The 72,089-nt window shown below is 34.8% G+C and overlaps 5 protein-coding genes across 5 annotated transcripts; 4 read left to right on the forward strand and 1 right to left on the reverse strand.

Moving 5' to 3' along the window:
- Positions 1-23,961: 23,961 nt before the first annotated feature.
- Positions 23,962-30,585, forward strand: LOC131610176 (CSC1-like protein At4g02900). The gene is made up of 12 exons (XM_058882057.1): positions 23,962-24,192; positions 24,276-24,618; positions 24,785-24,937; positions 25,230-25,365; positions 26,216-26,317; positions 26,940-27,059; positions 27,217-27,297; positions 28,157-28,497; positions 28,771-29,016; positions 29,111-29,435; positions 29,580-29,813; positions 30,114-30,585. The coding sequence occupies exons 2-12, from the start codon at positions 24,305-24,307 to the stop codon at positions 30,336-30,338; spliced, it is 2,277 nt and encodes a 758-aa protein (XP_058738040.1). The 5' UTR covers positions 23,962-24,192; positions 24,276-24,304; the 3' UTR covers positions 30,339-30,585.
- A 311-nt stretch (positions 30,586-30,896) lies between these two features.
- Positions 30,897-33,841, forward strand: LOC131610175 (isoamylase 2, chloroplastic). The gene has a single exon (XM_058882056.1). It carries the CDS (start codon positions 31,181-31,183, stop codon positions 33,740-33,742), a length of 2,562 nt encoding a protein of 853 aa, XP_058738039.1. The 5' UTR covers positions 30,897-31,180; the 3' UTR covers positions 33,743-33,841.
- Positions 33,842-36,494: 2,653 nt separating this feature from the next.
- Positions 36,495-37,461, forward strand: LOC131610177 (NADPH-dependent aldehyde reductase-like protein, chloroplastic). Its single transcript, XM_058882058.1, has one exon. It carries the CDS (start codon positions 36,638-36,640, stop codon positions 37,052-37,054), a length of 417 nt encoding a protein of 138 aa, XP_058738041.1. The 5' UTR covers positions 36,495-36,637; the 3' UTR covers positions 37,055-37,461.
- Positions 37,462-41,820: 4,359 nt separating this feature from the next.
- On the forward strand, positions 41,821-42,841 carry LOC131612494 (NADPH-dependent aldehyde reductase-like protein, chloroplastic). The gene has a single exon (XM_058884287.1). It carries the CDS (start codon positions 41,914-41,916, stop codon positions 42,679-42,681), a length of 768 nt encoding a protein of 255 aa, XP_058740270.1. The 5' UTR covers positions 41,821-41,913; the 3' UTR covers positions 42,682-42,841.
- A 6,210-nt stretch (positions 42,842-49,051) lies between these two features.
- On the reverse strand, positions 49,052-52,996 carry LOC131610179 (sm-like protein LSM2). The gene is made up of 3 exons (XM_058882062.1): positions 52,850-52,996; positions 52,610-52,768; positions 49,052-49,427 (listed from the first exon to the last, which is right to left on the reverse strand). Exons 1-3 carry the CDS (start codon positions 52,850-52,852, stop codon positions 49,308-49,310), a joined length of 282 nt encoding a protein of 93 aa, XP_058738045.1. The 5' UTR covers positions 52,853-52,996; the 3' UTR covers positions 49,052-49,307.
- Between the last annotated feature and the right edge of the window lie 19,093 nt (positions 52,997-72,089).

Consider the following 72,089-nt stretch of genomic DNA (forward strand, 5'->3'; position numbering starts at 1 on the left):
GATTATTGTCCATATGTTATGCACAGAAGAATTTTTTGTTTAGCATATCAAAAATCACATTAATCATAACATGGGAGGAGCTTTATGGCCTAACAATGTTCTAGTTGATAAGTTATTCATCTGGTTCATATCATAAAAATGTTTAACCTTCCTTGGTCATGTTTGGCTTTGAGGCCAACAACCAATTGTTATGCCTCAACAAAAATTGAAACGGTTTGTTAAAGTTGTTAATTGAGTGTGTGATATCCTGACTTCACAAATATCACAACCGATTTTGAAAGGAGATCATCTCTCAATCACTATATGTGAAGAAGAATACTTGGCAGGAATAGAAGCCTGCAAGCATAATCTTCATGGAATGATGGAAGGATTATGTGGTCTAAAGGCTTCACTCCCCTTTCAGTGGTAATCTTACATAACAAGTTAACCTATCGATGGTTAGATTTGGGTAAATATGGTGTTATCTCATTCGGCAAAGGTTTTTTTTAGTTCAAATTCTCCTACACTAAAGACGTATAAAGAGTGTGTGCTTCAAGGTCCTAAAATCTCTCACTAGGTTTGCTTAAGCTCTCCCATTGGACAAAAAACTCCAACCCTTGCTTATAACAATCTAATATAGTTCTGGTATGGGACATATTTTATGGTTTGTCCCATTGCTAACAACATTTGTACATCTATTTGCTCTGATTTAGTCTTTGTCAAATGTATGAATGATAGGACCTTTGGACACTACGTTAAAATGTTTGTTGATATGGATGTCACTTATGATATAAGATATAAAGTTATGGTGGAAATGCATGGATTTGCTTTCTTCATTGAATTTGAGTATGTGAATTTGTCTCATTATTGCTCTGTGTAGAAAAATAGGTCACCGCATTGAAATTTGCAAGTTTGCAAAAATGAGAGGTTTAGATTTTGAGCACTTTATGGAGAAAAACAAAAATCCTTTGAAGTATAAATCTAACAAGCCTTCAGAGTCAAGTGAATTTTTTTTTTTTTTTTTTGCAAAAGACAGATTATAAAGGATACAAGAAAGGGGGTTTGAATTGGGTTTCAAGGTTTAAAATCAAATTCATCCCAAGTCAAAAACACAAGAACACAAGAAAAAAATAAATAACACAATTATTTTTATCTTAATTCACTGTTAACAAAGTTAATCTAGTCCACCCGCCAAGGTGGTTTCGCCGTATCAACAATTACTTAATCCACTATAACCGAACTGATTACAAAAACTACAACAAAGACTAACCGTCAATGTCTTCTTTGAGAATTCTGACTAAATCCCTAGTCTCTCAAGGAACTATTAACTCTTGAATACAAAGATTTGTGTTTACATAGTTGCTTCTTGAAACCAAATTGCACAAGTTTAAATACAATCAAATAACACAAAAGTTTTAAGCAAGTATCGAACAAAAGCTCACTTGCTGCAAGTTAATGAACAAAAGTTCACTTGCTTACAAAACTATACAAAGAATAATCAAAGAGATTTGTGTAGCAATTTCTGCGTAGTTTTGTAGTGTCGGTATTTTTTTTCCAATTTTCAAGTCTTCCTTTTATAGCCAAAAAGTTCGTTGGAGGATAGAATTGGAATACTCAATTCCAGTTGTTTTGTTCACAATGGTGAATGACGGAGTGGTCGACAACATAGTACAGTAGTACTGTTCTTGTGCCACCCTAGCCGGGTAGTTGAAACATATGTACCTCATACTATTTACTAACGTAAACCAGTTTTTATCTTATCTTCTATTCTTCAGAGGATTCTGATTGTGGATGATGAAACATGTTTAGAAGGACCAAAACTTGAGTCACCAGAACCTAAGTCTTTAGAGTCTTCATAACTCGTTCATTCAAAACATTGTCTTCACAGTCTTCAGCACTTGGTCTTTGAATCTTTAGAACCTAAGTATTCAGAGTCTTCAGAACCTGTTCATCCAGAACCTTGTCTTCAGAGTCTTCAGCACTTGGCCTTTAAAATCTCTGTCTTCAGAATCTTCAGAACTTGTTCTTCCAAATTCTTATCTTCAGAATCTTTAGAACTTGGACAACAGAATCACAGAGCTAAAGGAGTCTCCAAAATCTCTTCCCCGAGAGTCACGATCAAAATATCTATCTCTAACATTCATCAGAACTGTTGTTATAAAAGCATTCTAGAACTTGATTGAGTCTGTAAACATGTCTGGTTTCTTCCAGAGTCTGAGTGTGGTGAGTTCAAAACTTGATGATGTTACACACCTTTTCATCAGAGTCAAGACCTGTTAGCAAAAGCTATACACTAGACACAAATCGTTAAAGTACTAAATTATTCTCTAAGATATCATGCAATGTTATCATCGAAACATAAGGCTAGATGCAGAACCAAATCTTGTTCTTACAAGGGCTTCTTATAATAAAACAAGTATATGTTATTAACCTTATAAATCTTTCGTAAGTATTTGTCATGCTAAGAATAAGATCAATCATTTTGTGTAAAAAAGCAAGTGTTGTCATAGGCATAGTCATTTTGAACCTTTTGTTTTAACAAGTGTTTATTTAATTTCCTGGTCCATTTTTATTATTTAATCACTAATAAATTGTTTGAGAAATGATGTTTGTAACAAAAGGGTGTAAAACAAAATACGGAGGAGGTGCAAAAAGAATTTATGAGCCCAAAGTCTATTATTTTAAGGCCCAAAAGGACCAAAGGATCTAAAATATTAACCTTTTAATGGATTAGACCTTTTGAATTTCAAAATTGGCGCCAACTTATCTATTAAAAGACCCTAGAGTTGCACACCAGGTCATTCATTTAATCATAATTAGTTAACACAAATGTATTATGTGATTAAAAGACCCCTTTAATCGATTAAAATAATCATATAAAGATGTAACTCGTTTCTTATTCTTCTCATCCTCTCTCAATCATTCTCTTAATCTTTTTGCTCTTGTGTGCTTAATTATTTTTTTGATGTTTTTTGTTACTCATGTTCTTCATTATCATCACCGTAATGGAATTCAAGAGAGTTTGAACCTCTAGAAGTTCCTTCGCTCCAGTCTACTTCTCAAATGATTTATCTTCTCAAGAGCAAGAAAGGTTTATGAGAAACTTTGATGACAAGAATATCACTCTGGCCAATTTCTTGGATGAGAGCTTCTATGAAAAATTAAAATTTTTCGATGCTTTCAACCTAGCCAATCTAACGAACTTCATTTATATCAAGTCTAGAGACATTTTTTCAAAATTGACGAAGATGTTTTATGCTCATCTTAGCTATGAAGATGGAATCATCACATCAAAGGTATGTAAGCAAGACATCTCTCTGTAAAAGAGTTTGCGGCTATTTTTTTATCATCTTTATACTCCTTGATCTATTACATCCAATCCAAATGAGGATCATATGTTTCACATCACTGTTGGATATGTGCATCCATAAATTCATCTCATACACTATACGACGACCCACATTCTCAACCAAAGAAATTTAAATTTTGGACAAGTCTCTAAACTGATGTTGTTTTGACTTGGTTTATAGCTAACAAATTTGAAACTAATTGGGCTGGCAGGGCGATCTATCATATGATAAATGATGAGGAAAGGGGAATTTGTGGTAGTCATTCAATCACCTGATTACCAAAATTTTGAAACATTTTGTATTTGATTTAGAAGATAAAGTTTCGATGGAAAATGCAATCAAAATAGGAAGTTAATGCCTGGGACATGTACAGTATGGCCACCGTAATAGAGTCATCATGCAGAAAGGCATTGTAGCAATGAAAGGTTCTTAGCGCTAATAGGTAGGGGTGGAAATAGGCTGGGCCGAGCTAGGCTTTATCAAGCCTAAGCCTGGCCTCTCAAAAAAACTGAAGCCTAAGCCTGACCTGTAGCCTGTCGTAGGCTTATTTTTTTAGGCTTGAGCCTGGCCTTTTCGAAGACCTGGTTAGCCTGTTAGCCTACATAAAAGCCTATTTGTTTTAGGCATATGTAAATAAGCAATTAAAATAATGTTTAAATAGACTAACTAACTAAAAGAACTTATGAGAATGATGTTCATCAGGTGTTTTCATCTTATTTTCACAAGTTCTTTAAGATAACCAAGTTTTATTAATGTATTTTAATTCAAAGTACAAAACATAACATAACGATAATAAAAAAAATTCATATTTATTTAAATAGGCCGGCCTGATAGGCTTAAAAGGCTTTTTTTAGGGCCTAAGGCCTAGTCTTTTTTAACTAAATAAGCTTATAAAAAAGTCTAGACCTTTTCTATTTAAAAATAATCTATGGCATGGCCCGAGCCTATATAGACTAGCCTGTAGGCCCCTGTTATCGGCCTGGCCTATTTCCACCCCTACTAACAAGTTCGAACTCAATAACAAGCACCCCGGTAAGAAGGACCTTCATATTTGGAGGATTTATATTATGATATCCGTCAAACTCTTCCAGCAGAAGATCTCCTTTACACTCTCATAAAGAATCACAAATCCCACACCAGAGTCATAAATTAAACAGATGCCAAAATTCGCTATCTAGCCCGCAATCTTGCTGAAACTGGAATGCCTATGTCACATGGGATATTTAGTGATGATGAGGATGTTGAGTAGCATTTTCTTTTCTTATTTTCTTGTTGTCCTCATTGCTTGCCTATTTTGCTTTCTTTTCGTGTTATGAATGTTTAATTTTTGTAACTTTTTTATTTATCAATGACTATGTATTATAAATTAAATGATTCTTCATTATTGCATTGCTCGTTTTTATATTATTTCTCAACTTTTTGATTATGCAAAAGGGAGAAAAGTATACTCTCGGGGGAGGTATATTATATTCTCTTTATATTTGAGAGGGATTTTAGTAACTCTAAATATTTATGCCACATCCCTGAAAGATGGGTTGTCATCATAAAAAAGAGAGAAGAATCATCTATGTGTTTGCATAATAACCATCAGTTGGTTTTGATGACGACAACTATGAAGCAATTTTGAAGAACAAATCCATTGGTCAAACAACTTGTGGATGTTGAGAGTTCTTTGTGGTAGGGGAGATAATTTCAATTATCAAAGTAAAGCTTTTGATGATTACACCAAACCAATAAGATATCTCAAGCCTCTTTATTGAATGGATTCAGGTTAGATTTGAAATGTTAAGTCATTGTTGTATCAAGCAACGGAACTTGAAGATCTTAAAATGTGAAATCTCGCCTGATCCTATGCTTTATGTCTTAGAGAGATCCGCTAAAATGTAAAAGGTTAAGAGCAAGTCTTGACATATTATGGAAATGACACACACACACTCACAAATACATGAACACACACAAAATATTCAAAACCTTCGATGATTTCATAAAAACTTCTTGAAAATTTATAGAGACTTGTGTGAAATTGATGTAAAAGTATTTATAATCAATTGGGAATTTTTTTACACTGCCTAATTAATTAAGGATTTGGTCTAATCTATTAGAGTAAGTTAAATTACCTTTTAATCGATTAGAAAAGATTTTAATCAATTAATTCATATAGTCACTTAGGATTTCCTTTTTTTTATTAGGGTTTCCTATTTTGAAATATTTTAATGAATTTCTTGACAGAGCTAATAGATTAAAACATTAAAACGACCCACAAATAATTTCCTTTTTGAAACATATTTTTTCTTATATAAATGAGTTTTTCCCCATTTCATTTAACACAAATTTATGATCATAAAATCTTATATTCTTCTTATATTCTGTTTGTTTTCATATCCCCTTTTCACGAAGATTGTCATAGTCTCAAAAGACTAAAAAGTTCTTGTGAGAGTTTTTGTTGTAATTAAAATTGTGCTTTATTTGTTAATGGGATTCTCTTACAAAATTATATTGCAAATGTTGCAATTTAAACCCATATAAAAGTTTAGTTGTATTTTCTTGAGCTTTACTTGTCTAAAGCTCTAGGTGTAGGTTCTTGAGTTTGTCCTGTTCAATAGCTCTATTTGAAATTTGTAATTAATGTTGTGTATTATTTGTTAGTGTGATTCTTTTATGGAATTATATTGCAAATGTTGCAATTTAAACCCATATAAAAGGTTAGTTGTATTTTCTTGAGCTTGACTTGTCTAAAGCTCTAGTTGTAGGTTCTTGAGTTTGTCCTGTGTAGTAGTTCTATTTGAAAGTTCTCGAGCAAAACCCATGTAAAAGTTATGTTTGAAGGTTCGTGAGCAAAGCCTGTATAAAATCTTTATTTGAAGGTTCCTTAGCAAAACCTGCGTTAAATCTTTGTTTGTTGGTTCATGAGCAAAACCCTAGTAAAAGTTTTGTTTGTTGGGTCTTGGGCTTAGCCGGTATAAAAGCTCTATTTGTTTGTTGTTGCAAGTTCATGGGCAAACTCTATAAAATTCTCAAGTGTGTTTAGTTGAACTCTTAAGATGAAACTCTTGTAAATATGAGCAAGCAAAGTGGTTATTAGAGCAAAACTGCATAAATTTTTGGCGCATTCTCTCTTTAATTTTTTATGTTTATGTTATTTTCGTTTCATCTCAATCTTCTTTATTAATTGTTGCTATATTATCTTTGTGTCACTATCAAAATCAAAATAGTTTTTTTAAATAACAAAGTTTTCACAAATTGGTTTCAATTTTTAATCAATGCAATTAACTCTCTCCTTCTTGTATTTGGAGTTATTTGACTAACACTTGTTGCTTCTCATATTCCCTATGCACATGACATCCTATTTTTTGTAAAGGAAATATTTCAAATACAACTGGTCTAACAAAAATTGTTCACAACCTACTTTCAAGCCTCGGGTCACATCTTCATTACAACCAAATCCATCATTTACCCAAGTTCCATTTATAGCAGGTGGATTAATCACATCATTGACTAAATTGATTTTTCTATAGGATAATTACCTTTTTAATATTTAGGAGTTTCTGTATTCAAGAGGAAGGTAACATCTTTCTACCTTCAACACACAACTAACATAATTATTGCCAAAATGTCTGCTTGGAAAGGATCATTTTTCTCTATGGCATGCAAAACTCTCATAGTTAAGTTGTCATCTAGTGTTTGATTTCTCATTCCATAAATGTTTATCATTGGAGTGTAGCTCTGCTAAAATCTATTTAAAAGGCTTCGAGGAACTTTATATGGAGTGGAAATGTCAACAAAAGAAAATTAGTAATCGTTGGTTGAAAGAAGGTTTGCAAAACTAAGTCTCATAGAAGATTAGGTTTGAGATCTTTAATTTACTTGAATGAAGCTTCTATCTTAAGACTTGGTTGTGAAATGATGAACAATGGAGAATCTTGGGCTAATTTATTAAAAGTTAGAGTTTTAAGATCCTCTGGCACCGTTAAACATCATATGTTTTTTAATCTTTGGCATGGCATGAAATATGAATCAAACCATCTAATGAGTATTCATATTGGTTACTTGGCAAAGAAGCATCAATAAAGTTTTTGAATGACTCTTGGTATGGTACTACTTTTCTTAATGAAATCAACAAAGTCATCCTTGATTCTCATTCAATATGTAAATTCTATAGTGGCAGACTTCATCCAAGATGGCCAGTGGTGTTTTCTTGCTAATTGGCTTAACATATTTGTTTTCCTCAACAATAGGGTGTTATAAGCTCATTCGTTTCTAGGTCATGACAATGTTAAATTAGTATGACCAAACTCTAGAGCTTGAGTTAAATATCAAAGAAACTGTCTTCAAATCTCCTCCCTCCATTGAGCTTGATTGGGAAAAAATCATCTAGAGTGTAGTGTGGACATCCCTCCATCCAAATCCCCAGTTGTTTGAAGGATAATGCTTAACAAAATGCCCACTGATGACATGCTCCTGGATAGAGCTTGCTTGATGGCTACAATGTGTAACCTTTGCAAATTTAATACTGAAACCACAAAGTCTATGTTCTTCGAATGCATTTTTGCAGCAAAACTATGGCATTGGCTCCACAGAACATATGATAAAATATCATGCTTAACTCTTTACGTGATCTGTGACAATTTCACATTTGAGGAAAGTCACCTAAAAGCTCATTGATCGTTAAGGCTATCATTGTCTTTCTCTTCAACTCAACTTATGCTAGGAACATGGCCAAATGCAAAAACTTGGTCCCTCGTTTCCAAGCCACAGTCTCAAAATTTATGACTCAAATAACTTTATCTGGTAATAATTATTTACTAGCAACATCTTCTTTAATGATTGATTTCAATCGAATTAAAGATTTAAATGTAAACATCCATTCTTCATATGCTATATTGATCAAATAGGTCCTTTGGCAATTCCCTAATTCACACAGATTAATAAACAATAATAAATGAATAAGAGAATAGTGATTTTACCAAATTATCTTGATTAATTATTGGTGTATTCAAATTAACATTGATGTTAGGAAAAAACAATAAATTAAAAGTATTTATTAGATGGTACAATTGAAATATTAACTATAAAATTGCTTTAGAAATTTAAAGTGACAAATTTTTTGGAACAAATTTTTTTTCTAAATATGACACTTATTTTAGGAGGGAGGGAGGGGGTTTTAAAAAAATCAAATACATTTAATAAAATTTAATTTATACAATTTATTAATTTTTAAAAATTAAATTGCATTATTAATATTTTTTAAATTTTTTTTTGATATCAACCAAACAATAAGTTTTATACTGGCTTTGGCTAATATGCATAAGGATTTTACTTATGCACCATGCATAAGCCTACATAAGCCATTGGATCATGTTTTTAATCCAGTATTAAGTATCGAGTATTGAGTATTGAGTAATAACAATTGATGTCTAGAATTTGATCTAAGGGTGCATAATAATCTATGCATTGTGCATAGATTTTTATCTATGCACGATAACTGCACCCTTTTATACTTATCCTCATTATTTGTTTTTACCAAATCGTGTATTTTTATTTAATCTGGTATAGTTGTGATTGTTTTATGTTTTTTCATATTTAAAATGCAAAATAGTTTCATATTTATCGTTCTTGTTGTAAAATCATAAATATATATATATATATATATATATATATATATATATATATATATATATATATATATATATATATATATATATATATATATATATATATATATATATATATATATATATATATATATATATATATATATATATATATATATATAATAGATGTATTGTGATATAATCATGTATCTAGCATGTATTGTGTGATACATACCCCATAAATATGATACTTATTTTAAGTTTCATAAAGTACTAAATAAAATATTGTAATATCAGATTTTTTTTTTAATTTCTGAATAAAAAAAATGAGATTACTTTTATACCTTATTATATGCTTTTTAGTAATCACACTTTCATTGTACTGTGACATACAGTAGCGTATTTTTCTTGTATTCACCCATAAAGTTAATACCTATTTTAAGTTTTTATTAAAAATAAAAGGGTTTTTCTAACCTATGCAACATTGCATAGGATAGGGGACAAATAATACACCATTTTTTTAAATATAAATTACTAAATTAATTATTATTTATGTTGATCCATTAATTATATGGGAGAGAGAAAATTAAAAAAAAAACTTTTTCAAAAGAAAAATAATTAATATGATAATTTATAGTGAAGAAAAAGTGTATTAGTCTGTGTTGGAGGGCAGCCGGTTTGTACGATGTTATATTACCCCATCTTTAATCTTTTCATGATGCCAAATCTATTATTTTTTATATTTGCTCCAATGAAGATAGTCGGACTGCAGGGCGTTTTGCTGTTATGTTAGATGTGATGTGGAATAATAGAAACAATGTTGTTTGGAATAACGAGCGACAAGAAGCTTCTACTCTTGGTATGCAAGCCTTGTATAGATGGTAGGATTGGTATTCAGCGTAAAATTGGAACCATATAGACAATGACGATCAATCCCTAATAGCTTGGAACCCGCTTGACACAGGATGGTTGAAATGGAATGTAGACGCGGGTTTTAATCATACTCATGGCACTACTAATAGGGGATGGTGTGTGCGTGATAATTGTGGAAGATTTATCTTAGCAGGTACTACTTGGGATTCAAACCTTCTTTCCGTTGTCGAAGCAGAGGCGTTGGCACTTAAGGAAGCAATTCTTGGCGCTATAGATAACCATTTTGAAAAAGTCATTTTTGAAAGTGACTCCCAAAAAGTGATTCAAGCGATCCACTATAAGCATTGTGGAAACTCCGAATTTAGTTTGCTTATTTTATCTATTCAGAGATTGTTACAATTTTATTCCAACTTTGAGGTGAAGTTTGTTAAACGCCAAGCGAATATGGTTGCCCACTCGTTAGCGAAGGCGGTCATTTTATGGTTTAGGCGTAGTATCTTTAATTTACCTCCTCCTTGTATTGAGATCCTTTTGATTAATGAAAGTTGTTAATTTTACTTTTGTAAAAAAAAAAAAAGTGTATTAATTACCCTTATCCTATGCAATGTTGCATAGGTTAGAAAAACCGACAATAAAATCTTACAATATTAATATCATATTTATGTTAATTTCTTAATCAATTATAAGGTAAAAAACTGAGATCGTTTGTACTTTGTATACGTCTATTATGCCTTTTACTTATTTATTTATTTATTTATAACATGCCTTTTTTGTGTCGTGACAATGTATATTCTATTATAATTGTGACATAAGATCGTGTATTTAGCTTTATATTGAGAGGAGGGAAAAGGATTTTAATGGATTGGAGGAAAAGGGAGGGGAGAAATTTTTTGTAATTACATTTATGTTTGGTTCAAACGGGTGGAGGCGATGGATTTCGTTTTAAAATATGTTTGGTTCACGAGAGGAGGAGAGAAATTTTAATAATAATTTAAAATTTTATCTTTGTAATTTTATATAAGTGATATGATATCCAAAGGTGAAAATTTCATAAATAATTTTTTGGAAATAATATTTGTATAATTGAGTGATTAAAAAGTCAAAACTTATCACATAACATTAAAAAAATTGAGTACACTTAATTCGTATTATAACTCTCGACACAAAATAAACTATGCGTTCATAACAATTTTTGAATACATAAAATAAATTATAATAAAAAACGAAAAATTACAGTAATTATAATTTTTATTAAATAAAAAATAATCTGAAGGTGAAGAATACTTATATTAAATTGATGGAAGCAATAGAAAAAAATCACAAAAAGAAAAGCAGAAACAAAAAAGAAAATAATAATTTTAAAATAATAAAATAAAACTGAGGATATTTTTGTAAATATATTAATTTAATCAATATTAAAACTCAGATTTCTTCCCCTCTCCTCCGAATTCCGCCGATTTGAGGGATCCAAAAAGTGTCATTTGGAGGAATTTTGTTCTCCTCCTAAAAATTGAACCAAACACATTTTATTATAAATATTCTCTCCCCAGCCCTCGCTCTACCTCGAACCAAACACAACCTAAATGTGATAGTTTGTTTAAATTTTTATATTAAATAAAATCTTAGAATATCGGATTTCCTTAAATATTTTAAACAATAATTTAAGGTAAAAATGTGTCGGTTTTTATATAAATGCTTATTATACTTTTTTTAATTAATCGTGTAACTTTTTTGTATTGTGACATATGCATGCATACTTTCTATCATAATTGTAATTATGTCAACTTTTCAATTTTTTTTAAACAAGAAGGTATTTAACAGAGGGTTCTCAAAAGCTATTTATACATAAAACGGGGTAAATTGGCCAACCAAAAAAAAGATAAATTACAAATCAATTAGAATTATGAAAAAAATAACAAAATATCTTTGTTTGTGAGATATTGGATCGAACTCTAATATGGTCGAATAGTAGCTTCTTGGTTCGACAGTTCGACAGGGTTAAGCATGAAGTCAAAGGTTGTTCACATGCTGGTGTCAAATTGTGAATGTTGTAGTCGAAGATGAATCTAGCATGCAGGTGTCAAAGATGCTAGGGTTGTTAGCATGTTAAATTAGGTGTTAGTGTTTAAACCCTAATTTGTTAAGTTAGCTTGTTTATTAAGTTAGCTTGTGTAATGGGCCTTGTGGAAAAAGCCCATTAGTTAGTATGTTAGGTTTTATTATAAATAGCATACTAGTGTCTCATCATTGCATACTGCAAATCTTAATTTAGGGTGAGAGGGTTATTTGTTATTCTTATAACACTTGTAATCTTGTTTGAAGAGAAAGTAAAAGAATAGCAATTATAATCAATTCCTGTGTTCTTCTTCTTCTTCCTTATTCTTTATTCTTTCCTTGTTTTATACTTTGTTATTGACATTGAATTCACAACATTGTTAAATTCGTAAAAACTACAAATGAGGTGAGTAATTTCTCGTATTAAAGTCTACTTCCATATCAAAGATTTGATACTCCAAACCATATTATTCACATTTCAAACCTCATTTCGGAAGCAAATCTCATTCCTAGATAACCAAAGAATTCACAAAATAGCTAACCACATCACTCATAATTGTTTCTCTTTCACCTTCTTTTTTTTACAAAAAGAAAACCAGTCCATGAAACACGATAAACATTCTTCCTCCAAACCCCTTACCGACTTTCCAATCAAAATAGCAACCTCCCTCCACACAACCTCCACCATCTTGCACTTGAAAAAAGAGTGATCCCGACTTTCCGGATCAATACCGCAAAAAACACACTTAGTATTATCCATATACAAGGTTATTCGTTCTGAGATATTAGATCGAACTCTAGTATGGTCGAAGGATAGCTTCTTGGTTCGACAGGATTAAGCATGAAGTCGAAGGTTGTTCACATGCTTGTGTCGAAGATGCTAGGGTTGTTAGCATGTTAAATTAGGTTTTAGTGTTTAAACCCTAATTTGTTAAGTTAGCTTGTTTATTAAGTTGGCTTGTGTAATGGGCCTTGTGGAAAAAGCCCATTAGTTAGTACGTTAGGTTTTATTATAAATAGCATACTAGTCTCTCATCATTCTAAGCTGCAAATCCTAATTTAGGGTGAGAGAGGTTATTTGTTATTCTTGTAAACTTGTAATCTTGTTTTAAGAGAAAGTAAAAGAATAGCAGTTATAACCAATTCTTGTGTTCTTCTTATCTTCCCTAATTTCTATTATATTTTGTTCTTGACATCGTTTTTCACAACAAATTGGTGCGGTGAGCGTGGAAAAGATGCCGTCAACAAAGTATAAGATTGAAAAGTTCACCAGAGTGAATGATTTCGGTCTGTGGCGCATGAAGATGAAAGCCCTACTGGTTCAGCAGGGTTGTTTGGAAGCGTTGAAGGGAAAGGCAGCCATGAATATTACATTAACGGCAGCGGAGAAGACGACTATGATCGAGAAGGCACACAGCACAATTTTGTTGAGCCTTGGTGATAAGGTTCTCAGACAGGTATCAAAGAAGACAACGATAACAGGGTTATGGGCGAAACTTAAAAGTTTGTATATGACCAAATCGCTGGTAAATCGACTCTACCTGAAGCAGGCTTTGTATTCATTCAAGATGGTTGAAGACAAAGTGTTAGCTGAGCAGTTGGATATGTTCAACAAGCTGATTCTTGATCTTGAAAATATTAATGTAAAGATCGATGATGAAGATCAAGCGTTGTTACTATTGTGCGCTTTGCCTCGATCACATGCTCACTTCAAAGAAACTCTCCTGTATGGAAGAGAGTCCCTGACATTTGAAGAAGTTCAATCAGCCCTATATTCAAAGGACCTGAACGAACGAAAGGAGCATAAACCTTCGACTGTCGGCGAAGGTTTGGCCGTTAAAGGAAAACTCTTACGAAAGGATGGTAAGTTTGACAAGAAGAAGGGCAAAAGCCAGTCGAAGTCTTACAGTGGCGAAGCATCTGGCATTGGATGCTATCATTGTAAGAAAGAGGGTCACACAAGAAAGGTGTGCCCTGAACGCCTGAAAGATCATGGAGGTAAGGATAATGGCAATGCAGCCATTGTTCAAGATGATTTTGAATCATCTGATATTCTTGTGGTTTCAAGCAGTGACTCGAGAAGAGAGTGGATTATGGATTCAGGTTGCACTTGGCACATGACTCCAAACAAAGACTTGTTCGAGGAATTATGTAATCAAGATGGTGGATCAGTATTGCTGGGAAACAACAAGGCTTGCAAGATTGCAGGTGTTGGATCTGTGAGGTTCAAACTCCATGATGAGTCAATAAGGTTGTTGACTGAAGTCAGGTATGTTCCTGATTTGAAGAGAAATCTACTTTCTCTTGGTGAATTCGACAAGAAAGGATATGTTTTCCAAGGAGGGAAAAGTATCCTAAAAGTCATGAAGGGTTCGAAGGAAGTCTTGAGAGGCGTGAAGAAACAAGGCTTGTATACCCTTGAGGCTGAAGTTGTAAGTGGTTCGACAAATGTTGCATCCACGAAACCTTTGTCGAAGACAGAAATCTGGCACATGAGATTGGGCCATGTCAGTGAAAGGGGTCTGGTCGAATTAGGGAAACAAAATCTGCTTGGTGGAGACAAAGTCGAAAAGCTGAAGTTTTGTGAACCCTGTGTACTTAGAGAATCTTGCCAAGTGAAGTTCAACAAAGGCAAACAAAGAACACATGGATCCCTTGATTACATCCATGCTGATCTTTTGGGGCCTGCACGGTGTCCATCACATTCAGGAGCAAGGTATTTTCTATCCATAGTAGATGATTATTCCAGAAAATTATGGGTATTCATCCAGAAGACTAAGGATGAAACTTTTGAGAATTTCAAAAGTTAGAAGACTCTAGTTGAAAATCAGACTAGCAGAAAGGTCAAGAGGTTGAGAACCGACAATGGCCTTGAATTTTGCAATGAGGCATTCAACAGTTTTTGTGTTGCCTCTGGTATTGCAAGGCATATAACTACTGCAGGTACTCCATAGCAAAATGGTTTGACTGAAAGGTTTAATCAAACTATTTTGGAGAGAGTCAGATGCATGTTGACTAGTGCGAGGTTAAAGAAGGTGTTCTGGGCTGAGGCTGTTTCGACAGCAACATATCTGATAAACAGATGTCCTTCGACAGCGTTAGATATGAAGACACTTGAAGAAGTTTGGTCGGGACATCTACCAGATCTCGACAAACTGAGAATATTTGGCTGCGTAGCCTATGCTCACATTAGGCAAGACAAAGTCGAACCTAGAGCTCTGAAATGAATGTTCATGGGATACCCTAAAGGAGTCAAAGCTTATAGGCTATGGTGCCTAGAGCCAAGCCACAAGAGGTGTATCACTAATCGAGATGTAGTTTTCAATGAAGCTGAAATGGCTTTTAAGAAAACTGATGTTGGTCAAAATGCAGAAACATCTGACGAAGAGCTGGAACAGGTAGAGATTCCTATTGAGGTGGAGCATGTTGATGCTGAATTGCATATCCCTGATGAAGTCGAAGAAGAAGCAGAAGATGCTGAGGAAATTGAGGAAACTGTCGATGACTACCTATTGTCAAGAGATAGGTCGAGAAGAGCCATCAAGCCACCTCAGAGACTTGGATATGCAGATCTTATAGCTTATGCCTTAATCTCTGCAAGTGAGGCAAGGTTAGTCAGCTGTAAATGGGAACTGATCAAGAAACCTGTTGGGGCAAGGTTAGTCAGCTGTAAATGGATTTTCAAAGTTAAGGAAGGAATTGAAGGAGTGACGTCGAAAAGATACAAGGCAAGGTTAGTTGCAAGGGGTTTCACTCAGAAAGAAGGTGTCGACTTCAATGATGTGTTTTCTCCTGTTGTGAAGCATAGGTCCATTCGAATGTTACTTGCCATAGTGGCACAGTTCGATCTTGAACTGGAACAGATGGATGTGAAGACTGCGTTCTTGTATGGTGATCTAGATGAAACGATCCTGATGAGGCAACCTGAAGGGTATGTCGAAAAGGGGAAGGAAGATTATGTGTGCAAGTTAAAGAGATATTTGTATGGGCTGAAACAATCTCCTCGACAGTGGAATAGGAGATTCGACAAGTTCATGGCACGCATAAGTTTCATTAGAAGTCAGTTCGACCATTGCGTTTACTTCAGATTTCGACCTGGTAATTCATTTGTTATTTTGTTGCTTTATGTAGATGATATTCTCATAACGAGCAACAATGTTGAAGACGTGACGAGGGTGAAGGCTGAACTCAATAAGGAGTTCGACATGAAGGATCTGGGAGCTGCTTCCAGGATTCTTGGAATTGACATTCAGAGAGATAGAAAAAAGTCGAAGCCAGTTGTGACTCCAACAAACCCTCAATTCAAGCTGAGTATTGATCAGTGTCCCAGTACTGATGTCGAAAGAGCCTATATGAATAGCATCCCATATGCTAATATAGTTGGTTCTTTGATGTATGTTATGGTCTGTACTAGACCCGACATAGCATATGCAGTAAGTCTTGTAAGCAGGTACATGGCAAACCCTGGAAAGGCTCACTGGCAAGCATTGAAGTGGATTTTAAGGTACATAAATGGGTCTCTGAATAGAGTCCTAATTTATGGTGGAGCCTTAGGTGAAGATAGTAAAGCAGTAATAGAAGGATATGTCGACTCTAATTATGCAGGTTGTATGGATTCCAGAAAATCTATTTCTGGATATGTTTTCACTGTGTTTGGCACTGCAATTAGTTGGAAAGCAACACTTCAGAAGGTTGTTTCTCTATCAACCACTGAAGCGGAGTATATTGCCCTAATAGAAGTTGTGAAAGAAGCATTGTGGCTTGAAGGTTTTGCAAAGGAGCTGAAACTTCAAGGTCGAGGTATTACTGTTAAATGTGATAGTCAAAGTGCAATACACCTGTCGAAGAATTCAGCCTATCATGAGCGAACTAAGCACATTGATGTGAGGCTGCATTTCGTCAGAGGAGTAATCGAGCGTGGAGAAGTCCAAGTGCTGAAGGTTTCGACCGAGGACAATGCTGCTGATATGATCACCAAAACATTGCCGAGTTGCAAGTTTTTCCACTGTATGCAGTTGATAAAGCTGCATGAAGAAAGCTAGTTTGTTCCCTTGATGTTGTAGAGTTAGATCCAAGGTGGAGATTTGTGAGATATTGGATTGAACTCTAGTATGGTCGAAGGGTAGCTTCTTGGTTCGACAGGATTAAGCATGAAGTTGAAGGTTGTTCACATGCTTGTGTCGAAGATGCTAGGGTTGTTAGCATGTTAAATTAGGTTTTAGTGTTTAAACCCTAATTTGTTAAGTTAGCTTGTTTATTAAGTTGGCTTGTGTAATGGGCCTTGTGGAAAAAGTCCATTAGTTAGTATGTTAGGTTTTATTATAAATAGCATACTAGTCTCTCATCATTCTAAGCTGCAAATCCTAATTTAGGGTGAGAGAGGTTATTTGTTATTCTTGTAAACTTGTAATCTTGTTTTAAGAGAAAGTAAAAGAATAGCGGTTATAACCAATTCTTGTGTTCTTCTTATCTTCCATAATTCCTATTATATTTTGTTCTTGACATCGTTTTTCACACGTCTATAAACAAGTAAATTCTTAGTTGGAAGTCTATTCACAAAAAATCTCTACCCAAATGCTTTAATTTTGAAAGGCACCTTAAACTTCCAAATTAAAGCTCAAAACCATCATTTTAAAAATTTATTGTTGATTTAAATTTATTTTATTATATTGTATACTATAAATATTCATAAAAAACTTGAAGACAAGAACAAAACACCCCGTATAGATAGGGACACTCTAGGAGCAATTTCAGTTTTTTTTCTTCATGTCTGAAAACTTGTATGGTAGTTAAGTCAACGTGAGGAAAGCTCCCCTAAAATGTTGCATTTCACTTTCATAATACATAAAAATGGATATAGACTCATTACAATCCTCTTGACAAAATAAAAAAGAGATCATGAGTGAGGAGTCTAAAAGCTCATAAACAACTAACACAAAAGAGATTACATAATGAATCCTAGAAGAAAAAGACGAAGAAGATAAGACAAAACAATTACTATAGCAAATACATAAAACTTGCTGAACAATTGAGCAACAAAAAAAAAACTAACACCTAAATATGTCAAATGCAACATATGAACATATTAATTTGAATACAAACAACAACAAAAATATAATAACAAGGACAAATAAAATAGAAGAATGTACATAAATAATGCAAAATGATAAATTTAGTATAACATCATGTTTATGTATAAAAAATGCACTTACTAACATTTAATTGCAGCACAAGTAGTCATATAGCATATACAAATGAAGAAGATAATTAACATATTAGATAAAATTACACAAACTTATATAGCTCAGACAAAGAAATTAAGCAACTAAAATATAAATAAAGGTTTATAAGGACATACCAGTAGAGTTGATATACAATATAACTTGGTATACCAGAAAATATTAGTAAAAAAAAATGTAAGAAAAGAAATAATAATATGATCAATGCTTAGTCAAAGTAAGATGAATCAAGGATCCCAAATTCTCTATGGATCTTGTGAAATGGTTATACAAATAAAGGTGTTGTAAATATAACAACAAGTTGATTTTCTACATCCATGTATTAAAAAATCACATCACCTTTTTCCACATGATCCTAAAGAAAATGGTTCATAGTTTCATTATGTTTAATATGTGAATTTAAATCTGGATTTTTGGGGAGACTAATCGCACTAGTGTTATCACACTTAATTGGAACACATCTAAGTTTTAAATCATAATCTAATAGTTATTTCTCTAGCCATAAGACTTGTACATAACATTTGCTAGCATCTACGTACTCAACCTCGGTTGTAGAAAAAGAAAAGTTGTGTTTCTTCTTGTTGTGCCAAGAAACCAATAAGTTTCTAAAATTGTGACAATTACTACTAGTACTTTTCCTATTTGATTTACACCCTACAAAATTGAAGTCAGAGAAGCCAATCAATCTACACTCGCTGCGCTTAAGAAACTAAATACTATGGTTTGAAGTTTTGTTAAGATACCTTAAAATGCATTTAAGAATCTAAAATGGGATTCCCTAAGAGAAGCATGGAGTTGAACTCACATGCATACATTAAACACTACATCACAATGACTTCTAGTTAAATAAATCAAAGATTTTATAATACCTATGTATTTGTGATATCAATCTCTAATCCTTGTTCATCATTATCAGTCCGAAGATTTAAATCTATTAGGGCAGAGATAGATTTTGAAGCTTTCATGTCATACTTTTTTAGCAGCTCCAAGCAATACTTTGTTTGCCTAATAAATGTGCCTTTGTTAGTTCGCTTGATTTTTAAGCCCAATAAATAATTAAGATCTCCTATTAGAGATATCTCAAAATCATCATGGATGATGCTAGAAAATTGAATACACAAAGTGTTGAAGAAAAAAGTAAGTATATTTGTTTATTGTATCCACGAGGACTAGTGCGATATTATAACCATTCAACAATATTTATGACTTCAAGGAATGTGTTTTATTCTTGTTTATAAAACTAAGTTAAAATGAAAGTAAATGAAAATAAGTTTAACAAATGATTGAGATTTTTGGGGTTGGATTTTATTACTATATTCTAATATACCCTCGTGATCAATTATACATATTCTAGTCAACATTTAATATTATCACTTATCGGTATGTGTATGGTATTTATGTCTAAACAACAGCGTGATATCAATCGTATTTCTTATTTGATGTTCTTTTAGCCGATTGACTAATATAATATCATTAGGCATCGACAATATACATGAGTTTTAATCCTAAATTCATCTATAGATTTTAGTGTTTAACATATGAAAATCTTATAAATGTTTATGAAACTATTTATCAATAGTATTTCAAAACCATATATCAAGTTATAATTAGGTAGGTTATAACATGAATGAGGACAATAAACAATACTAATGAATAACTAAAACAATTACCATGATAGAAAGAAATATATGAGTGTTTGGATAACTACATGTAACCCCGAAAAACGAGAATTTAGCTAATCTAACTCATAATAGATTTACAAAGATGATAAATAAAGAGACAAAAAAAGCATCAACTATTGATATTCCGATTGGATGAAGCCTCCACATTCGATATTCAATTCCTCCCTTGTGATTTCTCTCTTCTTGTTCTCTCTGTTTATACTTTATTAAGTATATAATGTATTGAATGGTGGGATGTTATGACCTCTATTTATAGGTATTTATCCATGCATTATTTTCCAGTGACTAATAAGCCCACCCATCGAGCATACTTTAATTCACCAGGAAGTTTCTTCCAGCTTATCCAATTGGGCTTTGAATCGCTTGAGTTTTTCCCATCGAACCTCCATATTCACTTAGTGAGAATACAAATTCTTCACCATGAAGTAACTTAGTCAAATGGTTTTGTGAACCACCCCGAGTTTTTCCAGCGAGCCTGCATCTTCGCCCAACAAGATTGTCATTGCTTCGTCGTGAAGTAAGTTAGCAAAGTGGGATCTGAACTGCCTTGTTTTGACCAGTGACCCAAATATTTCACCATTCGAGAAATATCTTTCTTCATCATGAAGGAATTCATATTCTTCACCCAATGACCAAATTAACTTGCCCAACGTACCTTTTAACATCCAACAACTCTAGTATGTGATCCTTTTTGCATTCTAAGTTTGTTTAACCAACATTTTATAAAGGCATAGTGAGAGTGTTCATAAAGATGTTAAATTTTGAGTTCATCCACTATTTACATTGAATTGGGGATTTTAATAAGATTACTTGTTAGATAAGTTAACAAGTGCCTTGAAATGTATATGTACAAAACAAGTAATTTTGGTACTTATTGATTCTCCCCAATTTAGCATTTTGTGTGCCCTAAAATAAAAGTCATACAAAAAATAAATGGTTTTATACAATAACTTCAACCATGCATAATTCATTTAAAGGATCGTGACCAATCAAAAACTTTGATATAAATCATTTCAAATTTGTATGATTCATGAAGTGAGAATTCAAAATCATATTCACAATCATCCATAAATCAAAGCTTGAAGATGAAAACATTTCTTATTCAAAGTATGATTTTAAGACAAGTTCAGATCAAAAGTCAATTTGTCAAAATCTTAATTCTTATTGAATATGACTCGACAAGTGGTATTTCTCTCATTTCAAACAATACATACACAACAAATTAATTCTGAAATTCATCTAGGCAGTATCACAAAATATGAATTCGGCCATGAATACTAAGGTCTTTATTATGGTTATAATGTGGTTGTTCTACAAGAAAATTTTGTTTTTATTTAGATTTAAAGGGGTCCTAAAGATAAGAGAGCGTTTATTTATCTATATCCAAATGTTTGTATTCAAAACTCTTTAACTTCTTTTGGTGATATTTTTCTTTTGTTATTATTGACAATTGTTTCTTTCTTTTCTTTCTTTTTCTTTTGATTTTTATTGGTTGTCAAGATAAAATTCATTTTTATTTTACTTTCTATCAATAATCTTGACAGACTTAGTTTTTTTAATTTCAAACATCTTACTCTCTCCATCTTGCATATTATAATACCCTAAAATAATACTATCATTTCCTTAAAACAAGGGGATAAACATTGCTTTTCTTTTTTATTATCAACGAGTTATAATATATCAAAATTTCAATTTTTTCTGGCTCAAATGGGTTATCAATAAATCTCTATCTCATAAGGTAAGTTTTATTTGGCCAAGTAGTTATCACTTAAAAATAAAGATGGCCTTGATTATTTTCGTGACTTCATTCATACATATCAAGTAATATAAAAAATTATGCAAAATCATCAGAGTTATATACATCTCTACTCTCAAATATATGTAAAACATAGGACTGCACATAACTCACCAGCTAAGTTTACAATGATTTTGATTTAATCAACGTGTTTTCAAAGAACAAGTGAATTATAAATTTAATCAAGCAAAACATTTATTTCATGATATAATTTATAGATAATTCAAAATTCAACTTTGAATGAAATATTTAATGAAATAAAATTTCATCATGCAATTGAATTTGATTTACCACAAACTTAGATTTTCGAATCATATGCACTTGATTATTCAACAATTGAACCATTTAAAACTATTTTAACCAAGTTGTATTTCATCACATGTTTTTTTTTTTCCAACCCCTAGCCTATAAATAGAGGTCTCTTCCCATATATTTCAACATTCAAATTAAAATTATTTCATTTCTCACTTCTCACACTCTCCCTCAAAATTATTATTTTTTCTCACTAAAAGTTTAGCCGAAACTCTTTTTGAGAAGGTCATTTTGTGAGTGAGAAAGTTGTAACTCTGGAATGGTAAAATTGTAAAAGTTAATCAAGTGAATTTTTGTTTTTACCTTGGTTGAACAACTTATCCATTTAGGGGTTATTTAGGTTCAAAGCTAAACCCGTAAAAAACTTTGGTTTGTGGATTGTATGATCAAGTCTCCATTTAGGTTCAAAAGTTCAGTCTCTTCAAAAACTTCCATAAGTTATTGGTTAGCCTGGTATATAACCAAGTTTCAGTTACACTGATTTTGTAAAAAAAAAAAATCATATAAACATTTATAAATAAATAAATAAAAAATCAAAATATATCAAATAAAAAATAAACTATGTTCGATTTATTTATTTAGAGAATATCTAACTCCACCATTTGGATCTCTCATCCACCACGCGAGTTGCCTAAATTACCCCTACTTCCCTAGATGTATCTCTAGAAGCACAAATTTTTTGTTTAACGTTGTTTTGTTCCGTAGATGTACATATAAAAGCTTCTGTAGCTATATTTATGGAAGCATTTGATGTTACATTCGCGCCAGACTCTTCCTCTCCCCCATTCTTCACTTTTCTCAAATATTAAACACCCAAACTCTCAAAAATTGACCATTATTGTTCGTTATCTTCCGGAGCGCGTCATGCGTTAGTTTGGCTACTAGTAGAAGATACCTCGCCAACCTTCTAACTCTGCTCCTATCGCCATGACCCGTCGACAGCTAGATGAGGTCTTTGCAGACTAGGAGCATCGCATGGTTCACGACGAAGGTCGGACGACCAAATCAGAGGTAGAATAGAGTTGCGTCGATGAGTACATCACCTGGTACTACAGAGTGTAACACCCATACATGATTCCAATTGCACCTGGATCACCATCCAGACAAGCCCACGAGAAGATTTTGCGGACTCATCAGACTCAGTTGGATCACTCTCAGGATGCTCTTCCTCGGTGTCGTTAGATAGCTGACATGGGACAGACTGACATTACTAATGGTTTCTTTCCTGAGGGGGTCTGATGCCCGACGTGTAATGGATGATATGATTAGGCTGATAGAAGAGACTTTTTTTACCATCGATATCATGCCAGGACAAGTGGGGCATTTGATGGTAGAGGTAGAGTAGCCAGCAGACGACGTGGTGGACGCAGAGGCGGAGGCAAGGCCAGAAACAAAGGAGAGACACAAGATGATGTCCGACACACACAATAGTGATGCCTGTGATTTTTTTGATATTTGTATTTTGATTTCATTTATGTACATTATTTTGATTTTTTTGTGTACTATTTACTATTGCCTTTAAATTGTATTACTTTAATTTACTATAATTTGATTTTTCATTTTTGTTATAAAAATTGAGTTTTAGAGTGAAATGTATGTGATTTGAAAATATAGCAGATTGCTCCGTAGGTACATTTAGAAAACATTTTTTTACACTTTTCGTCTGTGTACTTACGAAAAGAAACAAAATTTATAAAAAAAAAACTTCTAGATATGCATCTATAAAATCAAGAGCATAATTGGAATTTCATCGGATGGTTGAGAGATTTAATGAATAAATTGAGATTTTCTCTTTATTTATTTTACAATCCCTTAGTATTTCATTATTCGAATATGTTTTTTTACTAGCATCTGTAGACCGACCACCCATGAGGCCATTACTTTGACTACACATTTTTCCCTCTATATTGTCAAACCAGTCAAAAAAATATAAAACTTTTTCTCTATTTTTCAAACTGAATACTTAACTAAGGTTTTAAAAAAGAGTGGTAAGAATACGAGACAATCCCGAAGCTTTTGGCGCTCTTTCAATCCGCACCATACACTCAAACAACGAACGCTAACAATTCCAATTTTCAGCTTACCATTCCCGCCTCCTTCCTCTACTCACAAAAAATCTGCATTCCCTTCTCTCTCTTTCTGTTCTCTTAATTCTCACACACAAACCTTTCCCAATAACGTTCCCGAGAATCATCAATCACATTAACCACCGCATTCTCTCCAATCCAATTTCACTTTTCCCGCCAAATCAAGCATGGCTTCACTTTTCCGACGAAGAACACCAGCACCGTGAATTTCTCCTACACAAACCAAACCGTTAGTTTCCGTATTGCATTTCACGTCTCAACCTCTACATTATATTTTTTTTAATGGTTTTTCTCTCTCTTTGTATTGTGTAGGTTAAAGGCTGCTATAGAGGGAGAGAAAAATGGCGACTTTGGTCGATATCGGTTATTCGGCAGCCATCAATCTGACATCTGCAATCATATTCCTTTTGGCGTTCGCAGTGTTGCGACTTCAGCCTTTTAATGATAGGGTCTACTTCCCAAAATGGTACCTCAAGGGGATAAGATCCAGCCCAACAAATTCCAGATCAATTGTCAAGAAATTTGTTAACCTTGACTTTGGGACCTACATTAGGTTCCTCAATTGGATGCCTGCAGCATTGCATATGCCTGAGCCTGAGCTTATTGATCATGCAGGCCTTGATTCTGCTGTCTTTATTCGGATTTATGTCCTCGGGTGAGTTAATGTGCGGCCGGTTTTCATTTATTGGTTCTAAATTGCTGTCAAGATTTTTGAGTGTTTGTGATTGCAATATCTGATCTGCTGCTTTCTATTTTGATCTTATTATGCTTTTCTAATGTTTAGTTGTTTTTGTTTTTCTGGCGGGAATACTCATGTGCAGTGTCAAAATATTTGCCCCAATTACGCTACTGGCTTTTATGGTTTTGGTTCCTATAAACTGGACTGGAAAAACTTTGAATGCACCAGCCAAGGATTTGACATTTAGCAATATTGACAAGCTTTCAATATCCAACATTCCATTTGGATCAAACAGGTGCGATGATCCCTTTCATAGAATTCTTCTAGCTCTATGTTACTCGCTTTTTCTCTAACACACGGCATATATTATTGAGAACTGAAGGAGTGATTGATTGTGTTTGGAACATAATAGACTGTGAATTTGATCTTTGCCTTTTATTTTAGACAAACCATATAAGAGTCTGAATAATAACTAAATTGACTTCTTTTGTTATAATAGGATTGCAAACTCTTTTTATCATGAATCTTTATTTTTAATCTGGTTGCTTAATACTTTATGTTGCGGAATTTCATGTCATTTTGTTTAGGTTTTGGGCGCATATTGGTATGTCATATGTCTTCTCAGCTTGGACATGTTATAGCCTTTATAAGGAATATATGATTGTTGCATCAATGAGATTGAGATTTTTGGCTTCTGAACGTCGTCGTCCAGATCAATTTACTGTAAGTTAATCTCATTTTCACACAGCTATTCCCTTTGCTGCTTCACTTTCCTTCATAGGTAAAAACACACTATCAGTTTCAAAATGAGTATCATTTAAGGTTTTTGCATACAAATTAAGAAGTGCAATAAAATTGTCAAAAGACACTACAATTCTAAATTAACCTTATTAATATTTTGGAAGTAGTGTATACAATAATAATTAAAGGGCATAATTGGAAAAATAACAATCGTTTTTATCTTGAAAAGTGAGAATGATGTTCATTTGACACACATTTTATTTGCTAAAACAACCTTCATTTTGAAACGGATGGAGTATACAATAATGTTAAAATTAGAATGTTATGGAGTTTATTAGTTTGGAAAAGCTGATTAAGTGATGCCTGTATGGCAGAACAATAAATACATTTGAAACTCTAAGGCAGATCAGATGTATTTGTCAAGCTCCATATGCAAAAGGAAAATATTTAAAAAAAGATTTATGAGGTGCTCATAGGATATGCCTATATGTGACTATATAGATATAGATATAGATATGCAGGGTAAAAAGTAGTAATAGCAAATCCTTTTCTGTACTTGTGACAATGATGAGAACAGTTAGATTAATAAGCTTGTGAATCTTTCCATTTCAGATGCCTGTCCTCTATATTGTATATATATTTTTTGGGCCATTTCCAATAGTGTTTTGGGTTGCGGCTTTCATTTCTCATTTGTATATTAGCATGCTTTACTTTTTGTTATTGTAACTTGTTAGAACTGACCGGAGGATAGCTTCAGCCAATTTCCAGTTGTCCTTGAGCAAGCTGAATGTTTTTTCTAAGTAACCATTTATTTTTTTCTTTTTTCTCACAGGTCTTGGTGAGGAATGTTCCCCCGGATATGGACGAATCAGTCAGTGAACACATTGAACATTTCTTTTGTGTCAACCATCCTGAACACTATTTGATGCATCAAGTATGTTGCTTAGTTACAACTACAAGTATTGTGGCAAATGAAACCTGTATTTAGTTGTTTTTTTTGTTGGGAATTATACATCCCTTTCATGTACTAATAACATAAAACAAATACATCAACAACCAAAAACTTTTTCCATTAGGTGGGTTCTCACACATAAAGTAAATTTAATTTGTTTTGGTTCAATGAGTCTACATCCTGGAAAGAGAAAAGATTAAATAAATTATGAACAACACTATTCTACAACTTTTAAATGGAAATTATAACTGAAAGAAATTGATTGATAAGCAATCACTCCCACACTCTTTGTATCAAGATAAAAGCTATTCTATATTCCTCCTACATCATTACTATTATCTTACTCTCCTATAAAGATGACAAATATCAAACAAATGCTGCCAATTACAACTCAAAAATAGGAAACCAGCAATAAATATTTAGGCAAGAATTTGGGCCAAACCCAACTTTTGATGCAATGATTTTCATCTGGAAATTGGGATCTGTAATTTACTGAGATTTCTTTTACGAGTCGAAGGCTTTCGGCTATGAATCTCGAACTAGCACTATTTTTGTGATTTCCTGTGGTCTAACATGTGATTGATTTCTTCTGAATTATTGATAGGTCGTTTATAATGCAAACACACTTGCATCAATAGTTGACCAGAAAAAGAGATTGCAAAACTGGTATGTTTACTATCATAACAAATATGAAAGAGACCCTACAAAGAGACCAACTACTCGGGTAGCTTTCTCTTCATGATTTACTATTAATCAACTTTTCCTAATTTGAGTGAAAGAGACTCTCTTTATGCTTTTCCCTCATTGTGAAAATAATCATATGGTGATATCAGCATATATCATTTTACATTTCACAGCTTGATTTCTTACTATATAAATAGACAGGTATGATGGGTCTCTTGGGGACTAAAGTTGATGCCATTGATCACTATACTGCATTGATCGAAAAGTTGAGTGAACAAGTAAGTACTGATTTCAGCGCCACTTTTGTTAGTATTTTTTGTACAGATATTGATGTGTGGAATGAAGTAGAATATAATAATTTAGAATTAACATATCATTGGCGAAACAGTTTATGATGAAATGGAGTAAAGTTTTCATTCTATTATTTGGAAAGAGAACAAATTGATAAAAAAAGTTAGAAATGTATTATTTATATAGTGGTTCTATAGATATTTGATGGATTACAATATAATGCATTTTATCGGGTTTCATCTCATTCCATTTTATTTTAAACCATTCCAAACAATGAATTTTTTTTCCATTTTATGTTGCGTCATTCCCTTAATCCAAATAATCAAATTATGACAGTTGGTTATCAATTTTATTTCGCTGGATAAAATGGATAGGTATGTAGTTCAAGACATTTTGGGCTTTTCAGTTCATTCTTTGCTCTCACTTTGCTGGCTAATTAGGTTGGCTAGTAGTTGATTATTAATAGGTTTGTTTCACTAATTATGTTGGTCATCTTGTTCCACAAATGGTAAATGGCGTGTATGGTTTAGGTTCTCATTAGCACTAACTCATAAAGTAAACACATGGCTAGTCTTTTAACTGATTATAATCTCAGGAGTGGCTTCTCGAACTTCTAGCTTATTAATGTTGATAAGGGCATGATAATGTGAGGCTTCAAGTTGAAAAAAAAGTGAAAGAAAAGAATAATAAAAGGATAATCATTCGTGTTCATGATATCAAATAGTTAGTCAGAACTGATTAGATACCCGTGGTTGAATTTTTCCATTTGCTTTTACTTGTGTATGCCCTCTTAAAATCTCCTCATATGTTATAAACGATCAATTTCATAGTGTTCATTTCAAACAGGAAGCTGAAGAAAGAGAAAATGTTACAAATGATCCCGATGCTATTATCCCTGCAGCATTTGTATCTTTCAAAACCCGATGGGGGGCGGCTGTCTGCGCTCAAACTCAACAAACCAGTGATCCTACCGTATGGCTGACAGAATGGGCTCCTGAGCCTAGGGATGTCTACTGGGAGAATCTTGCAATTCCATATTTTGACCTGAACCTTAGAAGATTGCTCACCACTGTCTCTTTGTTTTTCCTTACTTTCTTCTTTATGATACCTATAGCCTTTGTCCAATCTCTAGCTAATATTGAGTCAATCGAGAAGGTCCTTCCTTTCTTGAAATCAGTAATTGAAAAGTAAGTGCTTTCAATCTTATAGTTAATTAACACACTAAATTTGTATTCTAAATTGCAAATTAATCTCTCCGTGACCCCCAAATGCTTATCAACTGAACAATTTGGAAAACGCTTTCTTTTTCCTGTCGAACAAGTAATAAATAATACATTTTTGCCTTTTTTTAATCATCAAAAAGGATAATTACTGTGATGGTTTCCTTTTTCCATTGCTGAAATGGAATGCACGGCATCTTTATGTTATTCTGTAGAGTAATGGAATTATACTCATTGCAGGCCATCTGTAAAGTCTGTTATTCAAGGATTTCTTCCAGGGCTAGCTTTAAAGTTATTTCTCATAATGCTTCCAAAATTACTTATGACAATGTCCAAAATAGAAGGTTTTTCATCGTTTTCCGGTTTGGAACGGAGATCAGCTTCCAAATATTATTTGTTTGTTCTCGTCAACGTGTTCCTTGGGAGTATTGTAACAGGAACGGCATTTCAGCAACTCCAGACTCTTATTAATGAGCCCTCTTCAGAGTAGGCTTTTGAGCTTGATGAGTTTAGTCAGCTTTCATTTGGGCACTGAGATTGACAATAATTGACATGATGTTTCTATTAATAATATCTGCAGGTTTACAAAAACTGTTGGCAGTACAATCCCCATGAAAGCCTCGTTCTTCATGACATACATTATGATAGACGGGTGGGCTGGAGTATCTGGAGAAGTCCTCAGGTTATCTACGTTAATCACGTTCCACCTGAAAAACACATTTTTAGTGAAAACGGAGCAAGACAGACAGAACGCCATGGATCCCGGTAGCTTGGATTTTGCTACATCTGAACCTAGAATCCAGTTATATTTCATGCTGGGGCATGTCTATGCTCCAGTCACACCTTTACTTCTTCCCTTCATTGTAGTCTTCTTTGCTTTTTCCTACCTGGTCTTTCGGCACCAGGTGAGATCTGGATAGAGTTTACTACATATTTTGTTGCTTATAATAGATGCATATCTAAACAAGAAAAAAGAAGATGAACTTCATATTTTGCTACAATGAATCCTACTTTAATCTTGATCAATGGTTATTTTTTCTTGTCACAAGATTATCAATGTGTATAACCAGCAATACGAGAGTGGAGCAACGTTTTGGCCAGATGTCCACCGTCGAGTAATCATCGGCTTGATTATATCTCAAATTCTTCTGATGGGATTGCTTAGTACAAGAGGTGCAAATAAGTCGACACTATTGCTTGTTGCACAACCTGTCTTGACATTCTGGTTCCACAGATACTGCAAAGGGCGCTTCGAATCTGCATTCGTAAAATTCCCACTAGAGGTTGGTTAAGCAATTACCATTTACATATATTAAATATTGTGCATGTTAACTTGAGATCAAATGCAAGGTTTTAAATTGTAGTCTTGTGCGGTCTCAATCACCATTCTATTGTGGTCATAGAAACATAAAAAATTCCCGGCCAAATTGCATAATGATGATGTTTGTCACAATAGGAATCAAATGCTTTTTAAGTAGATGAATTTATACTGGAATCGGATATTAATGGTAGTCTAGTATTTAACCACATTAGCATGACATATGAGAAACCACATTAGCATGACATATGAGATTTGATGACAGGATGCCATGGTGAAGGATACACTTGAAAGGGCTGTTGAACCAAACTTGAACCTTAGACTTTATCTTGAGGATGCATACGTACACCCAGTTTTTAAGGGTGACGAGTACGAAAAACCTGTGATAGTTGATGATGAAGAGGAGAATCCTCTTATTCAAACAAGAAGAACTTGTCGGAGTAGCAAGCCAGAATCTGAAAATGAAGCTGCCAGTGCAGGCAGTTGCTAAGGTACAGTTGCCATTTGATATTCAAAGAAATGCTCATTGAGTCATTATAAGATGCAGCAAGCAACATGCCTACAACCAATTGCATCATTCATACAAATTTTTTTGTTGTATATATACGTCTGTATGTATTTGTTTTACTTTTGTTGTTGTAATTAATATAGAAAATAATGTGTTCGGTGTAGATAAACAGTGAAAAATATGTATATTTGATTTTCTTCTAAAAAAAGTTGTATATTTGATTCATGATATTGCAGAATTAATCAACACCATTATGATAATAGTTTTTAAGTTGATTCATGATATAGGAGAATCAACACCTTTATAACAATAAATTTAAAAAAAAAAAACGTTTGGGAGTTTATACAGATACACCTCCGAAATAAATTATAAATTATTACTATATTAAAAAATATTAAATTATATTTTTTTAATTTGTATAGAATGTGACAGAAGGAGCAGTGCACAGAAATTATGTCACTTCCCAATAAAATAAGAGAAATTCCTTTCAAAATGACTGCAACACTGAAAAATGAAGAGATATTTGTCGTTTCAGAAAATAATTCCAATCGAAAATAATTTTTGATTGGCTTAGCCAACGGTAAGAAGCATGAGTTGAGAGAGGAAAACAATGAAATGTCATTCTCCAAAACCAAAACAAAAGTGCCCCTAAACCCCCACCAATAACACAATTTTATATGTGTTGTGCGGTCCCAGAATTAGATACCAACACAATCATCATCCACACCCACACACAATCTTTTATCCCCCATTCTTCCTCCTCTTCTCCAGAATCCATCCATCCCTTATTCAATTTCTCTTCATTCACTTGAATTCACACTCAGATGACAAATCTCTTGCCATCATTTTCATTCTCAGTGATTCCACTTAATCAGCATAAATATGAAACCAAATGCTCCTTTTTTCGTACATCCTTTACCTGCATTCAGCATCAGAACCAACTTAGTAAAAATTTGCAAGATCTCATAATCCCCTTTTCTCAGAATCTCACTTCAAAACTGTGTGCCACGTCATCAAGGTTGTCTGTAGAAGAAACTGAGCAGAAACTCATTCCTTTCACACAATCAGAAGACATCAAAACAGCATTGCCTTATTTGTTTCGAACAGAAAAAGGTGAAGGTTTGGTCAAAGTTTATGTAAAAAAGAAAAATGATACTTATTTTGTTTATATTGAGGTTTCTTCTTTAGAGTTAAGTAATGTTGAAAGGGAAACATTTGTCTTGTGTTGGGGTGTGTATAGTGATGATTCCTCAAGTTTGGATTCTGGGAAAGGGATGAATGTGAGTCCCTTGGTGAAAAATTCTCTTGGAAAATTTTCAGTTGAACTGGAATTTGATGTTGAACAAGTTCCTCTGTACTTGTCTTTTTTGTTGAGATTGTCTGGACTGGAAATCAGAACCCATCTGAAAAGGAATTTTTGTGTGCCTGTTGGTTTTCTTCGGGGTCGCTCGTCTCCATTGGGGATCTCTTTTTCCCCGGATGGGTCTATCAATTTCGCAGTTTTTTCAAGGCATGCAGAGGGTGTGGTATTGTGTTTGTATGATAACAATGATGACCCTGGTGTGAAGAAGCCTGCTTTGGAGCTTGATCTTGATCCTTATGTCAATAGGTCAGGTGATATTTGGCATATCTCTTTGGAGAGTGCAAAGACTTTTGTGAGCTATGGTTATCGCTTTAGAGGAGCTAACAGTGATAACAGTTATGCTGAGTGTGTTGTTTTGGACCCTTACGCTAGAATTGTTGGGAGTTCTTTTCCTAATGGTATTGGGTCCGTGAAGAACCTTGGATTTTTGAGAAAGGAACCTGCTTTTGATTGGGGTGATGATTGCCATCCCAATTTGGACATGGAGAAACTAGTGGTGTATAGGTTGAATGTGAAGCGCTTTACCGAGCACGAGTCGAGTCAACTTTCTGGTGATTTAGCTGGGACATTTTCTGGTTTGGCTAAAAAGTTGCAGCATTTTAAAGATCTGGGTGTGAATGCTGTCCTGTTGGAGCCAGTTTTCACGTTTGATGAGGAAAAGGGGCCTTATTTTCCTTGTCACTTTTTCTCTCCAATGAACCTCTATGGACCTTCTGGTGATCCTCTATCTACTATAAACTCTATGAAAGAGATGGTGAAAACTATGCATGCCAATGGGATAGAAGTTATAATGGAAGTTGTTTTCTCCAATACTGCCGAGGTTGGTGCTCTGCAAGGTATTGATGACTTATCTTACTATTATGCAAACGGTGTTGGTGGCTTAAAGGTACCCAGTGCTTTGAATTGTAACTATCCTATAATGCAAAATTTGATTTTGGATAGCCTTAGGCATTGGGTAACTGAGTTTCACATTGATGGCTTTTCATTTGTAAATGCTTCACATTTGTTGAGAGGGTATCATGGAGAATACTTGTCTCGACCTCCATTGGTCGAAGCAATTGCTTTTGATCCGATACTGTGGAAAACTAAAATCATTGCAGATTGCTGGGATCCCAATGAGATGGAACCGAAAGAGGTTCGCTTTCCTCATTGGATGAGATGGGCTGAAATAAATACAAATTTCCGCAGTGATGTGAGGAATTTTCTTAGAGGTGAAAGTCTTCTTAGCAACCTTGCAACACGACTTTGTGGGAGCGGAGACATGTATTCTGATGGAAGAGGCCCTGCGTACTCTTTTAATTACGTTGCCGGTAATTTTGGACTTTCACTTGTGGACTTAGTCAGCTTCAGCGGTGCGGCTGAGTTGAGTTGGAATTGCGGAGAAGAAGGACCTACTAATAGTACTGATGTCCTTGAAAGACGACTCAAACAAATCCGCAATTTCCTATTTATCTTGTTTGTGTCATTAGGAGTACCTATTTTGAACATGGGAGATGAGTGTGGTCACTCCTCTGGTGGTTCTCTTGCATATGGTAACACAAAACCCTTCAATTGGGCTGCTTTGAAAACAGGTTTTGGTAAACAAACCACCCAATTCATTTCCTTTTTGACTTCGTTGAGAACACGGCGGAGTGATCTTCTTCAAAGTAGGAGCTTCTTAAAAGAAGAAAACATTGAATGGCGAGGAGTTGATGAAGCTCCACCAAGATGGGAAGATCCATCCTGCAAGTTCCTAGCCATGACTTTGAAGGCTGAAAGAAACGAGCTTCAAGAGAGCTCTGTATCTTCAGATATATTAGGGGATTTATTTGTTGCTTTCAATGCAGATGATCGTCCAGAAACTGTAGTTTTACCCTTGCCTCCAGAAGGGATGTCATGGTACCGCATAATCGACACTGCTCTTCCATTTCCTGGGTTTTTCTTGAACAATGGTGATGTCCTAGAGGAAATATCAGGTTTGTCTACTTACGAAATGAAGTCTTACAGCTGCATTTTGTTTGAGGCAAATATTAGTCCTAGTTAGAACAATTTGGAACACAATAGCTACGGAGCTGCAGATAAAATCTTTCCCTCAGCATCCTTTGTAAATTTTGTTATTACTTGAATTTCCCTCAGTTGTGCATTTGCAAGTCAATAATTATGATATATTGAAACAAAAGAATGAGAATAAATACTGGGCTGATGTTAATATATTCAGCAGTTTTATCATGATCGTTTCTCATGCTCGGTGATTAAAGATTGAATTAGCCTGCATGTACAAGGCATCGTGTAAACAGTAAGTTATTCTTTGACTGACCAAGTAAATATGACAAGCCTACCACTGTCGTCATTATGAGTAGAGTTGCCTTGAATGATAATGAATTACGTTTCTATTTTCTTAATAGTTGAGATCACTAGATAAGATTGATTTAAGGATAGAAGTTTCCTTGTTTAATTTAGAGACAATCTCTCGTCTTTTTTTCCTTGTACAATCAGGTTGGTAATTGTATGGTAAAATATTTAAGAAATATTTTAGAACAATCCAACATATCCTAGACCATTCTTTACCATTCACCGTTATAAACAAATTCTCCTGAAGAAATGCATTCACCTCCCGTGCAAAGTCCCATCCATAACAGGGTACCATAAATTTCACTCGGTGCTTGCTATGGTCCTTGATGCTGTCAAACGACACCATATAAGATTGAAAAAAAAACTAATGAAAGGAGATTCAACCATTTAGCTTCGTGCATTTAAGCATTACTATATTCACATATTTTATGTTTGCATATAGTATAAATCACACTTTAAAGATAGTGATACACACATATTATCCAAAAACACACTGCTCGAATAAAAACCATTTGACTAAAAGTTTACTGAAATAGGCAGAAAAGTATTTCACTGCGCCAACTTGAAAATAAAACCTTCATAATTGATTAATGTAAGTTGTGACAAACTAGGAATTCACCGCAAGTTATATAAACCATTGATGTTTCTAAACGAAAACAATACTAACATCAGTCTAAAAGATAGTAATCGGTATAGTATTTGCCAATTCTGTTTGTAAACGGAAAGATTACTAACATCCGTCTAAAAGGTATTAATCGGAATAGTGTTTTTCAGTTCTGATAGATTTACAACCTATGTTCAAATTCTATTATCATTTCAGCTGCCATGCCGCTGCCACACCCATGACGGTTATCCCTCCAATTTCCAAAAGGCAAAGAGCCAACTCAGCTTCATTCGCCTACCCTACCCCTCCAATTTCCAAAAGGCAAAGAGCCAACTCATCTTCATTCTATCGTTTTAATCTTTTCCTCAGTCTCTTCAACAATTGCACATCAACTTCTTGGATCCACATTGGAGTGCAACCCACCATCAACTTCACAAAATCTAACACATAGGCTCGCCAAGTAGCACGATGGCAACATAGTGATGCATTTCTCTCCAAGGTACTTGCTAGGAATTCCAAATGCATGCTAATAACGCCTGCCTGTTGATTTGATGGAACTGAATAATGGTCGATACGCCATGCAAATGCCATACTAAGCATAAAAAAATACGCCAGTGCATGGCCGCTAAGTATAACAGCGAGAACTCCAGATTCTCCACCATTATGCTCCAACATATCAGTTGATAAAAACTAGGAAAGAACAATGTCTATCATATCAACGATTGGACCAATTTTTGACCACCTGATATCCAAACCAAAGAAGCCATGCAACATGCTTAACACATGCCATGTATCTGACAAAAGAAACCCGTCCACATTTCATTTCATATTTGGTTTTCTTTAGTCGTTTCTTTACAGTTCCTTTAGATAACTCACTACTTACCAAGTCTCTAACTGAAATCATTAGAATGGACATGACTTCTTTCACCATTAATCTTTTCGTGAAACCAAAAGATTAAATTCCTCTCAACTTTGCTCAAAACTCTAATTCATGCAAAAAAAAACATCTCCGGAGGTTTGATTCTCGAATAAAAAACATGCTCATGTCTTTTACTCTTCATATTAAAACAAATGAAGAAGAAAATTAAGAAAAGGTGTGAAAAATGATTCACATCACAACTTTATTTATACATATGAATTAACGCCTTATTTGAAGAACAAAGAATAAATGTCAATTGAATTGACTTTCTTCATTGGTTTCTAAAGAGTTAAATTGGAGCGTCAATCCAATTTTCTTGAGCTTTGTGCAAATCTTTTTATTTAAAACATAAATATTTTAGAAAAATATTATTATTTTAGTATTATTGTTAGAAAAGATGGTTATTTTAAAAAAAAAAAAAACATTTTTCTTCCCATATTGTAGGAGTATTTGATAAGTCTACTTCTCGATGGTTGTCTGAGTAGATGACATAGTATGAGCTTACTCAATTTTATCCAGTCAGAGTAGATTACATACTAGCTTACGCAATTTTATCCGGTAGATGACAACAAAAAAAAAGCTTTCTCAGATTTTTTATCAAAGAGTGAATTGCATGCTCTATATATATCATCTATATTTAACAATGTTTATCACATCCATTGCATAATATTCATTCACCACATAAATCGCTATGGCTAGCTACTTCACTTCCCCAATCATCACCGCTTCAGGACAGAGTGGCCATCGTCTCCGGCTCCTCCCGCGGCATCGGCAAAGACATCGCACTTCACCTAACTTCACTCGGCGCCAAACTCGTCATCAACTACTCCTCCAACTCAGACCACGCTGACTCAGTCGCTGCTCAGATCAACGCAAACCATGCAACTCCACGAGCCATAACCGTCCGCGCCGACGTGTCAGATCCGGTCGCCGTTAAGTCTCTCTTCGACTCCGCTGAAGAAACCTTCAACTCACCGGTTCACATTCTTGTTAAATCCGCCGGCGTCCTCGACGCCGAGTATCCTACCATAGCAAACACACCAGTTGAAACCTTCGACCGCATCATGAGCGTGAACGCAAAAGGATCGTTTCTCTGCGCAAGAGAAGCGGCGAAGAGGCTAAAACGCGGCGGCGGAGGGAGAATCATTCTTCTGTCGTCGTCACTAGTAGCGGCTTTTAGGCCAGGTTACGGCGCGTACACGGCGTCAAAGGCGGCGGTGGAAGCGATGACAAAGATTCTAGCGAAGGAGTTGAAAGGGACGGGGATTACCGCGAACTGTGTGGCTCCTGGACCTGTTGCGACGGAGATGTTTTTCGAGGGGAAGACGGAAGAGACGGTGAAGATAATTGCGGAAGGTAATCCGTTTGGTAGAATTGGTGAGGTGAAAGAAATTTCTACAGTTGTTGGATTTTTGGCTACTGATTCTGCTGAATGGGTCAATGGTCAAATAATTCGTGTCAATGGTGGCTATATTGTTTGAAAGGCTTTGATTAGTTCTTCCACGAGTTTGGGTATCTTGTTATATAAATAAAGAGGTGGAGACGATTTCGAAATCCATGGCTTAGCATATTTTTTTCTTGGCTACAATATTCACTTTGCTTCTCATGTTATGTATAGGAAAAGACTAAGTGATTTTTGTAGGGTTTTAGGGTTGATCCTACTCAAAAGCTCAAAATTTATTTTAGTGGAAATCTCAAGGGAAACTTTTGGGGACTATAGTAGGTCAAGCGATTAGATCGATCCAATGTAATTCTCTGGTGTGATATTTCTAGACAAGAAGGAGAACCCTAAAAACTTAGGGATGCCCTAAGAGCAATTTTAGTCTCCCCCTTTTTATGCTTGACAATTTTATTGTAATTGAGTCAACATGAGTAGAGCGTGATCAGGGCTCCATTTTTCCTCTCCCCTATTACATTGCACTGCAAACAGTTGCATAAAATACAAAAAGGAGATCTAGACTCATTACAGCTTCTTCCCCTTTGACAAAATCAAAAAGAGATATGGAGGTAAGGGCCTAAAACTGAAATAGTTAGCACATATTACAGAAGAAATAAACTAAAACAGCCACAAAATAATATAAACAAAACAACAGAAGAATATATCAAAGAAATAATAATATACTAAACATGCCAAAAGAAACATATGCACATAATGACATGAATACGAACAACAACAAAATGCAATTATCATGATAGATAAGATGAAAGAATATACATAAATAAGGCACGGTTACAGTCTAATAGACCAACATGCTTATTGATAATAATCAATTTAAAAAGGTTTTAAAATGGAAGGGTCCTTAGGAGTTACTAATATGTCCAACATGAGACCTCTAAGGACTTTTACGTTCCTAATGTGACATAGAGGTCTAATTTGACCTTTTTCACCACAATAATAACAAATAACTTTAGGAGAATTCTTCTTTGTATTATTCGTAATGAAAAATACATTTTTCTTACAAGATTTTCTATAAAATTTTCCTTTATCTCTTGGACTCATAGAATTAATATTAGGTGATTTAAAGAGATGTGTTATTATCCTTTCGAATAGTCAATTTCAAGTATTAAACTAGGAAAAGTATCACACTCAACTACATATACCTTTTCTTCTAAAGTGTTGATATGCAAATGTTCATTAACAAAAGATGTATGTTACTTTTTTCAACGATTCCTAATCACTTTTAAGTATTAAGATTTTTCCTCGAGTTTTTAAATGAATTTTCTGGGAGGAAGTTCTCATAAAATCATTTAAGGCTTCGACATGTGTTTCATGGAAAGAGTTAGATGGCTCTTTATACTAAGGTTTTAAATGTGAGTCCGAATTATGCAACTCTAAGTTGTTTTCCTGATCACGTGCCATCAAGCACAACAAGATTCGACATAAAAGCTCTTCAACAGAGACAGTTATAGATTGAAAGGAACAGTGACCCAGTGGAGCAGTAGACCTTAAAAATTAAATTTCTTTTTGTTTTGTATAATCGTTTTGTATGCAACATTTCCCGACTACAAATTTTTTAATGTTTGTATTGCACTTTGTATGATTATAAAATCTATGTGTTTAGAGTTGATAAGTATCATTTTATAATTTCTCTTTGTCAATTTATATTGAATTAAAAAATGACTTTCCTGAAGGGTGCACACCCTGAAGGGCACATGGTGACCCCTTAGGGCGCAAACCCCGAAGAGTACATAGTGACCTCGGAAAGTGCAAACCCTGAAGAACAAATGGTGACCCCAGAAAGTGCAAACCCTTATAGGACACATTCCCTGAACGTCACATGATGATCTTATAGGGCGCAAACTCTGAAGGTCTCATGGTACCACAAAACCTAAAGGGAATATGGTGTCTCCGAAAGGCATAAATCTAGAAGGGAAAAAGACGACCCAATGGGGGATGCAATTTTTCTAGCAACATATGGATGATTTTTAAACAAATATAGTTCCTCATTGAGACCTACCTTTGTAGAGGAAAAGAGTTCTCCTCTACGGTTTTATTAAGGGTTAATACCTATTTTCACCCCTGCCATATGGGGTGTATTTGAAAAACCCCCTGCAAAAAAAAAAGTTGCAATTATTACCTTATTAAATTTTAAAAATTTCAATTTGGACCTTTAGCCAGCCACATCATCAAAAAATCTGATGTGGCAACTTTTTTTTAATTTATTATTATTATTTTAATTGCGTGGCAGGCTTATGTGGCATTATTATTATTTTTTTATTTAATTAGTTTAAAAAATTGGTCCCAAGGGGTGATGAACCCAGGAACCAAAGCCTCCATCACAAACACTTAACCACTGCGCTGCAGCTTCATTTATGATATGTAATTCCCTTAGAAATTATATAGTAACTACTGTTTACGTTATTAAAATTAATACTTAATGTTTACATTATTAATTAATATTAATATTATTGTTAATAATTATTAGTTATTAGTTAATATTTATGAGTTAATGTTAATGTTATTAAATAATATTAGTTAAATTATAAAATAATAATTAATATTTATTTTACTGTTTAACTTAATTAAATTTCGTTAACTTAATTTAGTTTAATTTAATTTATATTTTATAATTAATTCTATTTTAGTTTATATTTTACGGTTAACATTATTAATTAATATTTGTTTATATTATTTTAATTTAGTTTAGATTTTCTAATTAATATTAGTTTTATTAAATTTAATGTTTATATTAATGTTTATATTAATGTTTATATGTAATTTAATTTAATTAATGTTATTTTACTTTTAACATTATATTTAACTCAATAAATTTAATTTAAATATTTTATATAAATGTTTATATCTAATTTAATTTAATTTATTTTACTGTTAACGTTATTAATTAATATTTGTTTATATTAGTTTAATTTAATTTATATTTTCTAATTAATATTAGTTTAATTTAATTTAACATTTATGTTTAATTTAATTTAATTTATTTTTATTTAATTTATTTAATATTATTTTACTATTAATGTTATATTTAAGTTAATTAATTTAATTTAAACAATTTATATTAAAATTTATAATTAGTTTAATTTACTATTAACGTTATTAATTAATATTATTTTATATTAATTTAATTTAGTTTAAAATTTAATTAAGTTTAACAATAAAATAAATATTAATTATTATTTTATAATTTAGTAATAGTAATTAATAATATTAACTATTAACTATTAATTATTAACTAATAATATTAATATTAAATAATAATGAAAATAGTAATTAAACCAAAACTAATAATGAAACGTTAACAACAACTATTATAAAGTAGCTAAGTCATTCGTATGACATAATGTGAAGCTCAGCGCAGTGGTAAGGTATTGAAAATAGATGGTATGGTTTTTGGGTTCAACACCCTTTGGGACCAATATTTTAAATTTTTAACATCTTAAGAACTAAACAATATAATAATAATAATAATAATGTCACGTAAATAAATAATAATAATGCCACATAAACCTGCCACGCAATTAAAATAATAATAATAAATTAAAAAAAAATTGTCACATCAGATTTTTTGATGATGTGGCTGGCTAAAGGTCCAAGTTGAAAATTTTAAAATTTGTTAAGGTAATAATTGTAACTAATAATGAAACGTTAACAACAACTATTATAAAGTAGCTAAGTCATTCGTATGACATAATGTGAAGCCCGGTGCAGTGGTAAGGTATTGAAAATAGATGGTATGGTTTTTGGGTTCAACACCCTTTGGGACCAATATTTTAAACTTTGATTTTTAACATCTTAAGAACTAAACAAAATAATAATAATGCCACGTTGAATTAAATTAAATAAAAAATAATAATAATGCCACATAAATCTGCCACGCTATTAAAATAATAATAATAAATTAAAAAAAATTGTCACATCAGATTTTTTGATGATGTGGCTGGCTAAAGGTCCAAGTTAAAAATTTTAAAATTTGTTAAGATAATAATTGTAACTTTTTTTTATAGGGGAGTTTTTCAAATACACCCCATATTGCAGGGGTGAAAATAGGTATTAACCCTTTTATTAATAATGTTATTGTGCATTAACTGAATCTAACTGTAATAATGTTTGAGCTTTACATTATTCCAATATCTAGGTACTTCCTTGCCACTTAAAATTTCCAACTTATAAGCTTCGTGTTCCAGATTTTGGCTTATTCTATAGGTCTTTCTCAAGCTAGGTAGGTGCTACACTTTGCTTCATAACCAAATCACCCTTCTTTTTTTCATGGGGAATTAAATGCTCGTTGTTTTGTAGAAAATTCTTGGATAAATATATCTCTCATCAAGATGATAAAATAATTCATTTGATCATGCATCATTTGATTATTGTATGGAATTTATCAATATTTTATTTACACTTTAATATATTTTAAAGTATTTGAAATAATAAATATTTTGTGTTTGGTTATCTATATTGTTTATGAATTGACAAAAAAAATTAAAATTATCAAATTGTTTTTATTTAATTTAGCATGAGTGTTATACTATTTTAAGGGTTAAAAAAGTAAATTAGTTTTAAAACCCCTCCCCTCCTGAACCAAACATATTTTTAATTAAAATCCCTCTCTTCCCCTCACCAAACATCTATCTGATTAAAAAAATTTCCTTTCCTCCCATCCCCTTCCCTCCCCTCCATTAAAATCCCTCCCCTCTCCTCCCCTCATTTGAACCAAACAAACCCTTAGTTTATCCCCTTCCCTCCCCTCCATTAAAATCTCTCCTCTCTCCTCCCCTCATTTGAACCAGACAGACCCTTAGTTTATTGACCCGTTCCTTCTTTTTAAAAAAAGCTTAAAATTAAAACCAATCATCACTCTCAACTCAGCACCCACACTCTCCCATGGCTTCTCTACCGCTTCAAGACAGAGTTGCAATCGTCACCGGCTCCTCTCGAGGGATCGGACGAGAGATCGCACTCCACCTAGCTTCACTCGGCGCCAGACTCGTCATCAACTACATTTCCAACTTCAACCAAGCCGACGCAGTCGCCACCGAGATCAACAACAACCAATCCACTCCACGAGCCATCACTGTCCGCGCCGATGTATCCAATCCAGACGGCGTGAAGTCTCTCTTCGAATCCGCTGAGAGATTCTTCAACTCGCCGGTTCACATCCTGGTTAACTCAGCCGGCGTTCTGGATGCCGAGAATCCAACCATAGCAAACACAACCGTGGAGAGCTTCGACCGCGTTATGAACATAAACGCAAAAGGAGCGTTTCTCTGTGCAAAGGAGGCGGCGAACCGATTGAAGCGCGGCGGAGGAGGGAGAATCATACTGCTGACGTCGTCGTTGGTGGCGTCTTTGAAGACTTGTACTGGCGCGTATACGGCGTCTAAGGCGGCGGTAGAGGCGATGACGAAGATTCTGGCGAAGGAGCTGAAGGGGACGGGGATTACAGCGAACTGTGTGGCTCCTGGACCTGTTGCGACGGAGATGTTTTTCGACGGGAAGACGGAGGAGATGGTGAAGAAAACGGAAGAAGAGAGTCCGTTTGGTAGAATTGGGGAGGTGAAAGAAATTTCTCCAGTTGTTGGTTTTTTGGCTACTGATTCTGCTGAATGGATCAACGGTCAAATTATTCGTGTCAATGGTGGCTATGTTTAGGGTTTAGGTTACGAATATCTGTAGCGAGTCTTTTTATGTGCTATGAATGGAGTAATTTCCCATTCAATTTCAAATAATCCAAATGTGTAATGTTTTCAATATTCACAAGATATTGAGATTGTACGTAATAAACTTATTGAGCAATGGATCCTTTATTTCACTTTCTGTTCTGTAGGTACATCAAATATACTCTCATTTTTTATGATAGCATAAAGAGGCAAAATAATCAGCATAATAGCTTAAAGAGTAACAAGAGTAAGCTTAATGTTGTTATTCAACCTGCCTGTACTAAATCTCAAGTTTGACTATAGACATATTCAAGCATTTTATTAGGTTGAATAAGACTCCATGAGATTGAATTTGACTCCACAAGGTTGAATAAGATTTCATTAAATCTAAAGTTTTGTTATTTAAGAGTGTTGTGGCCTCTGCCACAATAATGTTAAGCCAGATTTTAATTTAGATTTGTATTTAAGAGCTCCTATGCTCATCCAAAGAATTTCTCACAATTCTTATACTTTTATTGTTGGTAAAATGCAAAAAACAATCAATTGGTTCAAATAGTTCTGAAGATCTCCCATATGTCAGAGCTAGCTTAGACCATGTGCAATGGTGGGTTGATTTTAAGTCAACATGGGAAAATCAAGTGCAATGGTGTGTGTAAAGTGGTGTTGAATGTGTGTTGGAGGAGAGAGATGAGAAAACTCAACACCAAGTAAACTGACGCAGAGGCTGACTTGGCAGCGCATGATTGGCCCAAAGCAGGCGCGTGTGAGCCACTCTCTGGCAGTGAGAGTGGGCTTTATCCCACGCGGAGAGAGAAAGAGAAAAGGGATAATTAATGCCACTTGGCTGTTTGTGATTGGCTCTCCAGATTTTTATCCATTTAATACTTTGGACTCAATTATTTCGTTGCAAATTTTTTTTTTTTTTTACCAAAATTCATGATTTTTTTTCTCTATAAATAGAGACTTGGTTCATTTGATTTGGACACAGAAAAAAAACCAAGTTTTTCACTATCTTAATCTTATTATTATCTTTCTATTAGTGTTTATTTTGAAGTTAAGTGTCTTTTTTTAGTGAAATGGATCCCAATAATCATTTTAACACTCAAAATTCTGCTAATTTTTCATTTAACCAAAATCCCAACAATTTTCAAAATCCCAACAATTATCAAAATCCCAACTATTATCAAAATCCAAATCAATTTTCCAACCAACATCCTCAAAACATACCTAATTTTGGTTTTCCACCAAATTTCAACCAGTCATCCTCTGTTCCAAACTTTCAACCATATTATGGATCTATTACAAAAAATTAAAAAATAAATTATTAAGTATTTATTATTTTAATTTAATTTTAATCAATAATTGTAATTTTATGTAATCATAAAAATAAAAATAAAATTTAAATAAGAATATGAAAATAAAAAGTGGTGGGGTAGGGTGTTGAGTGAAAAACCATTGGAGAGGGTAAAAGTTGAATGGGTGTTGAGTTATTAGGTGGAAGAAAGAGAAAATGATGTGGAGTGTTGAGAGTTAAAAAAGTAGGTGTTGAGTTTCTCAACCATTGTAGATGGTCTTACATGTTTGGAAAGAGTGGAACGTCATGTATCAACTTTATCACTTTGAAGGGTTGAAACGATTTGGTTTTTAATAAGAAAATGAAGTTGGTACAAAACTCACTTCAAAAACTATCAATATGACATCAAATTGAGACGAAGAAAAAATATGGATTTTCCACTTGCATCTTGAGATAAGACTCCTTGATGTAACTACATGATCTGATTGTTTCCAACTGGATGGGCATCTCAACGGCATTATGCAAAGAATGGATGGATCATTTTCATCAAATTGAAGGTCATATCGGAAGTGGAAGAGCATTCGTTGAGAGAGTTAGGGTGACATGGTTCGCTTGCATCTGGTGCATTTGGAGGTCAAGAAACGAGAAGCTGTTCAAAAATAACGAAATTAATCTGATCAATATGGTTTAATATGTGAAACGATGGTCTTAGAATTGGTTGAAATTTAAATCAACTAGCATAGACTATAATTTCACTCTCGTATTTGAATCCTAGATCTGATCTTAGTTGTGTGGACCATTACAGCAGTTAAACGATGGTTATTCAGACAAGAGGAATGCTTCTCTGGTGCGGGTTCAGACCTCACCTTAGTCTCGATCTTGATTTTGGCTTATGCCACACGAAATCCTATTGGCTGTGATTTTTAGAGGAACATAATGATATTGGAAGTGGAATGTCTTTCTATTCCTTAGATTTCGGCTTAGGCTATGTTTGGGAGTTTGGAAGGGAGGGGAGGGGAAGACTTCCAAAAATAATTTTTTTAAAAAATGTAGGAAAATATTTGACATTTTGTGAAAAATTGAATTTGTTTAGAATGATAAAAGAGTTATTATTATTACAAAAATTTTAATTTTCAAAATAGTATAACAACCTAAAAGATATTTGGAAAATTTATGTAAGCCCTTCAAAACCCTCCAAAACCCTCCTTCAATACAATTTTTGAGTTCCCCCATTTTATGGGGTTTTTGGTGTTATGAATAAACTCAAACCCTCCAAAACCCTCCTACCCAAAATCTTTTTATCCTTTTCACTCAATTCCTCCTATTTTTCAAAGCCCTCCCATCTCTTCCCCTCCAAACTCCCAAACATAGCCTTAGTGGAGATCAAGTAAAGGTTTGCCTAGTGTGGTGCTCAACACTGGCGGTTATATGGCCCAGCCAGCCCGGGCATGCGCCCGAGCTCAACCCCTATGTTCTTTGTACTCTTCTCAATTCAATGACCAATTTTTCGATAAAATGAGGGGCAAAATTAATAAAAATAAAGTGTGAAAATTAAAACAGATGAATAACCAATGGTCCAGACCCAACCCAATTAATTATTTATGAATCAAAACAAAAATTAAAAAAAAGCTCTCCCTTAAAACTAAACAATGATTACAACAGAGGTTCTTGCTAACGAGTGTCCTCAAGGCACTCGTTAAGATACTCAATAAAGAATTTTTTTTTATAAAAGTCAATATTTTAATTTCTAATACATTTTTAATGGATTAAATACACACATTTTTAAAAAAAACTTACCATTTTAATTACTTAAAGAGTGCTCTTGAAGCACTGGTTAACATTTGCCTAATATATATGACTTGTCTTATATATTCCTAGGTCAGTATTATTTTTTATTATTAGTCATGACTATCATAAAAATAAACATATATGATAATTCTATAACATGAATGTATTGCTTTGTTAAAACATATATAAAAAAAAGCCCAAAAAATATTTAATGCATATACTTAAATCAAAATAAATAAAAGCAAAAACAAGTCCCTTTTAGTTTATTAGAATTAATTTATTTAATCTTTTGTCTAATTTACTTAATTTATTCTAGTGTTAAGAAATATTTAAAAAACACAAAAAACATTTTCTTTTATTATTATTAGATTATTTATTTTATTAAAAAAATAGAAAACATGTAATTTTATTTGATTAGGTTTTTATTATTCAATAAATTTTTTATTTAATTTTGTTTTGCTACTGTTTGTTTTTTTTAATTACTTAATTTCTAATAGTTTTATATCCCCTATATAAATTAATTGATAGAACAGTCTACTAAGGATATGAGGTTTGTAAGCTCCTCCTAAGTTAAACAGTCCATTAAGATAAGGTTTGTAAGCACTCCTCAAGTTCTTTCTTAGTTAAGTTTATTATTAAATTTAAGACAATTAAATTCATTCATAAATTAAATAACTTAGAATCTTCTGAGAGTTCAGGTTCACATGCATTCCAACTGCATCAGTCTCTCCTTAAGTAATATATTAGTCTACAAATTTATTGAGTTGACTTTGATATTACCGGTGTCGACAACATCCGTTGAAAGAGTTTTTTCAGCAATGAGGATTATCAAGTCTAATTTGCTCAACAAAATCAACAATTTGTGGTTCAATGACTTGATGATATGTTACAACGAGCGGGAGATATTTAAGTCAATTAAAGATGTTGATATTATTCGAACATTCACAGCAAAGAGGTCTTAGAGAGGGCACTTACCTCCTAATTTTATTTAGCACAATATTCGCATGTTAGGTTTCATCTCTCTTATGTAGCACACTTTATGACTATTTATATATTATGTCACATGTAATTTGCAGTTAAATTTTTTGCCCAGGCTATCTAAAATTCCTGGCTCCGCCACTGGTGCTCAACATGTTGGACCTGTCATATCTCTTAGTAGATGATGCTGTGTTAGTTCATTGGGAGTCTTCAAGAGCTTCAGATTGCTGGTTTTTTGTCCCAGGTGGCTTTTGATGTGGTGTTTATAGTTTCACAGTTTGTTTGATAGAGTAGTTGGGGTGATATCTATAGTTATGGAATTGTTTCGTCGAAATAGGCGCATATCCTATTTGATGTTTTCTTAGAAACCAGCAGCAGGGTCGGCAATGTTGGTTATGCGTGATCTGGATTGAGTTTTGGCCTCCCTGATTTTCCCGTTCAGGCGACTCGATTCCAGCTCTGTCAAGGTTCATTGCTCTTGTAGCAGGTGTTGGTCTGTTGGTACACTCTGGTGTTCCGATTTGGTGTTGGTGCAGAAGCAGCCTGGAACTGCCGTTTCTCTTTGACCTGTCATAGCTGAGCAATTTCATTCTGGCTCATTTTTCCGATTGTCAGTTCATGCATCCAATCATGTTTTTATAAAAAAATAAAAATAAATGAGCTTTTGTTGTGTGCGGTTCAGGTCCGGTTGCGCTTAGGTGGATTTCGGTGGCTGTATTCTCTTCGGCGGCGATATGATACTACTTATTAGTGATGAACTGTTTACATATTAGTTCAATGTAGCACAACTGTTGTATATGATTGATAGCTGCTGATATCGGTAAATATGATTCTGCTTGTTTGATAGCTGCTGGTTTAGGTGGGGTTGGTTTTGTCTGTCCGTTAGTTCTAGTTCAGGTTGGAGTGATATTATGTAATATGTCCATGTTGTATCAAGCGGAACAATTTGGTGTATTTTGCTCTTTCAAAAAAATAAAAAACTACATGTTCTGATCAAAGCCTCTCCCAAGTTCATGAAAGTTAATACAAATGGGTCCTACAGCCATGGTCAAAGTGACTTGTGGTGACATTATCATAAAATCAAAATTGTGAAAATATAATATTAATGGGTCCTATAGATAGCCATGGTCAACCTGAAATATTAATGAATATTAATGTAAGATTGGATCAAGAAATTCTCTTCTGGCAGAAATAAGAGGAATCTTCTTTAAACTTCAAATAACCCAGAGAAATGTAATTTACAAATGCCATTCTCGAAATGGATTTCATAAACATCGTCAATATGATTCAAAATCGACATACTTCCATATTTCGCATTCAACTCCTCCTATGAAAAGATCATGTCAATTATTAATCTTTCAGGTTGGACTATTCAGGTTGTGCTGTAGAGCTTTTAATTATGCTATGTTAAGCAAGCATGGAAGTTGATATCATATCCTGTTAACATCATCACTAGTTTATTCAAAATTAGATACTTTTTTTCAGAAATGATTTCCGAAAACAAAGTTTGTTATTTGGGACGGCTATAAATAAACATGAAAACACAATTCACCTTAATTTAAACTTCAGATTCAAAATTGTGTGGCATGGACTCAATTTATGGAATCTTATTCAACCTGTCATCCAGGCCACCCAAGGGGAGGCTCTCGCATTGAATCGTATTCAATCAATCTCATGACTGTATTTAATAATTATTTTAATATTATAAAAAATAATTAGACTTAAAAAGACCTCAAATCATGCTTTAAGCCTTTAAATTTGTTTGTTTAGCCGGCCCTGCGTCATTTCTCGAATCTTCAATATTAGTGAACTTTTTAACATTGTGCAGCTGAATGCAGATCAAATGTCACTTCTCAGGTTTCCAATTTGGAGTTTCTGAAAACAAAAATGACTGTGGAATGACTGATGAAAGTGAGCAGGTACAATGCAACCACCGAAACCATTTCCTGCAGACTTGGCAGCAGCGCAAACAACGAGAAATGGTCCATGATACAGCAGCACATAACTCCTCAACATGGACAGTACAAATGTATTGTACATGCATATTTTTCATCTGCTCACAAGGTCAACACATCAACCACAAAATCATAATTCAAGACCGCTCTCAAATTAGAATAATACTACGATAGAACAATTCAAATAACTGAATTGTTGACAATGCAAATTCACAGTTCAAGGTTGAACTGTGTCCAATTCGGCTGAGTTTCTAAAATATTGGTTTCCAGTCACATATCTGCACAAGTCACAAAATAAACAGGTTCCTGTAGAGTAGACAGGGCAATTTTGAATAATCTGGTTGGAGTAGAGTAAACAAATATGTCAATCATCACTTCAGATGCAGGATGTACTAAACATTGCACATATACAACTGTTTTCCATAATTTTGTTATCGCATTTTTTAATAGATGCATAATTTACTTTGTCACGGTAAAGCAGAAAAATTCTTTAAGTTACATAGCATTGACATTCTAATAGTTTCCTTCTTAAGCAGGAATTATAACATCTATGATATTCCAGCCTATAGATGTCTCGTACGATAAATTACAAGAATAACAAAATCAACCACCCCGGGCCTCTCTCCTTGTAGCATCGTGCAATAGTTCAATGTCCACACCTTCTGGAGGCAATTGCACATATCTCACCACCGATCCTCTGATGAAGCAGTTCCTTACAGAAAGCTGACATCAAACAATAATGTGTTACTGACTAATAAGTAATCGAAATAGAACCAAATCTGAAGCAAGTTAGGTCAATCAAATTAAGGAAAACATATACAGCATAATTAATCGGAAAATAACATACAGCTGTACTCTTTGCATGCAAAAGCTGATCAGATGATTCGAGAAATTTGTTAAAATTTTAGTTAACTCAGTTCCCTTGAGCCCAAAGGTAAATTCTGTAAACCTTATGCAAATACCATAGTAAAATATATCATTTATCTAATCTACTATAGCAGCATACCCACACATTTATCCTATATGGTACAAAAATACAACATATTAAACTCTCTATGTTCATATCTTTTTTTAATGGCATACCAAATTAACCTATTATTCATTTCAGGGCCATTAGACTTAATTGTGAGGTATCCCCTTCAAACAAAAAGCTATTAATCGGTTATAAACAAACTCAACAAACATGGTTGTCAAGATCACTTGCTTAATATTGCAATCCCATAGTGGAATGCTACATAGAAAATATTGGCTGCAATCCCCATGGAAATTTGTAGAAACAGTGGGATCGTAATACTTTCATGAGCCTAGTGATAGTTTAAGCTGCACTACAATGTGAGATAATGACACGGCCATCAACAACAACCAGCCACAGATGCCATCAACAACAATCCTTCACGTGAGTCTGTCTCTCATACCAACTCCCCGCCTGTCTCAAATCTATGTTTATCTCTATTCCTCAACTTCTCTATCCATATCACAATTTGGACGTCCAAAATTCCAACACTCTTCCCAATTACCAACGCCCTTCAAGATATAAGTTATAACTTTAAATGTTTAAATTTCTCCAATTTCATGAAGAAATAGTATAACAAAAATAGGAAAGATGAACATTAGTAGGCTGACTCAAATTTACTGTGGCTATAATTGTGCAAATTTACTGATTTTCAACTCAGTTTGAATGTGGATAATATCACCTCGTTGAATAAAATTTGTAAGCCATAACATTTAGCACAAATCAAAGAAAAGAAAGCAACTAATCAGTGAAAACATTCTCACAAATACATTCAATATACATCCATTTCACATTAACAAACAAAGAGCCATGTAGAAGAAGAGTAACAATGTGACACAACTCCAACAACGAAAAACAAGGATCCAAATGATGACATCGATAAAGAACCAAAAGTTACAATGATGGAAATGTTCATATTTAACAGTTCTGCTAAGAACCCAATACAACAACTAGTTTCAACATCGTTTGGGATTTGATTAAGATCTAAAATACAGATACACAAATAAAATCCAGATAATTTAGCACAACACTATAATCAAGGCATAGTCATCACATTTATTTATACTTCTAAAATTTTTCCTCCATGAAAGTGAATGCTACCCGAACTGATTTATCGTTTGGGATTTGATAAAGATCTAAAATACAGATTACACAAATGAAGTCCAGATAATTTTTTAGCACAACTATAATCAAAGCATAGTTATCACATTTATTTCTACTTCAAAAATTTTTGCTCGATGAAAGTGAAGGCTACCCGTAACGATTACCAACAAGAAACTTTCACCTCCTCCCTCTGATAGTCGAGTCCCCATATTGAGTAGTACAGGATGCTTGGTAGAGTATTTAAGTGGTTTCGTTCTTCCTCCTTGATGGCTATCTTTTAAGGGAGAATTCTCCAAGAGTTTGATTACTTATCAATTGGTACCATAGCTGGTTGTCAGTGGCTTGGAGTGAGCAACCAACAAAAGGGCTGGCAAAAAGGCCAAGGAAAGCGTCATAAAATATGCCAGTTTCCACAACGGACGCTCTTAGGGACGGTGCTATGATACAAACTTGGACACTATAGGGTGCCCGAGTCCCACATCAAGTAGTATGGGATGCTCAGTGCTAGAGGTGAGCAGAGATAAGATACCCACCCGAAACCCATATAAACTGGCAGATGCTTTTGGAGAAACGGGCAGGTCTAGTTAGAGGTCAGGTACAAGTTATGAAGAAAGCAGAGTAAGCTCGGTTGCAAAAGGTCAGTTGCGCGTCCGAAATTACAATCCATCAGTACCCATAACCCCAAAGCATATGTAACTTTAATGGTTGTTGGGTTTGAACTACAAGCATAATCTGTTGCAAGCCTGCTACTGGTCTTGAAACTATGCCTGTTGCTGGATAAAAACACCACCTCAATACAACCTACCTCTGCTCTAACCTATTAGGAGCCACCTAATACTGCTGCTCCATCCACCATTATTAGATATGTGAAAAATATTATATTTGAAATGATGAAAAGAAGAATCAAGAACAATATATCTCCTCTTTTTGGACTGTCTGGCTATTTCTCAATGATATGTTCGAATTAAAATTCACAACAAATCAAAAGAATCAATCACCTTCAAGACCAAATATATTCATCGATTTTGATTTATCAAATCATTTATTTTGTACTTGTTTCAATATTTTTCTCACACTTATTCTTCAACTAAAAAAAATGATAGTTGTTTTCAAAAACCGAAGAAAAAGTAATTCTCAGCGTGAGGGAGATAGAGCCAAGCTGAGTCTGATATACCCAAACCAATCCATCCGCCCAACATGCTACCAATCCAACCCAGCACCCGTTCAAACCGTTCCCCCCTGATAGCTAGCTTTTTAAATACTAATCACCCTCCCTAATCACACAGAAAAAGAAACCTAATGCAGGTCATGAGCGAAATATCTACATCTTGATTCCTAAAAGTCATTACTAGTGTTAGGGATCGAAGAATGGTAAATGAGCATAATCTGAGTCATGAGAAGTCCAATGATAAAATCTCCTAAATTTTCTAAAACAAGAAAATACCCTTTCCATCCTCTATAGTTTTTCTTTCTACAAAAACTACAATACAATCAAACTAAGTATCCTCCCTAGTTTCCAAATCATATCCACTAAATAACCAAGACCTGAAAAAACTAAACAAATATTTACAAATTAACCAATAAATAAGCACGCAAGTGCCCAATTTGAATCCTAATATGCATCACACCACAAGTCGTAATGAAACAAATACCTAATATACATATATCATGTCTTTATCCTAGAAAACCCTAAACCCTAAATTGAATTTTAATAAACCACAAACCCTAAATCCATACAATTAAAAAAACTAACAACAATAAAACCCTAGAGGGAGAGAGAGGTAGATACCATGTGAGGGTACTTGTCTTGATCAACAACACGAGTATTTTCGAGCTTGATGTTGAGGTATTGATCAACAGAATGCAATGTCCCTCTGATGGCCAAATCGTTCTTGAGTTCTACCGTCACTTCTCTTCCCACCAAATCTTTGAAATACGAGAAAAACAACTACATACAGAAACACAAAATGGAAACATCAAATTACAGAAACTGAAGCAGAGAGTGAAACACAAAGGAAGAAAAGATTACCATTTTCGCTACTGTGAAGAACTAGAGAGAGTGAACGAGAAAGCCAGAAAAAGGCGTGTGGTAGTGGTAGAAGAAAAGGGCTTAACAATTTAACCTTACTAGCCTCCGATATATTTATTAGTATTTTATTTTATTTTATTTTTAATAATAATAAAAATTGAAAGAGGAAAATATTGAGGGTGGAGATCCTCTCGGATTTTAAAAAGAACCGGCATCCACTTTACCATGGTTTTGATAAATAAATATTCAGTTAATATCATAAATGTCAAATTTTTGACCTTTTAAAACTGAAAATTGTTTATCAAACTAATATAATTAATTTTATTTATTTATTTTTAATTAATAATAAGGCCAACTAATTTAATATATGTTAATTTTATTTTAATTTTAGATAATACTTTATTAATTTTACGTCTTAAAGTTCAATGGTCATGTCTCTCTTCTTTTTCTTTTTAAGATGTTCCTAAAGAGTAATTATTTGTTAGAAGGATTTGATGGTGACGCAAGTCTTGCGAGAGAACCATTTTCAAATCGTGAATAAGTTGAAGTATAAGCTCTTTATTCCTAAAGGAATCTCACCAAGTGTTAGGAGATAGTGGGGATCCTTGTTAAAGAGAAGGAATATCTGAAAGTTTACAATGGTGGCTCTAGAGGCTCAAACTCCCTTAGAGAAGAGCCTCAAGGAGTCCCTCAAAGATATCCTAAGCTATGAGAAGAAGTTGGAGAAGAGTTGTCCACACGTAGGGATTAATTAATGGACACTTCTAATAAATATAGAGGGCGAATGAGCAAGTAGCTTTCCTCTACATTGGGCTAGACCTGAGTCAATTGGATCTTTTCAAAGTGGTTTGTGATGGTCAGTTGGTGGAAGAAGATGAAGTGTCGCCTCCTAAGGAGTATAATGTATCTCCTTATGAGGATGCTTAGACTGAACATGGAGGCGACAAGATGGGGGAGGATAAAACTCCTCAGGAGGGTTCTACTCCCCGGGAGAGCATTTATGAGGAAAGGCAAGTTCTATAAGAGGTCTAGTGAACTTAAGGCTTCGTTGTTTCTGCCCTTTATGACTTCTTTTTGTAATCATGTCCGGGTGGGATTTTTGTAATGATTAATGATGTACTGAAGGGTTTTCTTTTGTATTTTTCCCCTTGGGGTTTTGATAAATGAAAAGGTGGTTCTCCTTATTTTCTTTAGTAAACTCTATTTTTAGAATGCTTTGAACAAGTTTCTCGCCACTATATGACTTAACAAAGCGGCAACGATTTCCTACACGAAGATCTAGCATAAGTAATTGTCTCATGGACAAAAATAATTTCCTTATGAGGATCTAGCATAAGTGATTGCCTCAAGAGGCGGCAAAGATTCCTCCATGAAGATATAGCATAAGTGATTTCCTCATGCAAACAATGATTCCTCCATGAGGATTCAACACAGTGATTGCCTCATGGGCGAACAAATCTCAATAGAGGAAGTCTACTGAGCTTCCTTGATTAGCCAACTCTTTCTTAATCTCCCAGTCATCACACCTCACGGTTATAACAGGAATCGTTATCATGTGGATGAATACATGAGGCGTCTATCTTAGAGAAAGTGATCTTAGACTTAAGTTTCCTTCTTGGCTTAATCAGGGATGAAGGACGAGCCTTCTACGATCAAAACTTGACGTGCAAGCCTTTTGCAGATGTAGCTAATCTTCATGCCCCCGACGAACCACGTGTTATGGTGTTAAGGTTGTGATGCATGGGTTTGTTGTAACGCCCTAAACTATTTTCAGGATGATCGACTGAACCCACAAACCAACACGGGTCTTTTCAGTATGCTTTGACCTTACTCACACGTTTTCTAGGAAACTTCTCAGAAGGTCACCCATCCTAAAAATTGCTCCAAGTCAAGCACACATAACCATGGAGTTCTTATGGAACGAGCTACTAAAAAGAAGATGTATCTTGTTGGTATAGATAATACACATCAATCCTTATAAGTTTTCCATCAACCATGTAGTCTCATACCTGCACGGCCTTAGGATCCCTCTCATTCTGATGTGGCGATCACCCTTGCCCTTTTCGGCCTCAGGTGTTACATGCGGTTAGTGGTGGAAATAGGCTAGGCCGAGCTAGGCTTTGCCAAGCCTAAGCCTGGCCTATCAAAAAAACCGAAGCCTAAGTCTGGCCTGAAGTCTGTCGTAGGTTTATTTTTTAGGCTTGAGTCTGGCCTTTTCGAAGGCCTGGTTAGCCTGTTAGCCTACATAAAAGCCTATTTGTTTTAGATATATGTAAATAAGCAATTAAAATAATGTTTAAATAGACTAACTTATTTTAACTTACCTATTCGCATAAGTTCTAGGAGACTATTTGATTAAGAAAATTTATGAAAACAATATTCATCTGGTGTTTTCATCTTATTTTCACAAGTTCTTCAAGATAACCAAGTTTTATTTATGTATTTTAATTCAAAGTACAAAACATAACATAATGATCATAAAAAAGTATTCATATTTATTTAAATAGGTCGGCTTGATAGGCTTAAAAGACTTTTTTTTATGGCATGAGGCCTAGCCTTTTCAACTAAATAGGCTTATAAAGAAGCCTAGGCCTTTTCTATTTAAAAATAATGTGTAGCCTGGCCTGAGCCTATAGAGGCTAGCCTGTAAGCCCTTGTTATTGGTCGGCCATATTTCCACCCCTACATGCGGTGCAACCACCCCTCGCCTTCTTTGGCCTCGGGTGTTACATTTATCCTCGTCTTCATCGCTTGGATCCTTGCCCTTTTTGTCCAGGCTTTCTGTCATACCCCAAAATTTACCCGATATAACCCACATCTTCTAATTTATTAAGGGTGTTAAAAATTAAGAGCCATAGGGTTTAATATATCTATTATTAAAACTCGACCTCTTATAAAATTCCCTTATAAATCGGTTGAAACAAAATGGGGGTATGAATAGCAAATACTTAAGATCTAATTTGACATTGGGCCATTTGTTTTATTTTTTTTCTCATCATTTGTTTATTTTATCATTTTTTAATTTTCATCAAATAATACTATTACTAACTTTTTTACTACTAACTATTAGTATTTAATATTATTAATCTTTATTATTAATATTAATACTAATAGGTGATATCATTATTAAGACTTATTTGTAATATTATTATTATTGGGGTTATTATTACATTGGGCTAATGAGGATAGACAATAAGCCCATGGGATGTAAAACAAAAAAACCTAATTGGATTAATATAAGTAGAATATTTTGAAGACATTGGAGGAGGCCGGTCTTTCGAATCCTAATTTTCTAATCACACGTACAGACGTGTTGCAGGGGGGAGAGGGTGTCGGTCTGAAACAAACACCTATACTGTACAAAATTCCACACACCCGGTGTCCAACACTTCACATACAATTCCATCCACTTTTTAACAATTGACAGCAGCTTTACACCTATAATCTTTGTTTTTTTTTTGGGTTTTGTTTATACTTTTTTAACTAACTTTGAAATAGTATATGTTGTTTCAAGGCTAAATAACCTTTTGTCTTAGTAAAAATTTCACTAACAACACTTTTCTCATGCAAAGTTTCTACAAGATTGCTGTTACAATAAACATCATCATACTAAGCATCTTGTAAACAATAGCAGGCTTGTCATATAAAATTCTGTTTAAAACCCCAATCTTGACATTGGTATAGGTATTCTGTTTACTTATTTTACAGGTTAACAAAAATTCAAAGAAGAAGAAAGAGTTGGATTGAAGCCGAAGATCCCCGTAAGAGCCCAACGCCACCGCAAATATCGATCCCTCTTCGTCGAGCATGGTGCGCCGCCATTGATCTGGCCGCTCCACCCCTCCCGCTGACCCACACCGCCACTATCGGCATAACGTCACCACCGACGATACTCCCTCCTGTTTGCCCTCCACTCACAGCCTCCGCGGCCTCCACGATGACACGGATCCGCCAATCACCACGCGCGAGGATCTTCAAAACGCTCTACCGATAATGCCTTCACGCACCGGCCTTCGATTCACACTCAACCGCACCAAAACCAAATCTGATTCACTACCGCGAAGCATAACAGCAATTCACTGGAAATCTCTGCTTTCTGAAAATAAATCCCTGAGGAAGATGAAGATAGGGGTGCGGATCCCTTTTTATCTTTATTCTCTAACTCTGTTTATGTCAAATTACATTGGTGTTACAGGTTTAACAAGATGTCGCTGCAGCATGAATGGTAAAGGCACATGCCCATCACGTTCAACACAGGGGTTCGATCCCCACATGCCACAGAGTATTTTGATAACTTGCTTGTTTCAAGCTCCCTACAGATCCTGTACGATAAGTCCACATGCTCCTTCCATACACCTGCATCGCATCACTGCTAGATTGATAGCATTCCAAATCCTACACATCAAGGTTTGAGGTGTACCATGGAGCCTCACAGGCAGGCAACACATGATCCTGCCCAGGTTTCTATACTTTTGTTATTTATTTTATTATTTTAATATTTAGATTAAATGTTAAATTAATTATTAAATTAATCTCATTCAAATAGGGTTAGGATAATAAATTATGACTAGGGTTTAGAATTATATTTTCCCGATTATTTTGATTACTCGATTATTTGAGTTAATTGATTTAATTAATTATAATTATTAAAAATCACAAAAACCCTAGAAAGGTTTATTCATCCATTAAGGGTTTGCCCGATCCCATTGCCATTTGGCAAATAACATTAACCATAAATTAATTCTCTCCTCGACCCGACTAAATCTATTAGTCGCATTAGACGAGAGATAAACATTTAAATTCTCTTCTCGACCCGACTAAATCCATTAGTCGCAATAGACGAGAGATAAAATTACAAATTAAAATACATTCAATTTGCTGCCCGCGACGATCAATCTATCGATCTGAGTAACCAGCAATGCCCATTAATCTGTTAGCTATACTGATCAAATCTATTGATCACCGCATCTAACAGTGCCATACTAAATCAGGGTTGTACGCCCAAGACATTAAAAAAAAACACTAAACCACGATACTACGGATATTTATCCCAGCAATTCAAAATGCCTTTCAAATCACAAACTACGATAGGTCATTCAAAAAGCCTTCAAACCATTCAAATCTAATTCTAAGGCGTACAACCCTGTGCCCGAACTACGTTGACTCTGATTCTCCCTAAGGAGATACGTAGGCACTTGGTAACAAGGCGAGTCTCCCCCCTTAAAATCCTAATCAGGTTTAAATCATACCGTTCACCCTTTTCATTTCATTAGCTATTAACCTTAACTTTTAGCCATAAAATTTGACCCTTAGATTCAAAGCCAATAGGAAAGGGTTGAGGGTGCCTAACACCTTCCCTCGACCTGATTATAATAACTTACCCAGATTTCTTAACTGCGTAGGGTTTCCTATTCGCCCTTCAGAATAGGTGGCGACTCTAAAAGTCTATTTTTAGGGCAGGTTGCTACAGCTGGCGACTCTGCTGGGGACTATAGTGATAACAAAACTGTAAATTATTATGCTCCTAGGTTTTGGCAGGGTTTAGGTTTTTGGCAAACTTTTAGGTTTTTGGCAAACTTTTTTTAGGGTTTGGCAAATTTGCCAAAATTAGGGTTTGGGACTAGGATTTAGGGTTTTTCATTTTATTTAAATATTTATTTATTTATTTATTTAAAACTTCCATTTACAGTAATTACAATAATTTAAATGAATATTCGTTTACTTTAATATTTGTTGCTGTACTGCAATTTTGGAGCTACAAATGGCAGGATTTGGGGATCAGGTTCTTATAAATATTTAAATTTAATTTATTTATTTACGGTTTTTATTTACAGTAAATATTTATAGTAGTTTAAATAAATGTTTATTTAAATGATTACTTGTTTTACTGTAAATTTTGGGGATATATAAATTGTTGTTAAACCTAAGCGTGGGAATTATAATAATGACCAGAGGGGAATTACATCGCCTACGAGTCTTATTATAATTCCACTCAGAGTGGGTTGAATATCCGGAAAGGTCTGATACGAGGCTCGACCTTGTTGAGGGCTGGACTTGGTATTTGGCTGATCTGGGAACCTACCCCTAAAACTCGAACCTCATGGATCAATGAGTTGTTCCAAAATCCAAAGAGACAAAAAGTCTCGGCGGCTACGAACGACCCCATGAGACCTTCTAGAACATACCAATGGGAAGGGTAGGCACCCTAAGCCGCTACGTCGAACCTATGAACCTAGGACTTTTGTGCTGCTGTGCTCTTTATGTTTGCAATTTATATACTTCGAATATCTATGCGTTTCGATTTTGCAGGTATCCCCACGTGGTCCCTAGCCTGTAGGGACTCTAGTTTCTAAAGACCATGTCTTTCCCACGAAGGACATCACCATCTATGCATCCCCTAGCCTGTGGGGATTCTATTTTTATATCCTTGTATTCTTACAACTACGCGTCCTTCCCACGATGGACATTTCCATTAACGCACGTCAATTGGCCTCTCGATGGCCATGCGATCTAGTGACTGTCTCGAACGGTCACCTCGTGCCTACACCTACGCACTCCCTAGCCTATAGGGATTTTCTTTCACGCTCGTGTGTTTTCACGACGACGCGTCCTTCCCCGAAGGACAACTTCATTAGCATGCGTTTGATTGGCCTCTCGATGGCCATGAAATCTAGTGACCGTCCTGAACGGTCACTCCATGCTTGTTCCCGCGCACCCTCTAACATGTAGAGTTTGGGATCTCCATTTACACATCACATCCCTAGCCTGTAGGGATTTCTCTTCGTCCATATCGTCCTTAGATAGGTTGTGTTCCGCATAGAGAACCTTCCCACGAGGGACAAATTCATTGGTACACGTTGATTGGCCTCTCGATGGCCATGAGATTTAGTGACTATCTTGAACGGTCACTAGCCGCTATCTTCTGCATACTCTCGAATCCAAGGGATTTCCTTTAGCGTGTCATAACATTTATCCTGCAAAGATTCCAAGAGGGTCTAATGTCGCCTCTAAGGTCATCCCTAGGATCATATGTTACACGTCTGCATACACGGAGTTACAATACAAGGAGTCTCTCGCTTACGCGTGCATTGGCATTTTCATGCATTCATACATTCTCATTTGCATTTCTATCTTCGCCCGCATCCATACCAACCGTGCTAGCCGGTTTCCCGAAACTCAAAAAAAAATCAAAGGATCGTAGACTATGGAGCAAGGAGAATAAAAGATCTTAGTCTTGCCAAAGAAAAAAAAAGATGCCTTTCGCCATGCCAGCCGCATGTCCATGCCCTGTCATAACAGGATTATGAATACAATGAAGGTTGTCATCGAGCAAGGATTAGTTCAACAAAGAGTTCCCTCATAGACACACTCAAGATGTATCTAGTTATAAAGGGGTTCATCTTAGAACATATCAAACTTTCGAGGACGCTCTACGATAACCTGGGGGCAAGGATTAGTCCAACTGGGGCAATATCCTGAACAAAGAGGCATAACTACGATGGAGGGAATTCGACATATGTTAACTCCACACCAAGGGGCAAAAGGGTCATATGTTCTCCTTATGAATCTACAAATTCTAAAGGTTACGAATGGTGTGTTACTATCCTTAATAAAAGCAAAAGAGGTTCAGTCAAAGGAAACTCATGAAGTTCCGATACGGCGAAAACCCACTGCTGACGGTTTATTCTCTACAAGTTTGACATGTCCAAAGCAGAATTCGAGGTTACCCTTTTACTTCTACAATTCTAAAGAGCTAAGGAGTAAAACAAGATCAGTGGATCTACAAAGGAGATTATCCCTAGGATCAATAGGTGTTTACCGTGCTCACAATTTCAACCCTACAATCGCTAAGTGTCGCTCAGGATAAAAACTGTACCTTCGGATTAGCAATTCTAATGGGATGACCATGCAGGTTTTGGAATCAATTCATTCATTTCATTCACTCACTACTATGACTTTCCAGTCACACACTCCTATTTTTAGGGTTATTAACAAACTTGAGGGAGAATGACGAATACAAAAACTAAGTCCAGCTAAATATATGCTTTCAAGGTAAGACCGAGCCGAGGATGTACAGGCATTGTTTCCATTCCCAAATAGTGGAGATATAAGGATGTTAATCCCTCGTCACCCCCTCGAGCCAGGAGTTGGAGTTTTCTTCTACTTTTTAAAAGAACCTTGATTTTAACCAGGGGCAGGGTAGATTTCAATTAATTCAATGGGGTATTTTGGTTGTCAAGAGAATCAGTCAATCCAAGCAAAGGATCAAGCAAATAAAAGGTTCAAGCATATTTTCTTCCTCGCATTCATCTAAGATTGAGGAAAGCAATGGAGATAACATTCACAACAATCTTCTTCCTCATTACATCATTCAAGATCGAGGAAGTATTAAAGGCGAAGCTTACAAATCAAAAATCGACATGGCAGTCACAACATGCAATATCCAAGGATCAAGTACTTCAAAAGGAGCATTCAAAAGAAAAAGGAGAAAAACGCCCGCTAAGTCAAAATGGAAAACTCCATGAAAACAAAAGAATGACTTAGGCAAAAATTAGGGCATCCCGATGGATCAAACTCAAGAGAGTTGGTTCATGCAAAAATAAGGGATAAAAACAAAGGCGAAATACAAATGATAATCTTATGACTGCCAAACCATCAAAACTTCACAACAATGCTTGGATCTTTACAATATTTTTTATCAAACGCTTGGGTCTTTGTTAAAGGCTTCTGCTCAACATCAGAACTGATTCTCTTACAAACAAGGCACATCCATTGGATTAGGCGAATTTTTAGGATCTGGAGAACATCAAGGAGAAAGGGGTGGGTTAAATAAAATTTCGAGCCTTATATCCATTGTTTCTTAAAACATGAACCAGGCCAAGTTACAACAGTTAAAAGTCCTAATTGAGGCAAGGTTAACTATGAAAGCATATTAAGCAGGATTTGTTATACTGACTCCTATGTTTGTTAAAACTATTCCTAACCAATGTGCTTCTTCAAGCATTCTTTTCAAAACAATCCAGTCCTAATTCATAACGGACTTCGATTTCAAAACTTGCATACGCATCGCATTGGAGTTACTTCTCGAGGGGTACAACGTCATTTACGAGTATACACTTAGCATTGAGGAAATCTCGAAATTGGTTTAATCAAAGGTGATCATTTCTAATAAAGACCCTGGAGTCGGGGGAACCACATATAGGGGGTTCTCCTAAACAGGGGCAAAAATTTCAAGGAGCACAGGGGCATACAATCGAACATCCTATTAACTAGGGGCAGTCTTCCTAAGGATCAATCGACTCGGGGAACACCTCGAAGCAATGACAAACAGGGGCATGTCAAACATGGGAAGAATTCAAATTCTAAAGGATAGAACACCATGGATGACCCTCCATATCCTGGAAATCAGGGACATACCCTTTAATCTAAACGTCAAAGCATGACAAGGTTATTGCTCGGGGTACTTCCTTCATGGCTTGGAGATCATAGACATCTTTTTCCACTAAACATTGGGGCACTGGATATCAAATCCATAAAGTAAACAATTCAAAAGGTTAAAGGCGTGGAGTAATTCAAAGGGGCAAACTGGGGCAAGGCACACAACAAAAAAAAGGGTGTTCCCACACTTTACAGATCTTTCTCCTAACTACGATCTTCAAAAACAGGGATTGGGAAATCGCGCTAGCATCCAACAACCATCCAACATCGGCGAGCTATATACGCTTGGTTATCAACAACATATCATTGGGGCATCATGCAAATACATACAAATCATGCATTACATTGCACCACACTTTTTCAGGTAGTCTTGTTTAAGACAAATCTTACAGTCCTTTTCTAAGAAACTTTTCTAGGTAGTCTTCTCTAAGACAATCATCGCCCTTTCTAGGAACCTCTTCAGGTAGTCTTCTTCAAGACGTTACTTTTCTAAGTTCCTTTTCAGGTAGTCTTTTTCAAGACGTTCCCTTCTTTCTAAGTTCCTTTTCAGGTAGTCTTCTTTAAGACATTACTTTTCTAAGCACCTTTTCAGGTAGCCTTCTTCGAGACATTCTTGTCCTAAGCACCTTTTCAGGTAGTCCCTTTCAAAAAAAAAAAAACAATTCGTCATCCCTCTCAGGAACCTCTTCAGGTAGTCTTCTTTAAGACATATTTCAACCTTTTCAGGTAGTCGTCTTTAAAGACATTCTTCATTCCTTGCTAAGAACTTTTTCAGGTGGTCTTCTTCAAGACAAATTTCTATCTACTCCAAGAGCCTTTACAGGTGGTTTTCTCTAAGACAAATTGCTACCATTTCGATAAATCATTTCAGATAGTCTTCTTTAAGACAAACATTCACTTCCATTCCAAAAAGACCTTTTCAGGTAATCTTACGGAAGACATTACTTCGTTCCACTCATTACGTCAACCAAGCATACGCATATGCATAAGCATACATAAACATTACAAAGCCAGCATAAGCATAGTCAGGGTATAAGTGCAAGCATGGAGTAAACAAGTTCAAAGGGTTTGAGGAGATAAAACCATGAGATTGCATCAGCATTAGCATACATGCATACGCATTAGCATTAGCATATACATATCACAAAAGCCCAATTTTTATTGGCAATCCAAACCATTACAAAGTCCAGTTCCCGTCTGGTAGTCAGTCCTCGTCTGACCGTTTCATCAGTATACATACAACATATACATGTGTAAGCATTCACACATACACATTATACAAACAACAGGGGCATGTGCATAACGCATAAGCATGATGCATACGCATTTACAAAACAAAATTCTACATAGGTAAATTTCGCGTCAACACTCGCGAATAACCCTATTGGTGGTACAGGTAAATTCTGCGATAACACTCGCAGATAACCCTGATAACATAGGTAAATTTCGCGACAACACTCGCGAATAACCCTATTGGTGGTACAGGTAAATTATGCGATAACACTCGCAGATAACTCTGATAACATAGGTAAATTTCGCGACAATACTCGCGAATAACCCTATTGGTGGTACAGGTAAATTCTGCGATAACACTCGCAGATAACCCTGATAACATAGGTAAATTTCGCGACAACACTCGCGAATAACCCTATTGGTGGTACAGGTAAATTCTGCGACAACACTCGCAGATAACCCTGGTAACATAGGTAAATTTCGCGACAACACTCGCGAATAACCCTATTGGTGGTACAGGTAAATTCTGCGATAACACTCGCAGATAACCCTGATAACATAGGTAAATTTCGCGACAACACTCGCAAATAACCCTATTGGTGGTACAGGTAAATTCTGCGATAACACTCGCAGATAACCCTGATAACATAGGTAAATTTCGCGACAACACTCGCGAATAACCCTATTGGTGGTACAGGTAAATTCTGCGACAACACTCGCAGATAACCCTGGTAACATAGGTAAATTTCGCGACAACACTCGCGAATAACCCTATTGGTGGTACAGGTAAATTCTGCGACAACACTCGCAGATAACCCTGGTGACATAGGTAAATTTCGCGACAACACTCGCGAATAACCCTATTGGTGGTACAGGTAAATTCTGCGATAACACTCGCAGATAACCCTGGTGAAACAGGTAAATTCTGCGATGATATTCGCCGATAACCCTGTCGGTGCAGGTGAACTTGCTAGAATTATAGCAAGCAATCCTATTGGGGTACAAACTGCGATGTAACTTGCCAGAACTATGGTAAGTGAGAGGTACAAACTGCGATGTAGCTTGCCAGCACTATGGTAAGTGAGGGGTTCACAAACTACGAAGACTTACTAGAACTATAGTAAGTAGGGGTTCACAAACTGCGGAGGCTTGATGACCATAGCGAGCCAATTACACAACCAATAGAAGGTCCTCGCTATTCCTTTTCAGGAACCTTTCCAGGAAGTCTGCTTCAAAACGTATTCCATCCTTTCTAGGAGCTTTTCTAGGCATACAAGGTTTTTCAAATGATTCCTCAACTGGGTTTATCACGTTAGTCCCTCGGCAGTGATCTTCTCCAAGACATTAGCAATAACACACATAGGTTTTATCTTTCTTTTCAGAATTTCTAACATTTTTCAACTAACATAACTAACAATCATACATCATTCAACTAACATACCTTATTCATACATAGAGCATACACATACATGGCTCTCATTTATTTTGGGAAGTTCACTGCATCATACATCACATGCATCATAACATTGCATAAAACTCAGGTTGCCTTTTTAGGCCGTACTACAATCAAAGCAAGTGGTTCCTTTTGAAAGCATTTGCTTCACATTCTGAAAAATGATATTTACCTTGGGTGACATCTCTAAGCCCATCTCCTACAGAACTTCTTCCCAACAAGTGCAAATTTCGGGGCATTCAATATTCAATCCTCTTCTACCTTTAGATCACGATAGGCAGACGTGCCTATCTGCCTCTTCAGGTTTAAGAAGATTGAATAGGGGCAGCTGTCATACCCCAAAATTTACCCGATATAACCCACATCTTCTAATTTATTAAGGGTGTTAAAAATTAAGAGCCATAGGGTTTAATATATCTATTATTAAAACTCGACCTCTTATAAAATTCCCTTATAAATCGGTTGAAACAAAATGGGGGTATGAATAGCAAATACTTAAGATCTAATTTGACATTGGGCCATTTGTTTTATTTTTTTTCTCATCATTTGTTTATTTTATCATTTTTTAATTTTCATCAAATAATACTATTACTAACTTTTTTACTACTAACTACTAGTATTTAATATTATTAATCTTTATTATTAATATTAATACTAATAGGTGATATCATTATTAAGACTTATTTGTAATATTATTATTATTGGGGTTATTATTACATTGGGCTAATGAGGATAGACAATAAGCCCATGGGATGTAAAACAAAAAGACCTAATTGGATTAATATAAGTAGAATATTTTGAAGACATTGGAGGAGGCCGGTCTTTCGAATCCTAATTTTCTAATCACACGTACAGACGTGTTGCAGGGGGGAGAGGGTGTCGGTCTGAAACAAACACCTATACTGTACAAAATTCCACACACCCGGTGTCCAACACTTCACATACAATTCCATCCACTTTTTAACAATTGATAGCAGCTTTACACCTATAATCTTTGTTTTTTTTTTGGGTTTTGTTTATACTTTTTTAACTAACTTTGAAATAGTATATGTTGTTTCAAGGCTAAATAACCTTTTGTCTTAGTAAAAATTTCACTAACAACACTTTTCTCATGCAAAGTTTCTACAAGATTGCTGTTACAATAAACATCATCATACTAAGCATCTTGTAAACAATAGCAGGCTTGTCATATAAAATTCTGTTTAAAACCCCAATCTTGACATTGGTATAGGTATTCTGTTTACTTATTTTACAGGTTAACAAAAATTCAAAGAAGAAGAAAGAGTTGGATTGAAGCCGAAGATCCCCGTAAGAGCCCAACGCCACCGCAAATATCGATCCCTCTTCGTCGAGCATGGTGCGCCGCCATTGATCTGGCCGCTCCACCCCTCCCGCTGACCCACACCGCCACTATCGGCATAACGTCACCACCGACGATACTCCCTCCTGTTTGCCCTCCACTCACAGCCTCCGCGGCCTCCACGATGACACGGATCCGCCAATCACCACGCGCGAGGATCTTCAAAACGCTCTACCGATAATGCCTTCACGCACCGGCCTTCGATTCACACTCAACCGCACCAAAACCAAATCTGATTCACTACCGCGAAGCATAACAGCAATTCACTGGAAATCTCTGCTTTCTGAAAATAAATCCCTGAGGAAGATGAAGATAGGGGTGCGGATCCCTTTTTATCTTTATTCTCTAACTCTGTTTATGTCAAATTACATTGGTGTTACAGGTTTAACAAGATGTCGCTGCAGCATGAATGGTAAAGGCACATGCCCATCACGTTCAACACAGGGGTTCGATCCCCACATGCCACAGAGTATTTTGATAACTTGCTTGTTTCAAGCTGCCTACAGATCCTGTGCGATAAGTCCACATGCTCCTACCATACACCTGCATCGCATCACTGCTAGATTGATAGCATTCCAAATCCTACACATCAAGGTTTGAGGTGTACCATGGAGCCTCACAGGCAGGCAACACATGATCCTGCCCAGGTTTCTATACTTTTGTTATTTATTTTATTATTTTAATATTTAGATTAAATGTTAAATTAATTATTAAATTAATCTCATTCAAATAGGGTTAGGATAATAAATTATGACTAGGGTTTAGAATTATATTTTCCCGATTATTTTGATTACTCGATTATTTGAGTTAATTGATTTAATTAATTATAATTATTAAAAATCACAAAAACCCTAGAAAGGTTTATTCATCCATTAAGGGTTTGCCCGATCCCATTGCCATTTGGCAAATAACATTAACCATAAATTAATTCTCTCCTCGACCCGACTAAATCTATTAGTCGCATTAGACGAGAGATAAACATTTAAATTCTCTCCTCGACCCGACTAAATCCATTAGTCGCAATAGACGAGAGATAAAATTACAAATTAAAATACATTCAATTTGCTACCCGCGACGATCAATCTATCGATCTGAGTAACCAGCAATGCCCATTAATCTGTTAGCTATACTGATCAAATCTATTGATCACCGCATCTAACAGTGCCATACTAAATCAGGGTTGTACGCCCAAGACATTAAAAAAAACACTAAACCACGATACTACGGATATTTATCCCAGGCAATTCAAAATGCCTTTCAAATCACAAACTACGATAGGTCATTCAAAAAGCCTTCAAACCATTCAAATCTAATTCTAAGGCGTACAACCCTGTGCCCGAACTACGTTGACTCTGATTCTCCCTAAGGAGATACGTAGGCACTTGGTAACAAGGCGAGTCTCCCCCCTTAAAATCCTAATCAGGTTTAAATCATACCGTTCACCCTTTTCATTTCATTAGCTATTAACCTTAACTTTTAGCCATAAAATTTGACCCTTAGATTCAAAGCCAATAGGAAAGGGTTGAGGGTGCCTAACACCTTCCCTCGACCTGATTATAATAACTTACCCAGATTTCTTAACTGCGTAGGGTTTCCTATTCGCCCTTCAGAATAGGTGGCGACTCTAAAAGTCTATTTTTAGGGCAGGTTGCTACACTTTCCTAGGTATACCACCCTTGATAATTGAATTCATCTTGTTTTAGTTAGAGTCACCTCTGATAGATTTAACCAATTGGCCATCTTAGATGAGGCGATCTATCTCACTCTCGAGTTAGAAACATTTTTCAGTGTGGTGGCCTTTTACCTTATGAAATTTTTACCACATACTAGGTTCAGATCCTCATCCTCATGATGTATGATTTAGGGGCCGAGTGAAGAGGTTGTCATGTGTATGGAAGACCTCACGTCATATATTCTCCCAATGAGTGTTTAAGGCGTGAAAAATTCCTTAGATGTCCCACTCCATTTGAAGGATGTTTTGTTTCTAACATGTTAGTTCCATGGTTTTGTGATTGGCATTAATTTGGCTAAAACATGGTTCTTAACTGATGTTTAGCAAGATGTTGAAACATCTTAACCAACTGTCATAACAGGTTCAACGGTTATATGTTTTTGACATATGTTGTGACATCTTATACCATAACATCCTGACATTTCAAATTAGATTTTAATCCTTAAAAATTTGATGGAAAAATATGTGATTCTGGAAGATTCAGATACTCATAAAAGGTGCATCTAATTAATGAGTTTTTAAGACAAATGCATATTTGTTTTAGTTTTAGAAAAATTATCTTTGAGACTTTTTTAGAAAACTCTGATTTGATTTGATTTGTTCCTATTTTGTGTGAAGATCTTGCATCTGGTTCAAAAAGGAGAAGATTGGATTTATTTTAGAGTCTAAGCTCATACTACAAGAGTCTATAAATAAGGACTTGCGAAACCTAGTTATACAAGCATTCACAAATAGAAACTGTGAGTATAAAATAAGGGTTGGTGTTTTGGGAGTCCTTTAAGTTTTTGTGTGTTCTACTTGTGTGTCTCTCATGTATATTTTGATACATTGAGGTGGACTGTGTGTTCTCACTCTTGAAGCTTTTAAGCAAGAGAGTTGAGTATTGTTCTTGATCAAAGCTTTTAAGCAAGATCAAGTATTGTTTATTTGACAGTGTGATCTTTCTATTTGGTTCCTTTGGTCACAAGGTGTGTGACTGTTTTTTATCACTGAGGTGATTGGAAGTGAGATGACGATTTCTCATATCTAGATGTCGATTTTTAGGTAGAAGTTGCACGGGTAGTGATTAGGTGATAAGTTATAAACTGAGATTGTTTAGGCTTTGAATTAATACTATTATAGTGGATTTCCTTCATGGCTTGGTAGCCCCTAAATTAGGTGTTGTTGCACTGAACTTGGTTAACAATTTACTGTGTTATTTATCATTCTGCGTTTAGTTTTTAGTTTTGATAATTGTACTGTTATTCAGCAAATGTTATAACATATGTCTAGACATTGTGTGTTGTTAGAACATCTGTCTTGATATTTGTTTTGTAAGTGCCAGAATTTCATAACAAGTGAAGTATAGTGATTCATGTGCAACTGTTTTTGAGTTATCAAGGTTTCCAGATAAATGCTCCTTGATATTTTTGGCCTTCATTTCGGTGTTATTCTCCTCGCCCTTTATCTAACATTCTACATGCAATACTACCTCCCTCGAGGAAGCAGCGTGCTTCTAGGCGAGGAATTTATTAAAATTCATAACATGAATAATTTTAAAATCAAAAAGGGAGCATTTTCAGAAGATTGAAGAGATATCACATGATTCGAATGAGAAGTTATGTTGGACTAGTCTTGGTCTTAGGGTGGAGGTGATAAAAATTGAAAACTAATGTCGAAACAGGAATTTAATGTCAATAAGTCATAACTAGAAAACACCACAACAATAGATAGTGTGTGCTAGCACATGATATGCAATGCACACATTAATATTATACAACATAAATTTTGAAACTAAAAATACAACAGGAAATAAAGCTAGTACTGACAGTGCTTGAAAGTATTCATCTATGACTTTTCGTACAAATAGTTGCATAATGTTAAATTCCAGTGCTTTCTAGCAAAATATAAAGAGATTTATGAGTGGATACCCCTCTACTTCCTCAATAATGATACATTTAACTTTACAGACATCCATTGAAAATTAGAAATATCAAAGTTAAAACTTTTTTTCTAGTGTTCTCTGATTATTATTGGTTTTATGTCTTATGATAAGCCACCTGCAGTAGTATAGAAACAAGATTTATATGCACATAAAACTGGTAAGCGGCTAGAATAGAGATGCGTACATGCTTCAAACGTCAACAACTACAACTTGGGATAGTTATATACAACCACACCCACACACTTTGTCTGGCAATGGACATCTATGTTTCCACTGTTTTGCTTGACATGAATGATAAGTGTGGCAACAAAAGTTTCATGGCTACAAACATTTTTGTCAAGTCCATTTGATTTACTTATTGGTCAAATTTGGGAACCGAGGGGGTGGATTAACATTTGCTTCCCTATTTTTCATTGAGCTTGAAGATGGTTCATGCATCGTCACATTCACCTTATTATCTGGATTAGCACTACATCTTCTCAAATGATTTAGCATTGCGCTTGTTCCACCATTATACTTGATCAAAGAGCCACAATGCTTACATTTTGTTGACTTTGACATTTTTGTGTTTGACAACATTGGTGTAAAATGATTTCATGCTTTTTATCAATTTTTACACTTTTCGAGGCAACAAACCAGCATTATTATAAACGGGAAGTGCCGAACCAATATGTTCTTCTCTCTCAAAGTTTGTAACGCTATCATAGCAATCCATATCAAAGTTGCTACAATTTGGCTGAAAAATTTTAAGCACCCGCCAAATTTATAAAGAAAGTTAGAATCAAAAAACCATATTTCACTTTATCCCATTAATTCACAAATATGAAATTAATCTATCGCGTAAAAGTAACAAATTGCAACCATAGTCTACAAATTAGAACTGATTGATCCTAACTTTCTCCAATAAAAAAGTAATTCACAAATTGCAATCGTAGTCTATAAAAGGAATTGAAGTAAACACGTTAGCAATTATTTCAACAACATGCTAATCACATGATAATGGGACATAACAGTATATCAATTATTAAAAACCGATTAGATTATTATTTCAAGCAAATCAAGAGCAACATAAACAAATAGAAATTTTTTTAATGTTACCATGACAACTAATACTACATTGGATAGGTCTCAAGCATGTTGGTCTTTGTTTCTATGCCCGTCTACAAAATAATTTGAATTGAGTTATATAATCATGTTTCAAAGTTAACGGTTTTCAAACCAAAACTAATGAGTATTGAACTACAGCATCAAATCCCATTACTAAATCAAATCAGTTCACCATAATTTGCATTTGTTCAGTCAGCCATTACTTAAACCAATATGCTCCTATTTTTTACTACTGTTGTTGCATGGAAACTTGCATATATTCACTTCCATCAAATAATTCAATCAGCTTAATGTCATACTTGATGCCAAGAACCTGCTCATATATAGCTCAATTTACAAAAACTTTCGATCGAACTACGATCGTAACTAAATTCACCATATTTAACAAGATTGTATAAAATAGCAATTGCATTTTCAAACCATGGTTGAATTGAATGATTAATAAGCTAGACAAAATTCATCAAATCAGGAACATATTCAATCATTATTGTACAACTATTAATGTATATTATGCTTCTCATCAATTTTCACATCCAAAACACAACAAACAAATGATGATTAAGACAACAACAAGTAAGTTATTTCAATTCAAAGTGAAATTGAGAGCATAGATAGCAAGTTTACCTCGAGGGGGTCGAGAGAAGAGTTTGCACGAACAAAATTAGAGTAGAGAAGGTGAAATCTGGTGAAATCGTCGAAATCGAAATTGGGAGTAGAATAATCGACGTCCTCTAGCTACTGTAGCAACCGCCGCAGCCTTCGCAATTAAAATCTTACCACTACTCGTCGGAGTATAAACCACCACTGAAGAACCTCTCAGAAAAGCTTGAATCGCTTGTCGCTGGCGAAATCTAAAATGCACTCAAATCAGAAAATAAATCATAAATCCTCAAAACAAAGCAGCTACACAATGACAAATCAAACCTTAAACTTATCGATTCGGAAATCATAAACGAAAATTGAACCTGAGGGTTAAATTAAAACGAGTGAAAA

Source organism: Vicia villosa, linkage group LG6, assembly GCF_029867415.1.
Source record: "Vicia villosa cultivar HV-30 ecotype Madison, WI linkage group LG6, Vvil1.0, whole genome shotgun sequence".
Classification (NCBI taxonomy): Eukaryota; Viridiplantae; Streptophyta; class Magnoliopsida; order Fabales; family Fabaceae; genus Vicia; species Vicia villosa.

What these genes read in the sequence shown, in the direction of transcription:
- LOC131610176 (XM_058882057.1), top strand. Translation starts at nt 24,305, where the DNA reads ATGGCGACTTTGGTCGATATCGGTTATTCGGCAGCCATCAATCTGACA. An exon ending in GTCGTCCAGATCAATTTACT is followed by an intron (nt 25,366 to 26,215) that starts GTAAGTTAATCT and finishes TTTTTCTCACAG; the next exon opens with GTCTTGGTGAGGAATGTTCC. An exon ending in ATTAATGAGCCCTCTTCAGA is followed by an intron (nt 29,017 to 29,110) that starts GTAGGCTTTTGA and finishes TAATATCTGCAG; the next exon opens with GTTTACAAAAACTGTTGGCA.
- LOC131610175 (XM_058882056.1), top strand. Translation starts at nt 31,181, where the DNA reads ATGACAAATCTCTTGCCATCATTTTCATTCTCAGTGATTCCACTTAAT.
- LOC131610177 (XM_058882058.1), top strand. Translation starts at nt 36,638, where the DNA reads ATGAGCGTGAACGCAAAAGGATCGTTTCTCTGCGCAAGAGAAGCGGCG.
- LOC131612494 (XM_058884287.1), top strand. Translation starts at nt 41,914, where the DNA reads ATGGCTTCTCTACCGCTTCAAGACAGAGTTGCAATCGTCACCGGCTCC.
- LOC131610179 (XM_058882062.1), bottom strand. An exon ending in AAGACAAGTACCCTCACATG is followed by an intron (nt 49,428 to 52,609) that starts GTATCTACCTCT and finishes GTTTGATGTCAG; the next exon opens with CTTTCTGTAAGGAACTGCTT.